Source organism: Lactuca serriola, chromosome 2 (genome assembly GCF_051521515.1).
Source record: "Lactuca serriola cultivar US96UC23 chromosome 2, Lser_US96UC23_V15, whole genome shotgun sequence".
Taxonomy (NCBI): Eukaryota; Viridiplantae; Streptophyta; class Magnoliopsida; order Asterales; family Asteraceae; genus Lactuca; species Lactuca serriola.
Genome location: NC_136409.1, coordinates 233,058,643 through 233,130,731, shown reverse-complemented (window position 1 = coordinate 233,130,731; position 72,089 = coordinate 233,058,643). Strand labels below are relative to the sequence as shown.

Here is a 72,089-nt window from a genome sequence, read left to right as displayed (position 1 = left end):
TTCGATCTCGTATGTCAGAACCTTCTCAAATAACACAAATGCTTTCATATATATAGTCAGACACTCCTCATGTCTTGAGTATCTAATGAACTCCGATCTCGACATGTATTGTTCTTCTTTGCAACGTGTCTCGCTGATCTGAACCTTCTCACGACGTGAAGGACATTAGAATCCCATTTTGACATGTATGAATCTCGAAAATTCTAGTGACTCATCAATTCTCACTTCGTGAGGAGCTTAATGATACATCGTGAGAGTTAAAAGTTTGACCATTGACTTTGACTTTCATTGACTTTCTCCAAATAGAAACATACTCTCATCTAAACTTCAAATGGTCATAGATTTCTCCTACGAACTCCGTTTTTAACGATATTTATATCCACAGAATCCTCTCAATCAGCTCCAAAACATTTCTCAACTATCCTTTTCTGAATAGAATTTTTAAATTTAAAGTAAATTCCATACTCTATTTCATCTACTTTCTTCATAAGATTCATATCTCGTAAATAATATATGTTACTAGAACCAGGTGGTACAAGTCTTCCCCCTTCAAAAGATTCCATGCTTGGAATCTCTTGAAGTCTCTCACTACTAATTTAGGATATATTAACTCTTTGCATATCGTATGTCTCATCATATCCTTCTTAAGGAGGGTTATAACTCATATTACTCACGATTCGTTTGGCACTCGATTTATAACTCATTCTCAAGTCACGTGTGTAATTTTCGCATAATAATCATCATTATCATCATTATTATCAAATATGGAGTAAAGCATGGTAAAAGACTCATTCTTAAGTCTGTCTATTATGAATCATATCTCGATTGTTATTACTCGTTTATCTAAAATTTAACTAATTCACGAATCACTCAAATCAACTCATTGGCATTACTCTCTATGTGCTTGTGTCATCGATTTTGGTGGGAGTTGGGACTCCTACCTTCCCAAGGCTGAGTTTTTTTACAACAACAGCTATCACTCTGGTATCGATGCTCCGCCATTTGATATTCTCTATGGGAGGAAGTTTCGTACCCCAATCTATTGGGCAGAGGTCAGTCACATGGTCATGGGAAAGACCAAGGTAGTTCTCCAGATGATAGAGCTTATTCAGCAGACTAGAAAAAGGTTGCAGACAACTCGGATTGCTCCTCATTAAGCTCAGGTCGTATGGCAGAAATAGTAGGTTCTCTTCCAATTTCTTAAATGAACTGTCTCATTTCTTCCCTTTGTTCTGCTAACAAAACCCTAAGCATTTCTATTGTGACAGGTTCAGCTACTGGTACTACTCCAAGTGCACGTGAACTACACAGGGCTCAGGCTGCTAATTCTCATTACCGTTTCGTAATCCACTATGATTTCTCACCATGACGTTCTAGATACCAAAACATTGTTTAATGTACTGATACAAGAACATAGATAGAGAAAGCTTAGATGCGTAATCCTCCTTATTATGCCGAAAAATTATATGTCAGTTCTAATACCGTAATTAAAAGTTTAGAAACCTGAACACATAAAATTTCCTAATTATATGTCATCAATAGACCTTAAAGTAATCTAGATAGACAACCTAATGCATGCTATTCTATAGATTATTTAGTGCATTAAATAAAATTAGTCATCTTATCGTAAAGTAAGCTAGTACTTATGTCAATTCAGGTGTACTACCTAAAATATTATAGACATACATCTCACGCTCATTGCTTAGCATGCTAAGTTTAAGTCTAGAAATTCCCTAAAATTCTTACTTCACTTAAACTAATGCTCGGATACCAACTGTAACATCCCCGAATTTACGGTCACTTTAAAATTTTTATTTATGCTTATTTTAAAAAAGAGTATTTCTTTTGTTGTGGAATTGTTCCCAAAAATATTATTTCAATGTAAGATAATATTAGCGTTAAACATTTTAGAAGAAACATTCAATATTGATATTATTTAAAAACTTGGGATGTCATAATTGATACAAAAAATAAGCATAAACAGACCTTACATTAATTTACACTAATGTTCTACATCTCCTTTACTCTCTCAGTGTAATTTATCTTCGCATCAATACATGTGATACCAAATAACTGAGTGGGTCATGTTGGGAAACCTGGTGAGATACATAGGGTTTTCAAACCACAATATTATAATCTTTAATTATATATATTCTTCAGCACTCAAACAACCTAATTACCCCATTCCAGTTATCCTCACTTTCTAATCCTAGTATGGTGATCTCGAGAGATATTTCCTAAAGGATCTCTATCGGCAGTATGATAACATTACTATACAAAAGTACTTGGATAAGCACGACAATACAATAGTACTTGGATCAGCACGGCAGTACAAAAGTACTTGGATAGGCACGACAGTACAAAAGTACTCGGATAAGCACGATAGTAAAAAAGTACTTGTATAGGCACGTCAGTACAACAATACTTGGATCGGCATGACAGTATAAAAGTATTTGGATAAGCATGGTAGTACAATAGTACTCGACTAGGCACGACAGTACAATAGTACTTGGACAGACACGACAGGTCACGACTTACTAATTTGCACAACTCTCAGTTAATCTATCATAACCACAAACTTACACAGCCCTAACACAACCTCTCATTTATTATTACGCACAACCTTTTACTACCAAATTATATTATTAAGAATATGATTAGATCAAGTAATAATCATATCATATTGTACAAATATACTAAACAAAACAAAAAAAATAACACACGTACCATTTAAGTAATTATAATACTTATATCTATGTGTAAGTTTGAAAGTAACTATGCACTCACTTGATAAAGTGGATGACTGGTGATTTTTCCAGAGCTTCGCTTCGTACTTTGAAAAGACCTAAACGCATAGAGTACAAAGCCTTAGTCTAGTTTCGTAATCTCGGAGAATATAATAATTGTAGTCTAGATTCTTCACTAATCCCAATGTCTACATCAATATTAAGTAAGGATCACCTAGGCGGGACAGTTGGGTGGCAGGACCATTTCAGCATAATAACTTTTCTGAAATCCAACCACCAAACCAACGTGACCATTTTAGACACCTCTCCCGTAAGAAGATCGATCAATATAATGACACGGAATTACTGATAAATCTTAATTATAGGTTCATAATAACATCTTATGACTATAAATATAAGTTGCACTGAAAAGACTATAGTGTAGCTTAACTTACAAAGGGTCTTCCTGACAAAAATATGGAAATTGCAGTGGCAGAGCTTCTACTCTGTCACTACTACTACTTCAGGGGTCACAGGGCTTCGATGAAAGCTAAAACTAAGGGAAAATGGGCTAAAATCGAAAGCAAATCAAGAGAGAAGATCTTGGGAGCTATGGGAAGGGAATGAGGCTTGGCTTCCTATTTATAGTCGTTTTTTGGGATGCACGTCTCATATTTTAAGGCTATCTCCCCCACCCACTTTATGCCACGTTTCGGCCTCTCTCTGGTCCGCGTTTTCTCCTTCTAGAAGCACGCGTCGCGCAACCAGCGTGCACTGCGTTGGGCTCAAATCGCAGATTTTGTAAATTCCATAACTTATTCATACGAATTCCATTTTCGACGTTCTTTATATCCCCGAAAAGCTCTCAACAAGATCTACAATTTTCCCTTAGACTTCATCAGCTAATTCCGACTTTATTTTCTGTCACTATTTTTATAAGATTAAATGATTTTGCTAAAATAATAACTCTCTCGTACGAACTTCGTTTTCGACATTCTTTTTCTCAAAATTCTTATCTTAACGAGTGCTACGATTGTCCTTTTGGTGACTTTAGCTAGAAGTCGACAATTCTTTTCGTAGCATTTAACATCATACATTCCTTGTGCGTAGCTGACTTTTATATCTTATAAAAATCATATCTAATTCATACGGAGTTAGATTTTTACGAAATTTATATTTCCGGGATCAAGACGATATGTGCTTTATATATATATATATATATATATATATATATATATATATATATATATATATATATATATATATATATGTATGTATGTATATATATGTGTGTGTATGTGTGTGTGTGTTGGCGCACTTATTTTTACGATTTACGGACGTCGTTGATTTTTCCTATCTCTATTAATGTGAAACGTATATTATATCTTAAATGCATTGCCCGATTTTGCAGGATTTACATGTCACACCCCCAAACCTGTACGGCGGAAACATTTGGGGGCAGAGGACGTCATGTGTCCTATCACAACAATGTACAATAGTAATCAAAGCAACAACAATCATTACATTGATAACATATAACATTACATTCGTGTTCAACTCATTGTATAATTGACACCAAAAACTATAATTAAAAAGACATAATTATATAGAACTCCGTCTTCCTCAAAACTTGTGGGTACCTGTTTAACGATTACCTGAAAATACAAGTAGTTTTGAAAACAGTGTCAACAATTAAGTTGGTGTGTTCATAAGTGTTTTTGTTAAATAACTCTTGTCATTTATTTCTTTAAAAGATAAGCATTTTTACCCAGAAAATCCTATATTTTATGTTATAAATGGAAAGGTAGTTTTATACTATAAAACTATAAAAAGAATATTTTCTATTTTGTTATATTCTCTTTTTTATAAACCGGTACTTTGCATTTGTGCCCCCGTTAGGATAAACCTCATGCTTTGTATTTGTACTCCATTTAGTATAAACCTGGTACTTTGTATAAACTTGGTACTTTGTATAAACTTGGTACTTTGTATTTGTATCCCTTTTTGTAATAACCTGGTACGTTGTATTTGTACTCCACTTAGTATAAACTTGGTACTTTGTATAAACTTGGTACTTTGTATCCCTTTTTGTAATAACCTGGTACTTTGTATTTATACTCTTAAATAGTATTGTATAGTTTTAATTCATTAAAATTATGCGAAGTTGTTTACTTATTCATACACTAAACATATTATTCAATACCAAATTGTGAGTTATCATAACCATGCTTCATAACCTTGGATAGCCTGAAACACTATGTTCTTCAGGCGTCGAAATAGTGGTATGACAATTGTCACCCAGGCCTGCCGGCCTAACTATAGCGAACAGTTCAGGTGTGAGATTGTCAGTCCCATATAGATCTATACACAAGTGTCACGCTCTCCGGAAGGAGACTCCGATTATAATCATCAGGACTTTTGTTTTGTACTTAAATAAGTACTTGAAGGGTGTCTCACAAATGCTATATTGATAGTTACGTGTAGAATAATGGAAAATATCTTTGTAATAGATATATCATAAGTATCTCATAAATTATATTTAATATAGTTTATATTGTTGTTTTCATAAGTTACTCTGAACATGTATTTGAAAGTTGTATATCCTTGATTTGTTTTGAATCAAACCTTTGTTTCTTATAAAACGATGTATTCTAGTATACTTAAATCATGAGTTAATGTTTTATGTATCATAAATTATACCTATTACAATTTATATGTACTTTCTGACTTGGTACTAACTATTTTTGAATATAACCTCTTGCTCAACATTTTACAAAGGGTACTTAAACAGAATGAAATAACTTTTAAATTTATATACATATACAATTTTATATAAGTAAAATTTAAACGATACCCGGACAAATAACTGACACTATAAGTCCATATCCAAACAAGGAAAATGACTAAGAATGAGTTATCAGTCCTAAGCCTTTTAAATCTTATATATATATATATATATATATATATATATATATATATATATATATATATATATATATAAACTTTGGGGAAAAATATAAGATAATAAAACAGTTTAAGATTTTGAGTATTTTTAATGACTTAATGTCATTTTATACTAAATTGTAATCACTTGTATGTTACACAAAAATTCTTGTGTTAGACTTGTATTCCCCCCCCCCCCCCCCCCCCCCCTTAAAACAGTAAAAATTATGAAAATACGGGGGTATGAAATCACATGATAGTCGTGAAAAATTGTGTAGCAATTCGTTGCTAAAAAGGCTTTATTTCTGAAAATTGGGCCTTGCGAGGGTTCAGGTTTAGAAACCGAAAGACTTTATTTTTGTTGACTTCTTGCGTCACGAGGTGTTTCTTGAGTGTTGAATATGATACCGGGGCTTCAGCGGGTTGTATGTGAGGTTGTGGGAGTGAAAAAGGTGAAAAGAAATGGAAAATGGTGTGAAAATGGCTTAATATCCGAGAAATTTCGCACCCTATTTATAGGGGAGAAGGTTCGGTCTGAAGCTGCTTAGTCATCGGACACGGGTCAGCAGTAGTGAAGGCCACGAGGCTGAAGTTCTGACGGCGTCTAGGACGCGAGACACCGTTGCGAGGTGCATCGGAAGGGGATTAGGCCTCGGTTCGGTCGAGTACCAGAGTGACACGTGTCGGATGGCGGTACTGTTAACGCGAAAATGCCCATTATTATCTTATTTTCTCGGATTTTGTGCCAAAAACTTCCAAAATTCATAACTTTCGCATACAAACTCCGTTTTTGACGTTCTTTATATTCATACGTAGGCGGGAATATAATCTACAACTCTCGATTAGACTTCGTCGGCAAATTTTGACTTTATTTTAAATATTATTATTTTTAACAGACCGGGACAGATAAATCCGTTAAAAACTCATAACTTCTTCATCCGACTTCCGTTTTCGTCAGGCTTTTTACCGTTGTGCTAGTATTGATGAGACCTTCGATTCTCATTTAGGTTGTTTCGGCTAAATCTCGCTCGATCTTTATTTCGAGTTTTTAGCTGTCTACCGCTAATCCGAAACTTAGAAAAATCATAACTTCTTCATCAGAACTCAGATTTAAACGATCTTTATACGAAAGTTCATTATTTTTACGAGTTCCACAACTTTAATTTAGGTCACTAAGGCTAAAAGTAGTTTATCAAAAACTCACTTTTTACGCGAACTAGTGTTTGCCGGATTTGTCTCGGATTTTCGATTGGTCATAACTTCCTCGTTATAATTCGGTTTTGGGAGTTCTTTATATTTTTGGAATCCTTGTCAAATTATCTATCACTTGGTTCATCCCAAATGAATTTATTTAATATTTCATTTTTGACCTTATTTTTCACTTCAACTAATTTCTGTTTTTATTATAACAAAATAAATAACAATAGTTAACCTAGACTATTAAATTGTGAATTTTTAAGTATCTAGGTAGAGTTTAGACTCTAATAACTATAGAATTTCTCCTGTTATGACATTATTTCCCCGTTAAAGGGAATTTCGTCCCGAAATTATTTCTAAAAATAAGTTTTTGTGGACTAGGTAAGAGATGCGGATACTTCTGTTGCATTATATTTTCTCGCTCCCAAGTGAATTCAGGTCCCCGCTTGGCATTCCAACGAACCTTCACTATTGGTATGCGACTTTGCTTTGTTTATTTGATTTCCCTATCCATGATTTCAACAGGTTTTTCCACAAAGTGTATACAATCATTTAACTCGATTTCATCGAGTGGGATTACAAGTGTTTTATCAGATAAACACTTCTTTTGATTAGATATGTGAAAAGTAGGATGAATATTACTGAGTTCCTGCAGTAGTTTATGTTTATAAGTAAATGGACTGATTTTTAGTAAGCATCTCGAATGGTTCGATATATCTTGAATTTAGTTTCCCAGGTTTGTTAAAATGTATCAAATTTTTCCATGGTGAGACCTTTAATAAGGCACGATCACTAACCTAGAATTTCAAGGGTTTTCGTCGTTTGACTGAATAACTCTCTTGTCTATTTAGTTGTTCTCGAATACGTACAATCTTTTTTGTGATCACTTGAATGATCTCAAGTTCAGCTAGAGTACAGTTGGGTACTTAGTTTCTGGCTAGTTGTGTATCGCTCACCTTAGCCTAGCACAGTGGTGATCTGCACTTGTGGTTGTAGAGAGCTTCTAATAGAGCAACTTTAATGCTGGTGTGGTAGCTATTATTGTGTGAAAATTCGACAAGTGGTAAATAAGTATTCCATGTTTTACCAAAGTTGATCATACATGTTCTCAACATGTATTCTAATGTTTGAATCGTTCCCTTACTCTTTCTGTCAGTTTGAGGATGATAAGTTGTGTTCATGTCCAGCTTAGTTCCAAGAGTCTTCTATAGATATTGCCAAAATTGTGAGGTGAATCTACTATCTCGGTCAGAGATAATAGATATTGATACACCTTCCAGTCTAACTATCTCTCTGATGTATGTTCTAGTTAGCTTCTCCGTCTTGTTTGTTTCCTTTATTGATAAGTAGTGTACTAATTTGGTTAGTCTATTGACTATAATCAAAATAGTATCATGACCAACCGTTGTTCTGGGTATCTTGGTCATGAAATTTATAGTTATCCACTCTCACTTCCATTCGGGTATTTCTGGTTGTTGTAGTAAACCCGAAAGCTTTTGATATTCTATCTTGACTTGCTATACGAGTGGTATTCCTGGAAGATCTACTGGGAATACGTCATGAAGTTTACAGACTTCTAAAATGTCCTTGCTATTTTTCGCTTTTTATTTCTTATCTATTGTGCGGTCTATGAAGGCATGGTATCTCCGATGTAGGTATTTCTGAGCTTTGAAGTGAGAAATGATTTGGAGGTTTGTGTCGAGATTGTCGTTTATAGATTTGAAAAGATTTCATTAGTCGGCCGGTTAAGATGATAGGTCTTTTCGTAGCACATGCAATTGGTATGGTGAGGACCAAGCCAATCCATGTCTAACGACGATGTCAGAGCTTCTTATGGCAATATATGCTATTTTGATTTAGAAGAAGTAATTGCTAGAGTGATAGTGCATTTTGTGTTTTCTTTCAATGTTATCCTTGTTATTTCTATTGCGAATGATTCGTACTTCATTAAACGAGTATTAGCAGTAAGAGTGTTCCAATAATTAGCGATAAAATATCGTAATACAATCCCTGTTAAGTCCCTCTATAATCGCTTAGTGTATACAAATCATATATAGTTAAGGTTGAGAAGACAGTTGACTGAGTAACTCTGCCCTAAATCCACAATCAAACAAGAAACAGGAAAAGAGGCGGAATCACTCACTCTAAGCCTGCAGAATCTTAACTATGTATGACCCTATTGTCTACACTAAGCTATCATAGCTTACCTGTAAGGATCTTTAGCTTTTATATGAATATTATGTTTCATTTGAATAAGAAGACAATTTATGATTTTAAATTTTTAATTCTTAAAACTTTTGTGAAAGTTTGATGTTTAATTTTTGTTAATTGGAAAACGTACCTAAAATCTCAGTAGGTTTCCTCGTTTCTCTTTTATGTATAGTTACTAAACTCCTCCTGCTTCTCCGTCATTTCTCTCTGTTGGACGATCTCTCTTGAAATGTCCTATTTCACCACATGCATGGCATACTTGAATTGTAATAACATCAGTGGTTGAAAGTGATATGTTGGGCCAGATTCCTACAGTGACTGGTGGTGTGTCCCTTCTTGTTACATCTATTGTAATACATCACCCGAAAGACTCCACGATGATAATAGTTGCATTTGCCGCAGTGTGGGAGGTTTCCATAATATGGTGTTGTCGATGTTGAAGCAACATGGCCAATGGGGGTATTAACTTTCATAGCTTGTTTCCTTTTAGTATGTCCTTGAGTCGAACTACCCCCTTTTCCGTTCCCAAACTTTCATTTCATGTTATTAGGTTTAGGATTTGGGGTGTTCTTGCAGACAGTTACTCGTTAGTATCCTTGGTTATTACTACGTTTGAAATTTTCGACATTATTTCCACTTTCATTTGTGTTGCTAAGGTGTGTCATGATAGCTGCCACGGCGGCTGTGACCGCAGCTTGAAAAGTAGCAGAGTCTATCTGTAGAATTGGTGTTTCACCGGTTGGCTGGTTATTTCCTTGTAAAGGCATGATTTTGTTACAAGGTGTGAAACAATTTCGTAAATAACTATGGTCGTTTCTAATTGTATTCTCTCTATGTATGAATATACACATAAAAATTTCATGTTTTGCTATATGATTCTCAATGTTTCAACCAATATCCCCATGATGTATTCATGGTAGTGAGTAGAAATAGATCTTGTACAAAGTTTAAGTTCACTCATCCTATTACTTCTCTCGTCAGAATATGCTAAACTACAAAGTTTTGATAGGATTAGGTGCATTAATGTTGGTATGATCGCACCCATTGGGTTTACGGGAAAACATCTTTCCACTATACAGTTTTTGAAGATGAGTTGGTAGTAACTTTTTAGTATTGGCTATAAGTCAAGTGTTATTTAAACTAAGTTATCCTAGTTCTCAAGCGTATGATGCTCCAATCTTTATATTGTTTTGTATTTAATTCATAATAGATGTTTATATAAAATAAACTTGTGAATTTTTGCAACTACCCTTGATTGAATACTTGTAAATTGGATGTATTATTAGTTGTTACGAAAAACGAGAATAACCGAACACATAGTGTAAGTAGTGTAGTCACTAAATCACTAGGTTATATTAGTTCATTAGTTATTAGTGTGGTAAATAAGGTGTTCTCCTACTTTGTATGCCTCAAGAGTGGTCTTCTCTATTTTCTGTCCTTATTATGATTACACTAGTTTACGTTGTAACGATTTGTTTGTCTCTGGGTGGCTATTTCTTCCTCTAAGGAGTGTAGGGGGTCCGTATTGTTTTTCCTAATCTTCCTATATATCTGGTTTAGAAATCGTATGGTGTCTTTGTTCTTCGTAAGTGTGTTGAATTTCATATCATCATGTTCTATGCTTTGTTATCGATCTCTATTACTCTGTGATAGAGAGTTTGAATCCGAATGTATAAGCGGGCTTCTCATAGTAAAATTTTAGGTATTGCTCAATTATAGGGAGTATAGTGTAACGGGTGTATGTTGAATATGAATCATTTGTTGTCTTCTCCAATCTATGCCTGCGGTTAGGTTCCACTTTGTAGGGATGTATCTTAAAAAGAGGTGAAAGAGTCTTATGTCTACTTCTGGTAAGGTAAGGTTCATTAATGATTTTACTAACGCCTTTCTCTTTGTTTGATTCTTTCTTGGAATCTTCCTCCTGAATCCCCTTCTAGTTCTTCCTTGACTCCTCTATTGGTTGTTATGGTAAGGTTGCGATGTCTAGATATGTTGGTGCGAGAATAGGTGTGTCTAAGGAATCTATCAGATTGCTAACACATTTCTATTTAAATTTTTGAAGAGTGATCCTTACCGGGTCCTTCTATAATTATGTAGTGTATACCGGTTATATATAACTAAGATTGAATAAACCTTCGAATAGGTGATCCCACTCTAAGACCACAACCAAACAAGGAACAGGAAGTAGAGCGAGAACCACAAATTCTAAGTCTATAAAATTCCAATTATATATAACTTTAGTATATACACTCAACAATTATAGACCTACCAGTAAGGGTCTTTTAGTTCTCACATATGTTATTTATAGTACCATAAAATACTCCTATAGTATTTTAATCTTTATGTAAGGGTTTCTTGGTATACGAAGTTGATAAGTTTCTAGACTTGTTATTATTGTATAGTATCATAAAATACTCCTATAGTATTTTAAACTTTCTGTATGGTTCTAGTAATCCTTTGTATATGGAGTTGGTAAGTTTTAGACTTGTTGCCACACCACAATCGCTCCCAAACACATGTTGGTCGTATCTCAAATAAATATAGTTGATCAGGCTATATTTATCTCACATATGATTACATAACTGTCTAGGTTTGACGGTAATGTTCAACATCTAAATACTTTTGTTTTGTTCTTCTTGTGAAACTTGTTCTAGTATGCATGTATGCATGTATACTTTTATTAATATATTTAAAAGTATAACTCTTGGTCAGAGTGTTTTAGTCCCGTTGTATTTATAGTTGTATATCTTTTATGAGTTGATATACTTAGTTCACTATAAACAATGCTCTAATACCAATCTGTCACACCCCCAAACCTGAACGACGGAAACATTTGGGGGCGGAGAACGTCATGTTTCCTATCACAACAATGTACAATAGTAATCAAAGCAACAACAATCATTAAATTGATAACATATAACATTACATTCGTGTTCAACTCATTGTATAATTGACACCAAAAACTATAATTAAAAAGACATAATTATATAGAACTCCGTCTTCCTCAAAACTTGTGGGTACCTATTTAACGATTACCTAAAAATACAAGTAGTTCTGAAAAGAGTGTCAACAATTAAGTTGGTGTGTTCATAAGTGTTTTTGTTAAATAACTCTGTCATTTATTTCTTTAAAACATTAGCATTTTCACCCAGAAAATCCTATATATTTTATGTTATAAACGGAAAGGTAGTTTTATACTATAAAACTATAAAAAGAATATTTTCTATTTTGTTATATTCTCTTTTTTATAAACCGGTACTTTGCATTTGTGCCCCCGTTAGGATAAACCTCATGCTTTGTATTTGTACTCCATTTAGTATAAACCTGGTACTTTGTATAAACTTGGTACTTTGTATTTGTATCCCTTTTTGTAATAACATGGTACTTTGTATTTGTACTCCGTTTAGTATAAACCTGGTACTTTGTATAAACTTGGTACTTTGTATCCCTTTGTGTAATAACCTGGTACTTTGTATTTATACTCTTAAATAGTATTGTATAGTTTTAATTCATTAAAATTATGCGAAGTTGTTTACTTATTCATACACTAAACATATTATTCAATATCAAACTGTGAGTTATTGTAACACCTGTTTATTTATTAAATAAATAAATAAATAAATAAAGGACTCATAGCCCTAAAATAAATAATTATGTATAAAAGGATGGTCTCGAAGAGCTAATTGCCACCATTTTAGAAGTCGAGGGTTAAAAGTGTAATTTTCAGACTCAGTTTATAATTATTTATGAAGATAGGGGCTCTATGGTAATTATTTGAATTTAATTTAAAATGAAATGAGGTGGAAGGGCTGATTATGTCATAACCGAGAATTAGGGATTAAAAAGATAAATTATGGATTGATTTTGAAAAGGGTTTGTTGAGAGAGGGGTTGTTTAGTAAAATTTGGACTTAAATTGCAAAGGAATTGAAGGGGCAGGGTTTAAATGGAAATTTATAGACTCTTAATGAAAGGATTTATGTGAGGAGGGGATGAAGATGGACATTTGGATTAAAGTTTAGAGGAACACGGGATATACCCGGTAACCTCTTTATCTCATTGTTTCATTGCAAAAACCCTAACTCATCCCTAACTCTATTCACGTATGAAGCAGCTACCACTTCTCTCCACCCTTATGCCTCCTACCGCCGGCCGCCACCCCATTATCCCTTGCTTCTCCGGCCGACCAAGCCGCCAAAGAACCAAGATGACCGGCGTCATTTCACTCCGCTGAAGACGTGAACCACCGCTGCTGAAGACGAACGCCGCCATGGAGCGACATGGCAGTTGAGGTCGGAGGGAACACGCCCGGGAGTGTCGCCGTTGCTGTTTCCGGTGGACGCCGCTACTCCGTTGTAGCGCTGATGTACCGCCGCTTCTCTTCTACTGTTACATCGCTGTTACCGTTCCTTTTTCTTCTTCTTTTTCGCTGATGCTGCCTCCTCGTGTCACCACCGCCACCGTACGCCGCCAGGTGGGCGGCTGGATCCACTTGCAAGCAAGGAAACACGTGTGTGTGCCTTCTGTGAGTTCGTATAGGTGTGTGTGATTTCTGCTTCAAGATTCGCGTGGTGGGTGTTGCTGCTTGACGGGGAACCGGGAGAAACCACCGCCACCACTGTGAGGTGGTGGCTGTCGTCCCAAAGCTTTTGTTGTCGCCGTCGTGGGCCACCGGGAGGGTGGTTGGGGTGTATCGCGCAGATCAGAAGCATGTATGTGGGTGTTTAATTTAATGGAGAGGTGTGGGTGTTTATTTAGTCGGAAAAGGCACCATCACCACCGTGAGGTGGTGGTTGCCGCCATGCGCCGCTGCCGGCCACCACAGTGTGGATGTGTGTGTGCGTGTGTGTTATTAATAGTGTGTGTTTGGGTGTGTATTATCGAGTTGTACATTGTAATGGTGCCAAAACAATAATAAAAATCTCAAAACCACCACCGTAGGGTGATGGCTGCCGCCACCTCCGCCGTGTCGGGTGGCGGTGTGCTTGCTTTGTGAGTTTGATTCGTTTAGGGTGCTTGTAAACCCTAATGGGCCTTGTAAGCCCTAATGGACTCTAATGGACCTAATAAAACCCTAATGGGCTTAATAATATTCTAGTGGGCTTAATAGGCCCAATAAAGCCCTAATTGATCTAAAAGCCCAACAAATTAATTAATGGGCTAGTATTGGGTTGGAAACCCTAATTAGCGTTTGGAAAACCCTAATGCCATGAAACCCGAATTTAGGGGAATTAATCGGGACACATGGAAATTATTTAATAACTTAAGATATTAAATAATAATCATTGGCAAAGATTAATCTAAGCGATATTAGACTTAATGGATTAAGTCTTTAGAGGATTAAGTCCTTAATGGGTTAAGTAGGAAACCTAACCCTAATTGTCATTTTATGTGAAACCCTAATCTCATTTAGGTTTATTATTGGGCCTCTTTATTGGGCCTTGATGATCAGGTTATTAACGGGCCATCCAAAGTCAAGCAATTAGATTAGAATAATTTAATGGGCCTAGGGTAAGGCCCATGTAAGGGGATTGGGCCCAATTTGGAAAATTGGGCCATAGATGGGCCAAGGTTTGGGCCTTAATGAGTATATGATGTTGGGCCTTAAAATGAGACCATGTATAGGCCTAGGCCCAATTTGGAAAATTGGGCCATATATTGGGCTTTGATTCCTAATTGACTTTGGGCCTACGGATTAGGCTTTGGGCTTGAATAAGCAGAGCTTGGGGTAATGTAATTATCCAAAGTAAGTGTTTATGGTTATGTAGTGGGACCCAATTATTAATTGGGTGATGTTTTGATATTGACAGATCGGGAATCTGTCATCCAGCAGCTGGGGTTGAGTCTGCGGGACTTCAGCAGTGTGGGATTGTGTCTACGGGACTTCAGCAGTGTGAGGTGAGTTACCCTCCAGTAGCGGTGGGTCTACGGCCACAATGTCGGCCCACCAGTAGGAGTTGTTGTTAGATGATTGTCTTTGTGATAATTGTTTATGTTTGCTACTACCTGTTATGTTTATGTGCTAGCATGATATGATGTTATGTGATACTGGTAGTAGGGGGTGAAATAGTCCCCACTTACCAGTCGACAGGACCGAAGGGGTAGGCCAGCACCCAGATATGCTAGGCAGTATATGACTTATGTGTTTATAATATGCTATTATGTGGTAGTGTTAGGGGGTGAAATAGTCCCCGGTTACCGGTTGAAAGATACCGAAGGAGAGGCCAGCACCCAGATATGCTAGGCAGTATCCAATCGAGAGGACCGAAGGGGAGCCCAACACCCAGATATGCCAGGAGGTATCCGGTCGAGAGGACCGAAGGGGAGTGAAAGACCCCAACTTTCGTATTTATGAAAGACCCAAACTTTCATACTATTCCAACATTATTCTTAAGTTACTTCCTCAAAACATGCTACATGCATATTTATAAAACAATATTTTATATTGATAAAGTGATTACAAAGGATTGGATACAAACCGACTAAGTTTTATTACATTTCATATCTACCCGGGAATCTATTATTCATATACATACTTGAACATTAGAATACAGAGAAATAGTATTAACTATTCTAAATCTTTCAGCAGTATAAAACTAAATTGGATACTCATCACCTGCAATTGTTAAACATTGAGAGGGATAAGCGATAACGCTTAGTGAATTCAATAAATAGATACAATATAATCTTATGCCTTATATATACCAATATGACAGAAGCCAAAAGGGAACAAGAACAACAATAGCATATGCGTATCATATGTCACGCTTTCAATATCAACTCAAGATTTGATTCAAAGATTTACGATCAATGAGACATAACAATTTCCGTGCTTGATATACATCAATAAAGCTTTTGGCCCAAACGGCACAGAAAACATACAACTTCGGATTAACATTTTGGTAGATTTCAGGCTTAAAGCCCTGTCTAACCATTTGCCAATACCATAGAATAGAGTTCATTCTCTTACGGAGTCATGCTCTACATGGTCAGAGGCTACATACCAGTCCTATCTAACCTTCTGCCAATGCCATAGAATAGAAGTCATTCTCTTACGAGACATGTTCTACATGGCCAGAGGCTACATACCAGTACCACCGTGAATCTAAGTCCTTTCCCTGATCACAAGGTCAAAGGTATATCTTTGCTTATTAAAAATAGCGAATAAAAATAACACGGGAAAATAACCCGGAATAATAACACTGAAAAGCACATAGCACGTATAACACATAACATATAATTGTTCCTATATATTGAACTCACCTTAAAATAATCGAGGGTTAAAATAGTAATTTGAGCAGCATATCGGCTCCAAATATGGCTTTATTCGTCGAAAACCGGGAGAATTAGCTAAAAACCGGGCTCTAAAAAGGTAGAGCTTCAAAACCGAAAAGATAAATTTTTCGGGCTCTCCGGACACTTCAGGGCGTATTCCGGGCTTTAAAAAATGTTACCGGGGCTTCGGGGTAATTTAAAATAGTGAAAATATTGAAAAGGGGGCCAAAAATGGCAATTTTCTAAAATTCATCGGCAAGGCTCGCAGGCCTTGTATTTATAGGGAGGAGATGCGAGGGTTCGGCCGAGAAGGGGTGAGTCAGCGAGGCAGGTGGCAGTAGGGGGCGAAGGCACGCGGCTCGCATGCGAGGGCTCCAGGTGGCTCGGTTCGGACTCGACAGCCGTCTTCAGATGCGAGGAGTCATCGGGTGACTAAGCTGCTTCGGACGACTCATCGCGACACGCGTCGGATCCGGGCGAGGGTGAGTCACGACATCGGAAACGAGGCGGACACGACATCGGACCAATCAGAGGGTGCCACGCGAGGCTGCGGTCCAATCAAAAGATGCCACGTGATTATCACTATTCATGCGAAAATTAAATAAAAAATGTGCCAAATCTTGTAAAATCCATAATTTTTGCATACGGGCTCCGTTTTTGACGTTCTTTATATGCACGCGTAGCTAAAATTATACTCTACAACTTTCGTTTAGACTTTGTCGGCTAATTTTGACTTTAATTTTAATATTATTATTTTTAACAGACCGGGACAGGAAAATCCGTTAAAAATTCATAACTTCTTCATCCGACGTCCGTTTTCGTCAGACTTTTTACCGTTTTACTACAAATGACGAGACCTTCAATTCTCGTTTAGGTTGTGTCGGCTAAAAATCACTCGATCTAAAATTCGAGTTTTTAGCTGTCTACGGTTAAACTGAAACTTCGAAAAATCATAACTTCCTCATATGAAGTCAGATTCAAACGGTCTTTATATGAAAGTTGATTATTTTCACGAGTTCTACAACTTTCATTTACATCACTAAAGCTAAAAATTAGTTTATCGAAAACTAAATTTTTACGCGACAAAGTATTTTCCGGATTTATCACGGATCTTCGTTTGGTCATAACTTCTTTGTTATAACTCGGATTTCGATGAGGTTTTCGCCTAAATGTTTCTAACGAGATTATCTACAACTTTCAATAATAAAATTTTACTTATTCCAAATTTTATATTTTCGTTAAATTTTCATTATTTAGCTATTAATTGGAATCTCATAAGACTTCCAACATTTTATGAGTGATTCTAAACATAGTTTTACTTCATTTCTAGTAAAAACTAGTTGTTAGAACTCAACACTCAATTTTATTCACTTTTAATAATAACAATACACAATTTCAGAACGTGTATGTTACAAATACCTCCTCCTTTTGAGGATTTCGTCCCCGAAATCATAACGATTAAAATAAATGAGGATACTTCACTCTTATCTCATTCTTATTTCCCCCAAATATAATTTGGGCCTCGTTGGTGTTTCTACTTGAAAATCACCAACTCTACGACTTTATTATGCAGATTAGTAGTTTATTCGTTTACGGTCTTTTCAGGGTTTTCTACATATCTTAACTTATTATCCAATATCTCTTAGGGTAACGGAATCATTTCATCATATATGCTTAAGCATTTGCACAGATAACTTACATGAAACACTTCATGAATATCTGTCAAATCTTCAGGTAATTCCAAGTAGTATGCTTGCTTACCAACCGTTCTTTCTTCCAAAGTAGAATAACGCCTTTTCATGAAATACCTTCAGTATTACTAAATCATCCACCCGGAATTCTATGGGTCGTCTCCTCTTTTCTACATAGGACATTTGTCGATCCTGGGCTGCTTTCATTCTTTCTCGGCAAAATTTGTATCTTGTCAGTGATGTATTGAATCATTTTAGATCCTCCAAAGATCTTCTGTCCTATATCACGCCAACATATTTGAGTATGACATTAGTACTTTATATACCTTCAGTATATTTTCTACTATTTGGATTGCTCTCTTGTTCTAATCATTTGTCTGAGGATGATAAGCTGTGTTGGGAGTAATTCGAGATCCCAATTCACTCTTCATACTCGCCCAAAAGTGAGAAGTGAAGCGAGTATCATAATTGGAACTAGTCATTAGTGACACACCATGTCTCGTCACAATTTCGCCTAAATAAATTTGTGCGTATTTCTCCATCGAAGTTGTTTCACACATGACGAGAACATAGGCATTCTTAATCAGCCAGTCGATAATTATCCAAATGTTATCATCCACAGTTTTCTTCTCCTCTTTCAAGGTATTAACTGTATAAGTCAGATAATTAGAATATCTCCTCGATATAATATATGAGTATTAAGAAAGAAATTTATTATTTTCACCGTAGACATAAATAGAATCTTTTTCGATAGGGATGCTCATCATCTCTTCGTAGCACAAGAGTTCTGCGTGATTCTTTAACAATCGATCCATGTCGAGAATAATATCAAAGATAGGAATTAGGTTAGCAGGAAGATTATAACTTTCAATTCCTATAATACTAACTTTATAGGCTTTATCAGCAAGTAATGATATATTTCCTATGTTATCTATATGAAATGATTGGACAATTGCGTAATAAGCAATTTGAAAAGAATATGCGAATTTATAAGGCACGAAAGAATCTGAGGCATTGAAATCAAATAAGATTTGAGTAGATCTAGAGTTTACGAGAAAATTACTAGTCACAACATTCGAGTTTTAACTTACTTCCTTTGTGGTAATCTAAAATGTACGATATTTAACTTTTAGTTTGCCAAACGATTGTCAAACTCTTCAAACTTATTAATTACTAGCGGTGCTCAAACCTGCACCCGCTCATCATTCTCTATTGGGCTTTCGATCCTAATCTTTGAGTTAAAACTCAATTCTCATTGCAGACTCCTGCTCCTTCTTGGTTTATAGACTAAACCCATGATAAGGTCTTTACTTTTGCTATAACAGCAACTCGAATGGTTTTATTCTAATGACCTTTGATTTTATCTCGCACAAGACACATAACGATCCAAACTCTTGTATTAGAATCAGCTCGAATAAATCGAGCTGATAGAATAGCGAAAACAAAAAGAGTTTGATCAACACGTAGATGCTTTGGAACAGAAAGAATAGCACCACGTATCTCTAATTCATGCTTTCGGACCTACATATCTTTTAGCTTTTGGCACCTCCTCCTTTTTAGTTGGAGTACTCTTTGATTGTTGAACGGAAACTTGACTCCCCGCCATTTGACTAGTAAGAGTAGGGCAGAAACATTTCTTGTGTCCAGTAACACCACATAGCAAGTCATATCTCTGGCAAATGATTGCTCAATTCTTTAATGAAGATCGTTATATTTCTATCGACTACCTTGACCATTTACTTCTTCAGTATTCCTACTAAAGTTTCGTCACTATATGAGACATGGTTCTCTGAACCAATCAACTCCTTTCGCGGATTTATACTAATCGGACTCGATTCTTTAAGACATTAAGATTTGAACGAGAATTATCTTCTTAGTCATTACCGAAACGAAGGTAACGACACACATGAATAAAACGAAATCATTTACTAGCTTCTTGGTAACCTTGTGACTTTTCCTGATCCAAGTGTGAGTCCTGTGCTTCCAGTAGTATAGGCCTCTACTACTATTCACACCTACTCATACTCGTCCCAAGTATTGTCTCGCAGTTCCCAAGTCACCATTCAAAAGTTTTCACAAAGCAACTTATCACACATGAATGTATTCAAACAAATACATGCAACAGTTTCTCCTAGACTCAACTAGGGTTTTTCACATTTCTATCAAACATATATTGGATTACCTATACTCGCCTTCTAGGATTCTTCTCATGCATATCCTCGCTTTAATATATCCTAATACTTTTCCATAGGTCGATAGAAATTTTACTTCCATTTCTTCATATAAATTCTTTCTCGAGTAGTGTCTACTCTACAAGACACACTATTCCAAAATTTACTCTAGCAGCATGGAGACAAACGATCTTCTACTACCTGCATCATCTTCTAACTCATGCAATCCATCATGCACATTTGTTCATTTCATTATTCTTCCTTGAAATCGTGATTCTTATATCTGAGTAAGCCTAAGTCTACTTCATAGGAGTCTATCCTAAGAAGTCTGCATCTTAGTTGCATCTCAGCAAGCTCTACTAGCTTCAACTTGGTTCTCTGTCATTCCTGACTACAACATCTCTTCTCCTACGATACTATGGGTGTATTTCTTCTTCAATTAAGCATTCTACCTTACTTAAACAAGTAAGTTGCTTAACCATTTTCCATTAAATGACTCGATTCACCATCCCAATCTTGTATGTTAAAGTCGGCTTAACACATAATGTAACTTCTATAAGGATGGGATAGAAGTCAATCATCACTTAGTATTATTAAATACTAAGTCTGAACATCTTTTATAGGGTTACTACTCGAACTACATACTACATCACAAAGTCTTGGCCTATTAAGTCTGAAAAACTTCATTAGCCTTTCCTTTGATCTTCATTTAATTCTTCTAATCTTGTACCACATCAATTGAGATACTATTGAAGTATTGACCGCCATCTTCGGTTCTTCTGACTCTCTAAACAATCACTGCTTTAATCTAAACAGTGGTTGAAACAACTTCGTGGATTTGCACCAACACATTTGTCTTGCCCAAACGTGTTTCAAACACACATCTTTCTTCCAAAGATGTTATTATATATCAAACATACTTTAAATGTATATTACCACTCTATTGGCATTAATACACTTATTACGATATTAATTCATATTTATTATTTTACGATATCTCGCGATCGTTTATTTATAAACTTATCGATGTCAACTATCATAAGTCTCTTTATCACTTCGAAAAATTCTATTACGAAAATTCTTAGAATTCTGAACATAAAATTTTCTAAACCAAGGTCGGCAACAGACCTTAAGCTTTCTCAAATAATAGCAATTATAGATAAGCACCTTAAGGCGTGCTATATTCATTTGTCATTTAGCACATATTAGAATATAAGGCATATCTCCTCTTAATATTCTAGTGCTTGATTCCATTAGGTATTCAACTTAAAATATACCAGATACATATCGTATCATCTTCACTTAAAAATTCTTGTTTAAGTTTAGAAATTCTCAAAATTTCTAGTTCACTTAAACTAATTTTCTTAAAATTCTGAAGTAACTTAATATCTTAGAATACTATGGTTTATCATTGCCCAATCCCCCACTTAAATATTTCTTATGGTTTGTATCCATATACTTATTATGAATCAGCTCATATATTGAGCTTCCAACAGTTTAAGTCTAAATACCAATCCGTGATATTTAGTTCACTTAAACCATTGCTCTGATACCATGATTGAAAGACCCCAACTTTCGTATTTATGAAAGACCCAAACTTTCATACTATTCCAACATTATTCTTAAGTTACTTCCTCAAAACATGCTACATGCATATTTATAAAACAATATTTTATATTGATAAAGTGATTACAAAGGATTGGATACAAACCGACTAAGTTTTATTACATTTCATATCTACCCGGGAATCTATTATTCATATACATACTTGAACATTAGAATACAGAGAAATAGTATTAACTATTCTAAATCTTTCAGCAGTATAAAACTAAATTGGATACTCATCACCTGCAATTGTTAAACATTGAGAGGGATAAGCGATAACGCTTAGTGAATTCAATAAATAGATACAATATAATCTTATGCCTTATATATACCAATATGACAGAAGCCAAAAGGGAACAAGAACAACAATAGCATATGCGTATCATATGTCACGCTTTCAATATCAACTCAAGATTTGATTCAAAGATTTACGATCAATGAGACATAACAATTTCCGTGCTTGATATACATCAATAAAGCTTTTGGCCCAAACGGCACAGAAAACATACAACTTCGGATTAACATTTTGGTAGATTTCAGGCTTAAAGCCCTGTCTAACCATTTGCCAATACCATAGAATAGAGTTCATTCTCTTACGGAGTCATGCTCTACATGGTCAGAGGCTACATACCAGTCCTATCTAACCTTCTGCCAATGCCATAGAATAGAAGTCATTCTCTTACGAGACATGTTCTACATGGCCAGAGGCTACATACCAGTACCACCGTGAATCTAAGTCCTTTCCCTGATCACAAGGTCAAAGGTATATATTTGCTTATTAAAAATAGCGAATAAAAATAACACGGGAAAATAACCCGGAATAATAACACTGAAAAGCACATAGCACGTATAACACATAACATATAATTGTTCCTATATATTGAACTCACCTTAAAATAATCGAGGGTTAAAATAGTAATTTGAGCAGCATATCGGCTCCAAATATGGCTTTATTCGTCGAAAACCGGGAGAATTAGCTAAAAACCGGGCTCTAAAAAGGTAGAGCTTCAAAACCGAAAAGATAAATTTTTCGGGCTCTCCGGACACTTCAGGGCGTATTCCGGGCTTTAAAAAATGTTACCGGGGCTTCGGGGTAATTTAAAATAGTGAAAATATTGAAAAGGGGGCCAAAAATGGCAATTTTCTAAAATTCATCGGCAAGGCTCGCAGGCCTTGTATTTATAGGGAGGAGATGCGAGGGTTCGGCCGAGAAGGGGTGAGTCAGCGAGGCAGGTGGCAGTAGGGGGCGAAGGCACGCGGCTCGCATGCGAGGGCTCCAGGTGGCTCGGTTCGGACTCGACAGCCGTCTTCAGATGCGAGGAGTCATCGGGTGACTAAGCTGCTTCGGACGACTCATCGCGACACGCGTCGGATCCGGGCGAGGGTGAGTCACGACATCGGAAACGAGGCGGACACGACATCGGACCAATCAGAGGGTGCCACGCGAGGCTGCGGTCCAATCAAAAGATGCCACGTGATTATCACTATTCATGCGAAAATTAAATAAAAAATGTGCCAAATCTTGTAAAATCCATAATTTTTGCATACGGGCTCCGTTTTTGACGTTCTTTATATGCACGCGTAGCTAAAATTATACTCTACAACTTTCGTTTAGACTTTGTCGGCTAATTTTGACTTTAATTTTAATATTATTATTTTTAACAGACCGGGACAGGAAAATCCGTTAAAAATTCATAACTTCTTCATCCGACGTCCGTTTTCGTCAGACTTTTTACCGTTTTACTACAAATGACGAGACCTTCAATTCTCGTTTAGGTTGTGTCGGCTAAAAATCACTCGATCTAAAATTCGAGTTTTTAGCTGTCTACGGTTAAACTGAAACTTCGAAAAATCATAACTTCCTCATATGAAGTCAGATTCAAACGGTCTTTATATGAAAGTTGATTATTTTCACGAGTTCTACAACTTTCATTTACATCACTAAAGCTAAAAATTAGTTTATCGAAAACTAAATTTTTACGCGACAAAGTATTTTCCGGATTTATCACGGATCTTCGTTTGGTCATAACTTCTTTGTTATAACTCGGATTTCGATGAGGTTTTCGCCTAAATGTTTCTAACGAGATTATCTACAACTTTCAATAATAAAATTTTACTTATTCCAAATTTTATATTTTCGTTAAATTTTCATTATTTAGCTATTAATTGGAATCTCATAAGACTTCCAACATTTTATGAGTGATTCTAAACATAGTTTTACTTCATTTCTAGTAAAAACTAGTTGTTAGAACTCAACACTCAATTTTATTCACTTTTAATAATAACAATACACAATTTCAGAACGTGTATGTTACAGGGAGCCCAGCACCCAGATATGCTAGGCAGTATCCGGTCGAGAGGACCGAAGGGGAGGCTAGCACCCAGATACGCTAGGCAGTATCCGGTCGAGAGGACCGAAGGGGTAGGTCAGGCACCCAGATATGCCTGACAGTATATGTATGTTATATGATTGTGTGGTATGTGGTATGATGGGGGAACTCACTAAGCTTTGTGCTTACGGTTTTCAGTTTTGGTTTCAGGTACTTCGTTTTCAAAGGGAAGGAGTCGGCTCGATCACAGCGCATCACACTATGGTTTTCCGCACATGAGGTCTTTGGGATTACACTCTGATATTGTTTTATGATAACATGTTTGATTATTTCTACTTTGGTTTTGTCATGACATGATATTACAAATGTTTTATTACACTGTTGGTTTTATAATGACGAATTTAAAATGAAAATTTTGGCCTGTATTTTTGGGATGTTACAGTTATCATAACCATGCTTCATAACCTTGGATAGCCTGAAACACGACGTTCTTCAGGCGTCGAAATAGTAGTATGACAATTGTCACCTAAGCCTGCCGGCCTAACTATAGCGAACAGTTCAGGTGTGAGATTGTCAGTCCCGTATAGATCTATACACAAGTGTCATGCTCTCCGGAAGGAGACTCTGGTTATAATCATCAAGACTTTTGTTTTGTACTTAAATAAGTACTTGAAGGGTGTCTCACAAATGCTATATTGATAGTTACGTGTAGAATAATGGAAAATACCTTTGTAACAGATATATCATAAGTATCTCATAAATTATATTTAATATAATTTATATTGTTGTTTTCATAAGTTACTCTGAACATGTATTTGAAAGTTGTATATCCTTGATTTGTTTTGAATCAAACCTTTGTTTCTTATAAAACGATGTATTCTAGTATACTTGAATCATGAGTTAATATTTTATTTATCATAAATTATACTTATTACAATTTATATGTACTTTCTGACTTGGTATTATGAAATAACTTTTATATTTATATGCATATACAATTTTATATAAGTAAAATTTAAACGATACTTGGACAAATAAGTGACAATATAAGTCCACATCCAAACAAGGAAAATGACTAAATGAGTTATCAGTCATAAGCCTTTAAATCTTATATATATATATATATATATATATATATATATATATATATATATATATATATATATATATATATATATATATAAACTTTGGGGAAATATACAAGTTAATAAAAGAGTTTAAGATTTTGAGTATTTTTAATGACTTAATGTCATTTTATATTAAATTGTAATCACTTGTTTGTAACACAAAAATTCTTGTGTAAGACTTGTATTTCCCTCATTAAAACAGTAAAAATTATGAAAATACGGGGATATGAACTCACATGATAGTCGTGAAAAATTGTGTAGCAATTCGTTGCTAAAAAGGCTTTATTTCTGAAAATTGGGCCTTGCGAGGGTTCGGGTTTAGAAACCGAAAGACTTTATTTTTGTTGACTTCTTGCGTCACGGGGTGTTTCTTTAGTGTTGAATATGATATCGGGGCTTCGGGGGGTTGTATGTGAGGTTGTGGGAGTGAAAAAGGTGAAAAGAAATGGAAAATGGTGTGAAAATGGCTTAATATCCGAGAAATTTCGCACCCTATTTATAGGGGAGAGGCTTCAGTCCGAAGCTGCTTAGTCATCGGACACGGGTCAGCAGCAGCGAAGGCCACGAGGCCGAAGTTTTGACGGCGTCTTACGAGACGTCTTAGACGACGTCTAGGACGCGAGACACCGGTGCGAGGTGCGTCGGAAGGGGATTGGGCCTCGGTTCGGTCGAGTACCAGAGCGACACGTGTCGGATGGTAGTACCGTTCATGCGAAAATGCCTGGTATTATCTTATTTTCTCGGATTTTCTGCCAAAAACTTCCGAAATTCATAACGTTCGCATACGAACTCCATTTTTGACATTCTTTATATGCACACGTAGGCGGGAATATAATCTACAACTCTCGTTTAGACTTCGTCGGCAAATTTTGACTTTATTTTTAATATTATTATTTTTAACAGACCGGGATAGATAAATCCGTTAAAAATTCATAACTTCTTCATCCGACGTCCGTTTTCGTTAGGCTTTTTACCATTGTGCTAGTACTGATGAGACCTTCATTCTCGTTTAGGTTGTTTCGGCTAAATCTCGCTCAATCTTTATTTCGAGTTTTTAACTGTCTACCGCTAATCCGAAATTTAGAAAAATCATAACTTGTTCATCCGAAGTCAGATTTAAACGATCTTTATATGAAAGTTCATTACTTTTATGAGTTCTACAACTTTCATTTAGATCACTTAGGCTAAAAAGTAGTTTATCAAAAACTCACTTTTTACGCGAACTAGTGTTTGCCGGATTTGTCTCGGATTTTCGATTGGTCATAACTTTTTCGTTATAACTCAGTTTTGGGAGTCCTTTATATTTTTGGAATCATTGTCAAATTATCTATCACTTGGTTCATCCCAAATTAATTTATTTAATATTTCATTTTTGACCTTATTTTTCACTTCAACTAATTTCTGTTTTTATTATAACAAAATAAATTACAATAGTTAACCTAAACTATTATATTGTGAATTTATAAGTATCTAGGTAGAGTTTAGACTATAATAACTATAGAATTTCTCTAGTTATGACATTATAAATCACTCATATTAATTAGATTAATCTCTCAAATTAATTAGATCAGTTAAGTAAATCATTCACCCAAATGAATCAGACCAATATCAGTCACTCGGACCAATCACTCGAGTCTATCAATTACATAAACTAATTATTCATATCAACCACTTTAAACAATATCAGTTACTCAGATCTATTAGTCAGATAATTCAATTCAATTACTTAATTTAATCAAGTTAATCACCCAGATTAATTGAATTAATCACTCAAATCATTATTACTCACTCAAATCATTTAAATAAATATCATCTTCTCATATCAATTTCTTTGATCACTCCAATCGCTCGAATCAATTGTTCGATTTAATTACTCTGATCAAATTCATTCGCTTAGATCAATCACTCAGATTAGTTGAATCAATCTCATAATCCAGTTGGATCAATCACTCGGCTCAAATTAGATTAATTACCCAGATCAATATCAATTACTTGAATGAATTACTAAAATGAATATTATTCACTCAGATCAAACACTCGAATCTATCGGACACTCAAATAAATTTCTCATATTAATCACTGTTGATCAAATTAAATCATTCAGATTAGTTACTCGAATCAATATCATTTACTCAATTCAATGGCAATATATCTCATACTAGGATTAGGCCTTGTCACCTCTTGGAGACTCAATCACAATTATCGTCTACATGAGTAAACCTAATCACCTCTCATGGGTCTAAACATGTAAGTCTAAATCATCTACATGAAATGATCTGATCGCCTCTCATAGATCAATAATGAAAGTCTATCAATCGTCTACATGAAATAATCATGTAAGTTTATCAATCATCTACATGAAATAATCATGTAAGTCTACGAATCGTCTACATGAAATAATCATGTAAGTCTGTGATCTCACTCAAAATTCTCATGTATCTTGATCTTTTACACAGTGAGATCCAATCTCTCATGATCTCAATCGAAAATTCTCATTACTCATTCTCATTGTATCTATATCTTTCTATTTTTTTTTTATCATAACTCATCCAATCTTCTTCTTTTAATCAATCTCACTCTCATCCAATCTTATTCTTTTAATCAATCTCGATCACATTATCTTAACTCAGGAGTGGTATCATCACTCCTACTCGCACTCTCGTACTTTATCTTATCTAATTCTCTCTCATTTCTTTTTCAATTTCATCTCTCTAATCTAACCATTTCTTATCTCAATTTATATCATTATTTTAATTCATACTCTCTTATAGTATACACTCTTGGCATTTATTCTCTTAATGCTACTTAATTTATATTTATATGGATTTTAACTCATTTTAACAATTACCATATCTTGATAAACTTCTCTTCATTCTGTAATATATCATCATAAATAATCATATAACAATCTACTTTCAACCCACGTCGTGGAATACTCTCATCGCATCACGGCTAACTTAAGTACAATGCCTTTATCTACTCACCCTCACAATCACGTCATGACTTGATCTGAATCACGTCGTGAGGATATAGTCATCACGTTGTGATCTCTATAAATCAATTATAACATCCTACTTATTGTCACGTCGTGATCACTCTCCCTTCACGTCATGACTAGCAAAGGACATTGCTATTATCAATCTAACTACATCGAGTATCTCGAATCAATACGCCGCATATCATCGGTCGTCGTGCTACATATTCCATTGTAGATCTCGCAGTTGTACTTGTAATCTCTCTTCGCAATGCTCCATAACAACAAGTACAAGATCGATCGGTCCCCACAAATAATATACCTACAAAACAGATTATCACAAAAACATAAGACTTACGACTTAGTGAATAACAGCTACAATAACACAATCAAATAAATTAAATAAATCACATAATAATTCAATTAATCATATATGTAGCAATTAATTTATATCAATTAATGGTATTCTCATAACCACTCTCTGAGTAATAATCTATCACTTTTTTATACCTATTTCTAGATTAATGATCTATTTCTCAGTTAATCATATATATATATATATATATATATATATATATATATATATATATATATATATATATATATATATATATATATATATATATATATATCAATCGAATAAAATAAATCTCTCATCCATAATCTATACATCAATTAGGCTTATCTCCTAATCAGGATCTATCTCTCAATCGATGATCTAATTCTCGTCAATAATCTATCTCTCAGTCTTAATGTATATCTCTCTACCATAATCTCTCTCTGGATATTAATAATTCTATTTCTAATAAAGTAAATCACTCTCTTTATCAATGTTTACTCTCTCAATGGAAATTATTATCTTTTTCATAATCTCTCATTCGATCATGACCAGTCCATCTATTGTGATTTATCTGTTATTCATATTGAATCTATTAATTATACTATATTTCTCGATAATGATCTAATTAACATAAATAATTAACTCCTCAACAATAATCAATTAGTAAAACTATAAAATTCACATATTGCATATCATAGATATAAATATCACGTATATCACAAATGAATGACAAGCAATTACTCGGAAATGATTTATCTTTTAATATAATCTATCTCTAGTTTATAATCTATCTCATCAATCAAAATCAATCTTTTAGTCAAATGTTAATTTTTCAGAATACTTAATCTCTCAAATATCGATCAATTTCTCATTAATAACTAATCATATAATTCATGTAATATATATCACAAATAAGACATCAATGGATGTTAGAGTAATGGTACTCACCTGGTCAAATCGGCATACTAATTCCAGTTTCGGTTTCCATTCTTCACGGTCTATTAGATCGTCTCATGGTAGCACCTAGTCATCACATAACAAGTTCCTCAAAACCTATCTCAAATCAATACTACATATACTGTATGAACATTGATCGTTATAATAATCAAATCTCATAATACAACCATAATAGGCTTAACCTGTAAGCCGTTAGCCAAATCTCTCATAATGGGTAACTCTCAAACATTAGGATGTATAGCCCCGAGAATCCCATCTAAATCCATAATCATAATATTTACTCACAATCTTACCAACGTGTTTGTAATAACACCATATCATGAAAACCCGTAATATACTCGGGTCTATCAACTCTAAACAATAATCATATATCGTTAATACAATTTAACGGGTAAAAGATACCTCGATGTATCCGGTAACTCGACCCTCGTGTTACATGCATAATTGTATAACTCCACTATAGAAATCTCTGGAAAACGACTCCCAAGCAACATCTCTGATCTCGTCTGCCAAAACCTTCTCAAATGACACAAATGCTCTCGTATATATAGCCATACGTTCCTCACGTCGTGACCTCTTGGTCTCATGTCGTGAGGATCTAATGTGCTCCGATCTTGACACGTATTGTAGTTGTTTGCGACGTGTCTCGCTAATCTGACCCGTCTCACGTCGTGAGGATCATGTCTCGTGTCCTGAGAATATATGCCTCACATCGTGATGGACATTAGACTCTCGTTTTGACACGTATGGATCTTGAACATTCCGATGACTCGTCGCTTCTCACGTCGAGAGCAGCTTAATGTCACATCATGAGAGTCAGAAGTTTGACCATTGACTTTGACTTTCATTGAATTCCAAATAGCAACGTACTTTCATCTAAACTTCAAATGGTCATAACTTTCTCATAAGAACTCCGTTTTTTACGATCTTTATATCCATGAAATCCTCCCAATCATCTCTACAACATTTCTCAACTATCTATTGCTAAATTGCATTTCTAAGTTTAAAGTAAATTTCATACTCTATTTCAACTACCCTCCTCATAAGATTCGTATCTCGTAAATAATACATGTTACTAGAACCATGTGTTACACATTTCAACATTAATTCATGTTAAATCCCCACTAAAACCCATATTTAAGCTGAATCTTGGTTTTGAGTTGTAGTTCTCGCCAGAATCTTGGTTCCGAGTGGTGGTTATTGGTGTGTAGGGGGTCTGTCGGTGCCCGATAGTGGTTGTTGGGGGTTGTCGTGTATGGTGGTGTAGTTGGTAGTTGTTACCAGTGTTTGATGGTTGTCGATGGCAATTGGCGATGGTTGATCGTGGTCGGTGACTGGTGGTGAGAGTTTGAGCCGGAGGAGTGGGAGTGCAAGTGGACCCATTTGGTAATAAATTAACTAATTTATTTTCTTTAATTAAAAATATAATAAAAAACTTAAAAATAAAATATTAAGGGTATGATAGTTATTTCCAATTGAACAGGGATTTACAACGTAACAAAATCAAAAGTTAGGGATGATCCGGATGCAAAACAAAAGATAGGGACCAAACATAAAAAAAATTGGTAAACCTTAGGGACGATTTCAGTAATTTATTCTTCTGTTTAATACAAATAAAGTGTTTATAATTTATTTTTTGAAGGGTGGGATTAGTGGTTAGCAGTTAGTACACGAAAGCAGTTAGTATCACGAAACTGTCAAAGCCTGAAATAGAACTCAAGATCTCCAATTTAAGAGACAAAGCCTCTACCAAGTGTTTATAATTTATTAGATTGGTTTATTTTAAAAAACCGAATCATTAGTTTAATAAAGTATAATTGTTATCATATTTAATATACTAAATATTTATATAATTTATAAAAATTTGATAAAACTAATAGTGAGAGAACAATATATTATTTTCGAAATAAATTTTATTGGGATGTTTAATATTAATATACAATTTTTTTTTTCTTTCAAATCTCTTGTTGGGTCAAGTTCACTTTCAAAGTAAATAGATAATGTTTTGGTACCAGTCTGAAGATTTAATGGACCTTGTACATGACATTTTCTAGGATGTGTAGCACGATTTACGTAGACTCGTAAACATCTTTAAGTAACGGACTTGCAAATTGACTTTTGAATTAATAAATAAAAACTTGCAAATATAACATGCGTATTTAAAATGTCATTTAGCAATTGGACTTATCTTTATTGAGTAAATTACACGAATCCTCCTTATACAGTGTCAAAAGACACGTTCGGTCCCTATTTTTAAAAATTATCTTGGATCGTCACTGATATGTTTAACAGATGCACGTTTCGTCCCTAGTTTCATTAACCAGATCTAAAAAGACAAATTTACCCTTATCGATTTCTTTTTTGAGTTTTTTTTTTAATTTTATTATTAACAATTAAAAAATAAAATAAAATGGGCCCACTAATTAACCTCTACTCTACCACCCACAACCTTCGTCACTTCATATTCGGTTGCATCACATTGACCCAGATACAATATAGACTTCCTTAGAGGGTGTGGTGCTATCGAAACCGCGCTCTCTCCCCCGCCACATCAACACCATGTCATTTTTTACCATACAAGTGTGGTTTCTTGTCACACCAAAGGAGTGGTGACACACTTTCAAAAGGCAAAAAAGAAAAAAAATAAATAAATAAATAAATAAATTCATTTATGCCCCAAAGGTCACACCCACCAACAACCGATCACAAACCACGGTCTTCAAGGACCGCACTGCGGTCTTGGCTGCACCTAACCGCACCCTGAGGGTGGTGTTCCCTGGCCACGTGTCACCATCACGGTTCCAAACCGCATCCCACGTGAAGCCTTATTATCACCACAACCTGTCAGCTTCAACTTATTACTCGTCGATCAATTTTTTCAAAATCCATGTTTGAAAACCCTAAGAGATACAATAACAATGATACCTGATAGGGCTCTGGTGTATGATATGTGGATATGAATCTATTTCCTCAGCCACCGATCGACACCAAGAACCAAATCTGATTTAAGATTCTTTCGATTTCAATTCTATTGAGAATTTGGGGGTGCATAATGTCTTGTACAAACAAAAACACCATCACAAGCTTCATCGAGATGATGTTCTTCTTCCTTTTCTTTTCTCTTTATTGATCTCACTTCCCTCTTCCTAAGGTCCCCAACCACCTTAAATCCACTAACATCCGCTAGCTTTCCGAATACCACCAGTTTTTCGATTTTGAGCACTAAAATTATCATCTCCGGCTGGAATCGTCGTATACTTTCCGATGACCACCATTTTTCTGAACTCTGGTCCAAGCATAACCAAAGTAGGGTTAGAGATAGGGACGTCTTGGACAAAAACTGATATGCAATCGTGACAGTGATGGAAGAAGGCTTATATATATGAAGCTTCATGAGTTCACCTGGGATGACTGCGAACATGCAATCGACACTCCTCCACCATATGTTCCCTCAATCCAATCTTGACACCTGCACCACTCATTCCCAACGGCTGAAATTACATGATGAAGGAGAAACAAAGCAGCCATGGCCGAAGCTGTAGAATAAGAGAACCAGGGTAACTGGTGACCTTTGACCGGAGTTGCACGAGGATGGAGAAACAGAGCAGCCGTAGATGAATTGCCAACAGTGGGAGAGTTCAGATCGCGTATGAGGGAAATTTCGATGGGGATTACAGGCTTTTAGGCGTTCAAATACCGGAAATAGTAAAAAAAAATGGAAGGTGTTTTTAAAAAATATACATAAAAATGGACTTTTCTGGATATAGACATGTATTCTGCGGAGGTAGCTCTACGGAGCTCCGTGGAATCTATTGTAACTCTGCGGAATGGCAAAATCATAAATAAATCAATGTATTAAAAAAAAACACTAAAGATCCATTCCGCGGAGTTACCTCCGAGGAATGGATCTTTAGTGGGTTTTTTTTTTTTTTCACATCGATTCTTCGGGGTTTATATTCATTCCCCCAATTAATTATTTTTAATAAAAGATTATCATACTATTATAATCTTTACTTGAAAATAATTAGTTGAGGAATTAATATAAACCCCGAAGAATCGATGTGAAAAAAAAAAAAAAAAAAAAAAAAACTCAAGATCTATTCCGCGGAGCCACAGTAGATTCCGCGGAGCTACCTCCACGGAATGTATGTCTATATCCGGAAATGTCTATTTTTGTGTCTATATTTTGAAAAAAACCCCATTTTTTTTACTATTGCAGGTATTTTCCCTTATTATTTTAGATAATAAAATATCAATAAATAAATAAACAAATATCAAACAAATGAAAATAAATGAAAAAGAAATAGAAAATGGCAATTTTTGAAAATAATAATTGAGCGCCCACTTTGACACCTCCGCCAAAGACAATTCGTGTAACTTACTATATTAATTTCATACTATTACAGTTACTTATTACTTAAAAAAGATAGATATATATATATATATATATATATATATATATATATATATATATATATATATATATATTAAAAGTATTTAATTTATTTGTTGAAACATATAATTATCAAAAATATTTACATAGCTTAATAGTTAAGACTTAACGGTGTGGTGGTTATTTTACTGGTGACGTACGTACGTGGAGGGTATTATCGACAGTAAACACCCGTCCTTGATAACAATTATTGTCTGCATCAATGAACATTCATCTTTTTCTCTTTCTTATCTTAACGTTCAAATTAATGCCTCTATTCCTTGTTTTTTCATACTTCTTTCTTTTTAATAATTGATATACTTCCCTTTTTAGCAATTGATTTCTTTTTCTTTGGTCATTTTCTAGTTATATCAAGTTTTTTTTTTTTTTTTTTATCAAATTCAAAATGATAGTATTGAACCATAAAAAAATTATTAAATCAAATAAATTTCAAAATATAATATTTAATATAAAATTCAAAGTTTTAGATAAGGGTTTCTTTAAAAAATAATATCAAACATTTTAATGATTTAATCTAAAAATTAAATATATTTTATCTTTTTTGTATCATACAATAGTACATGAAACCAAATTTTGGTACATTTAATATAACGCCCCAAAATCATTGATAAAATTTTCATTTTTAAAATTAATCTAAAATCATAACAACCTCAAACAAAATATGTGAACATGAGAATAATCATCAGAGTACAAATCAAATCATAAGGAAAATGCGGAACATGGGTGGATACGCTGCAATTATGTCGGACCCTTTGTTTTTGTACCGGAAGTACCTGAAACCATAAACATAATTGTAAACACAAAGCTTAGTGAGCTTCCCCATAATACCACATGCAATAAACATATACATATAATAGCACGTGGTTGTGTCAGGTTCGTATCAACCCCATATGACAACATGTAAATGTGTCGGGTCCGTATCAACCCCCGTGTCTATATCAACCCGTATGACAACAAGAAGTTGTGTCGGGTTCGTATCAACCCCTGGGTCTATAATGACTCGGAGCACATATTGGCACTATTTTCATCATTCAATCATATCAAACATAGTCAAATAATCACATACATCCAACACATACAAATCAGTGGGCCGACATTGGTGTCTTCGGCCCTTTAGTGTGGTAAGAAGACTTACCTCCAAAAGAAAATAACTGAACCACACACTTTAGTTGCTGCTAACACAACTCCTCATACTAATCATATTCCAAAAAAAAAACCTTAATTACTAATCAGGGTTTTAACCCATAATAAAGAGTCCAAATAATCCATTGTCCTAAATAAGGGGATAAAGGTCATTTTGCCCTTCATATTCATAGCCCAACCTAATAATCCCAATTCCTAATTGTCTAAGGCCCAAACGTTGAATCCGAGTAGTGCGCCCTGCGAACAAGCATCTGATGCGGAAGAAAAGACGAGGTCGAGGTGCAGTACGCGCAACGTACTTTAATTTACACCTGGTGTACGCACCATGGTTCAAAACTTCTATTAAGGCCTTAAGACCTGATGTCCAAACTTCAGATATAAGCTAAATAAAACGTCTAAGGCCATAAAATTGCAACCTTTATGCCTTTGCATGACTACAAGGAGCCCAACATCAAAAACCTAACTCATTCAACCATTTACCAGTCCATAACTAATGGAAGCAAACCAAGATCCAAGCTTGCATTTTATGACATAAAATACCCTAAAACATTTGAATGAACAGATTAAAGGCTTTGGAGTATTTCATACTCACAAAGATCTAGGTTTTGGGACCAAAAGAGTGTAAATCTAAGCTTAAACGATATCTAAAGAAATATGCATCAAGGTTACAGCTTTATACATCTAAAAGATGCACAAGGATGAGAAATTGTTGGACCCGAAGACTTAAGAGCAAAATCCCTTATTTGATGATCTTCCTTCACAAAAAAGGATACACAAAACTCACTCAAAAGCTTCAAATCTCACTCCCAAGCCTAGAGTTTCGATCTTAGGGTTTAGAGGGAAGGAGTCCAAAGGTAAGGACAGGTTTGAGGTCATAATGACATTTAAATAGGGTCCAAGCCCTAAAATTAGGGTTTGCCCTAACGCAAGTACACCTAACATACCACATCGTACACCCAACATACGGGTCCGGGTCCGCGATCACAGAATAAATGAGCTACACGGGGCGTAGCTCCAAATTACGCTTAGCGTATGGACTAAAATGTAATAACTTTGGATTTGAAGCCATAATTTGAAATGTACCCGGCACCGAATGCTACATTTAACTATTAATTTTACTTTAACTAATATTAATAGTAAATGTTGTATTTTTTTTAATTTTAAAAGAAAAAAATAGGCAAATAAAAACATCACCATACCCTACTCATAAGTAAATTGTGACAAAAATGTTAAAAGTTTTGGTGGCGCCTATATGACACACTTTTACCATTAGCAAAAACATCACCATACATTTTAGCATAATACGGTAACACTAACAACTAGGACGGAAACTAACCACCGTAAATTGGGATTAGAAGTCTTAACATTTAAATGAAATTCAATACAAAATACATTAATATATAAAATTAAATTTAAGAGATGATTGATTTAAAATTTAAATTTTGATATTATATATATATATATATATATATATATATATATATATATATATATATATAAACAGTATCGTACCATTCATAAGCCGACTTTGTCTATTCGGCTCCGGCTAACAATTCCAACTCATCGACTTCTTTACTTCTATAACTGATACGTGTACTCCTCCTCCCGGTGCTTATGACGATTTAAGGTATGTTCTTCCCTCATCATTCTCTCTCACCACCACCAACTTCTAATCCAAATATGCTTCGTTTATCTCTTTATACTTCTCAATCCTCCATTGCTTCCAAAACTAAGCGTTTTCAGACGGAAGCAAAAAATATCATAACACCGTCAATCGTCGTCTTCTTCAGGTTTTTCCTCATAACTTTCAACATTTTGGTCTTACATGATAAGCTTGAATCTTTCCAATTTTGCTAAAGGCATACCAAAATTGCCCACTTATAAATCTTTATGTGTATCTAATATTATATTCGTGCCCGCACAAAGCGTCGACGACAAATAACTTGTTTGGCAAATTGTTTTATTACATGGAATAGTTCTTGACATTATATTTTTTTATGGTTACTATTGAAAATAATCAATTAAATTTAATAATATTATTGAGCAAACTATAAAATGGATATTGTATCATGGTCTACCTGTATGGCATCTTCCTCCACATCCTCCCTATGGTATGGACATGTTTAATTATTCTAGATTTAGGGTCAGTTCGATAGTTGTTGTCTGAGAAAGTTTACTGACTAAGAAAGAAACCATGATGTTTGATTGTACATATGACTGACTATGTTGAATGATGAAAAATAACCATATTACCCTGTTGTTATATACTATGATGGATGAAGTTGCCGAATAATTATAAAAACATTCAAAATCAAAAATTACACAATAATAATTTAAAAATTCAAATACAAATTACACAAAATGTATGTTAAAATCAGAATTTATAATTGAAACTTTATATATGAAATGGTCCTCCAATCCTATGCTTGAACATCAAAAGAAAGAAAATAAGATGAAACTAATGAAGGTTCATGTCGGGTACTTTCCAGTCAGAAAAAATATATCAGAAAAAAAAAAGATGAGATGGTTACATGTGGGGCACAGCTGGTGGTTGCAATGACGCTCCGGCGGGAGGAGGCTGGACGGCAACAAATTAGGGAGCTTGGTGAGGAGGCGATGATGTATGATGAAGATAGCCGAAAAGAACAAAGAAAGATGCGAGGTTTGGGGCACAATTGTCTTGCCGACCCATTCAACCAGAAAGATATGGTTTGGGGTTTGTAGGAAAGACATATATTACTTGGAAAACCCCCTTTTTTATGCAAATAAAATAGTATTTCCGATCCATTCATCCAGAAAGATATGTTTGGACATGGAAAAATGTCTATCAAATGAGGTCTTACTCGTATATGAGCTCAACCCAATAGTTGTTTAGGTTTATGATTATAAATACTTGTAGTCAGGGATTCCAACATAATCACTTTTGAAACAATTAATTAATAGAATAGTTATGTTCATATCGATCAAACCATGTTAATTCATTGTGTTATTTTAGTTTTTTTCTTGTGTAACATCATATCTTTGAGCATACAATATATCATTAATATGATTTCATTAAAATATTAGAAACAAAATAATTATTAGATGTTATAATTAATTCTTAAATAATAAGATAAATATCAGTTTTAACCAGGATATTTATGTTTAAACCTGATATCTATATTTTCGATTCAACCTACTGGTCTAAATTAATTAATAATGATGTCTATATTAAGATATCTAAATTAGTTTATATACATAAATTTAATATTTCAAAATTGTCATTTTGCAACTAACTGAATTTCATAATAACTTTCCTTAATTCATGTCTTTCAATTTTTGGCAAATATTAATGATTTATCTATGCTTAACTGATTTGTATATAAAACTTTCTAAGTCATACCACTTAAAATTCAAGATATTGCTAATATGCTTTATAATATAGTATAAATATAGATATAGGTTATATGTTGTTGTGTATATTTGTTGCTTTCTTATGCAAGGTACCTACAAGCCGATACCAAATGTTAGAACAAGTGAAAATTTACCTTCAATATAGTTCTTGAAGGTATATAATGACTACTAATTTACAAAATATCGTCATGGTTGATGAAACTTGAATCCCAAATGTTGCAATCATAGGAATTTGAAGATATGAACTGGAAAGGGGTTGAGGATATGATAAAGATTATAGGCAAAGGAGTAGTGGAACTCATAGATTATAGTATCATAGGATTCATTGTAAGTACTATTTTTTTTCCTTTATCTGTGGAGTCATTATAATCAATAGTTATCTTCTTCTTTACCCAAGTGTTGTTTGTGATCTTGGATTTTTATCTTTTTCATTGTAAGTACTAACGTTTTTCGGTATTTGGTAGGTTTTTTGCTAATCTTGTCACTAAGTGGAAGCTTTTAGCTTTTGACTCTTGGTTGAGTAGAAAAGGCTTGGATCCTTCAACATACATGAAGAATTTGGGCATTACTAGAAACAATGATGATGCAGGCATGATGCAACGCCCCAAAAACAACAAGTATAATTTTCATTTTTAAGTCGACCAAAATAACCATTCTTTCATTCCAAAATACCATCAAAGTATAGAATTGTATCATATATTTATCATATTACAAATCATAATATAAATGCAGACCATTGGTGGATGCGATGCAATCACGTTGAGCTCTTCCTTTTCGTACCGAAAGTACCTTAAACATAAACATAAATTGTAAGCACAAAGCTTAGTGATTTCCCCAAACTACCACATATCATACATATATCGGACCCCGCCCAACATTCATCAGGCCCTACTCGACATCCCTTAGGCCCTGCCCAGTTAACGGGTCTATTCATAACATGTAGTGGTCCCCACCCAACACATATAGCGATCCTTGTCCAAACACACATACAAACACATGCAAGAATCACGAAGACAACTATCATCCTATAAACATAATCCAATAGGCCGACATTGGTGCCTTCAACCCATAAGTACAGTGAAGAGAATCACCTCGTGATGCAGCTCAAAAGTTAACTCAATCTCAAAATCCAAAAACAGGTGCTAAACGCCACCTAGATAAACACACCAGGAAAAACCCTTAATATACCTTTCTAAAATAGCAACTTGACCAAAAGTCAACCCATGTCAACAAGTCAATGGCCAATCATCAAAATCCACATTAGTCAACCTCCACGTTGTGGCCATCCTTCGGCTACGTCGTGGCTAATAGGTCCAACCCAATCAGAAACTTGGTCCCAGATACACTTAGATACACACAAATACACTACCACGTCGTGGCATTCAAGCCACTACATTGTGGCAGAGTCAATCTAAAATAGCCGCGGGTTCCTAATATTCACGTCATGGCATCCTATCACTACGTCGTGGGAAACGTCTGAAGGCAATTTTCACGCCTAAGCTCTTAATCCGTAAATCCTTCTGTCCAAAATTTCCATAAAGCTTCTAGGGGCCATAGTGATCCCTAAAAATGTAAACTTTATGGACATGCATTCCCCATGTGTAACATCCCAAAAATCATAAGTAGAAATTTCATTTTTAGGTCAACCAAAACCAAAAAGTATTCATATAAACCATCCATAAGTATGTCAATGTGAAAATAATTATCAGAGTACAATTCCAAAAATCATAAAAATGATGAAGACGGGTGAATGTGTTGCGACCAAGTCAAGCCCTTCCCTTTCGAACCGAAAGTACCTGTCACACCCCCGAACCAGACGGCGGAAACGTCCGAGGGCTGTCGTGACTCAATTGAATACCATAACATTGAATATATATGAAACATAACATCATACATCACCATGCATTGAGATAGTACAACTGGTAGAGTTTACACTTAGTACATTGTTTTAACATTACATTCCCAAAAATAAATTGTTCGATAACAGATAAACAAATTACAAGCCATCACTGAGTACATTTTTCCCCTTGGTTTACCTGTTACCTGAGAATACAAGTATTTTGAAAAACGTCAACATATGAAATGTTGGTGAGTTCATAAGCGGTGTTTGAAAAGCAATGTTTTGTATTGTTTTGAAAACTACCAGAAAATCCGATATTTTCTAAAAAGAATTTATGAAAAAGTTTGTGAAGATCCATAAGTATGCTTGTTTGTTTCTATAATTGTAGAAAGAGTTTATTAAACTTGGTGTGCATCTCGTAACTGTATGTATTGAATAACCCTAGGAAAAACCCGATGTTTCCCTAACACTTTGAATTATGTATAGTTGTTGTACCATCGTGGTATGTGAAGTCATTGATTCCAGGCGACATTGGGTTATTGCGCATGGTGAATTGTTATAAACACGCGTTACACAAACGACCAGTTTACAACTATACTAACGATCCCTTAGGCATCGCCCGTACTATTCACGTAACCCAACCGCCCTGACTTCTTGTAGCCCCACGACCGAGGAGAAAAGAGGGCACGAAGACCTCAATAATCCTATTAGTCGGTCGAGGCTATAGTGAATGCGAAGAGCCCTTGGCCCGACTCGCATTTGGTGAATTCTCGACTTTACTAGCAGTACCAAAGGACCCTTGGGGCCCAATAGTATAAAAGCCATTGAAAGTCCTTTTACGCTGTGTTAGATCATGTAAGACCCAACAACTCGTAAGGAGGTTGTCTTCGGGCCTAAAGATCAGGTCATTGGGCTAGCTAGGCCCAACAAGCAAGATTTAACACTTTTGAGCCCAAAGATGGTGTATCGACGTCTGTTTATTCCCACGTGTGTATTGAATTCCCGAATTTTTCGTGTATGTATCGAGTTGTCGTCGTGTTAGTAGTTTCAGGTTCGTTATTGATTCGAGACCGAATCAATTCGTTTGATAACGATTTTTGGTGTTGATTGTGTATTGTGATTTGTCGGTAGTCGCGGTGTCAGTGTTTTATCGCAACGGATTTATTGATTAAAACATTGAAGTTTTTCTGTTTACAGCCCCTTTTCTTTTGTAAATTTACATTTTTAACCCTTTGAATAAAATAATTTCCGATTGAGTCCTTAAACCATTTTTCTTGGCATTTTAATATCAAAACTTGTTGGAAATGATATTTTTCAGCACATTTTCATTTGAAAAAAGTTTTAGTCCCTCAAAATATAGTTTTCTCGGCTGTAACCTCATTTTTCCGCAACTTTTACACTTTTGGCCCAAATTAGAAATTTTTTGCATCTTTGGTCCTTTTTAATTATGAAAAGCATTTTTAACCCTTGAAATGGACTTAGAACACTAATAGTTCCCTATTTTACAGAAAAATACAGTTTCATCCCCTCAATTTTGAAAATCTCGCATATTGGGCCCTATTGGGCCGAAAATGTCATTTTTGGCCCATTATGCTTAAACTTTTACTTTTTAATCCTTCAAAATGGTATATTTCCAGAAAATACATTATCAAAACTGTTTTGACTCATTACACCCATCAGAATTCGTATTTTGTCATTTTGGGCCCTTTAACTTTATATTTTTAACAATTTGAGTCCAAAAATGAGTTTTTAGCCCAAAGAAGATGTTATTACACAACTTGGTTATTTTTCTTGAAATAAATTGTATGTAGTAATATAATTTATGCTAATATCATATAACACAAAGTAAATCTCGATTTTTAAGGGCTTTTGACTAGATCCAACATCATAAACACACAAAAACACAAATATAAGCATAGAAATCATACAAGGCATACAAATACACATAGATCTACACTTTCACTTGTATTCCCCCCCCCCCCACAAAACTTATAAAACAGAAAAATAGGGAGTATGAAGCTCACCTTAGGGTGTGGTATCGGTTTTGGAGAAAATATGGAAGAAAATGAGGTGATTTTCAGCCCTAGCACATTTTGATGAAGATCTCGACCTTGAGGTGGTTCTAGGATGCAAGATCATGATTTCTTATGAGTTAAGAAGAGATTTTTGATAGATCAAGGAACCTAGATCATAGAATTAAGTATAACCTTACCTTGGATGGTGATTTTTGTGAAAAATCTCCTTGGAATGCCCTTAAATATCGAAAATTTAGAAGAGGGAGGGAGGAGATGTTCTTCAAAACTTAGAGAGGATGAAATGAATTTTTGTGAGTGTATGTGTGTTTGTTCGGCCGAGAATGAGAGAGAGGGAGAAGAAGAGAGATCTTGAAGTGATGTATGCATGGATATATGAGATAAGATGCATGAAAGAATGAGATATGTTGCATGGCGAACCAAGAGACAATAATGAGGTGGCAATCCATAAGTCAACTCTTCACCCTTGGATTTGGGCTTTTGGGCCGAGATTTTAAAAGGAAAGGAAAGTTTTGGGCTTTAATGCCCCTAAGCCCAATATTAGAGTTAGTTTGGATGATTATTGGCCTTACAAAATATAATTGTGATTTTTATGCTTTATTAGGCTAGATTAGGTTAATTATGGCCCATAATGTTTCATGAAGTTGATTTATTCCATTCTAGTCCCAATGTGGCCCAAATTGTTGGAATAAATGAAAGTAGGTCCAATTAGAGCCTATTTAAAGGTTATAAACCCATGGTAGTCAAGTTGGAAGCTTATTGGTCCTTTGAGTCCAATAAGGAAGTCCTAGTCCAAAAATGGACCTAAACAAGAACTTCTAGGGTTTCCAATTGCTTGTTGAATATTTGAATTACTTGTATGGTGTATTTGATTGAAAATTTTGATGTCATATAGTAAGCATCATACATGCTCTTAAGTTTTGATTCAACATTTTACTTGAGTGTAATGATTACAAGACATAAAAATTTCTAGTTGTGACAGTACCTAAACATAAACTTAAACTGTAAGCACTAAGCTTAGTGAGTTTCCCCAAAATACCACATACTATACATACAATGGGCCTCGCCCGATATCCATCAGGCCTCCCCCGACATTAGGCCCCGCCCAGTATAGATCTATCCGTAACATGCGATGGGCCCCTCCTAACACACTCATCAGGCCTCGCCTGGTATACATACAAACACATACAATACATGCAAGAGTCACACAAACAACTAACATTCTAATAACAATAATCAATGGGTCGGCGTTGGTGCCTTTAACTTGCCAAAACATTGTGAGAAGACTTACCTCAAATTGATGATAACTGAATCATACAAGCACCGCTTCCACAAGGCTCCTCGAACATATCCAAAATCACCCCTAATCAATAATTAAAATAATAACCTCATCATATTCTATCATGCTAAGGGGTAAAGGACTATTTTACCCTTCCTATACTTGGCCCAATTAATCATGGCCCAAACTAAAATGACCTAAAGCCCAAAATGGCCCATAAAGGCTTCTGGTGAGTACCCTCCGCATACGAACACTGTACGCCCAACATACCGCATGTTCGAAGAGAGGGTAACGGGATGAAACCCATTACGTGCAACATACCACGAGGGTACGCCCAACGTAACTCACTATTGCCCGAACTCAATTTTAAGATCTTAATGCTTAAGCCCAAAAACATCCAAATCACAGATCTAACTCTAAGGGACGTATTAAGTTATAAAGTTCCTAGCTTTAAGACTTTGCATGGCTTAATGGAGCCTAAACCAAAGCCCTAGATTCATAACTTCACCAAAAGACCATTAAATCATGCATGGAAGAGATATACCCATCAAGATTTGATTTTTATGACTTAATGACCTAAAAAATGACTAGAAATGAGACTTGGAGGTTATGGAGCAACTTCTACTCACAAGATCCAATACATTGGACCAAAACATGTTCATAATATATCCTAAAACTAGATCTACATAAAATAACCATCAAGATTGAAGCTTTATACATCCAGAAGAAAAATCAAGGTGAATAAGGTCTAGATCTACAAGCTCCAAGACAACCAACACTTATCCAATGAACTCATTCTTTTCTCATATGTACCAAGAACACTCCAAATCACTCAAAGGGCTCAAGAATCTCACAAATATGACTAGAGTTTCGAGGGAACTGCTTTAGAGGATGGAGGCAAAAGATAAGAAGGGTTTCCAATAAGTTAAGGTCTTTAAATATGGTCCAAGACCCAAAAATTAGGGTTTGACCCTGCCTCGCTTACACCCACCGTACTCCAGGCATGCCCAACGTACGAGGGAGAAACACCGCGACTATTTTAAGCCTAGTACGCTCAATGTACATGCCATGTATGCCCAACATACAGGACAAGACCCATTGTCATTCTAACTTGGCATGCCACCACTTTCTAAACTCTTGATTCCTTAATTAGCTGAATGTTTTGTCTGATTTATGTTATTGGATGGTGGTTATGCCCTGTGATGATAGTTATATTGCCTTAACAACAATTTTAGTAGGCAATCATATGTATGTTGCTAAAGTTGGAGATTCTTGAACTGTCATATCAAAGGAAGGAAGAGGTAATTTTTGGATTGCATATTTTTTCCTTTCCTATAAATGTTCTAGTTATTTTTTTGTTAAGTGTATTCATATTACTCAATTGATAGCTACTCCTCCTTCTGATGATCACAAACCAAGTAGAATTGATAGGAGGAAGAGAATTGAAAATGTTAACTGGGTTGTGATGTGCACATGTATGATGGTAATTTTGTTCATTTTTTTTACTTAAGTGATCAAAATTTTCAATATATGTTTTACTTCAATGTTTTTATTTTTCTCACGGTGCTTGGAGAGTTGGAGGTGCTTTAGCAATGTGGCTTGCATTTGGAAATTGTTTTTCTTAAGCAAGTTATTTGGTGGAACCCGAAATCCATGTAATTTTCGCAATATATATATATATATATATATATATATATATATATATATATATATTATAGTTTTGTATAAATATAATTCAACTCAAATGTATTAGTTAGTTCAGAACATAATTTCATTTTCTATTGATGGATTAATGAGGTAGAATTCATTCTTACGTTTAGATTAAATGTTAGAAATAACAATGAACTTTGACTGATATGTTTATTACATAATCTTACTCCTATTTCTTTCAATTGCAATGTTATATTTCGACCATTCTATCCGATTAAAGGTAAGAACTGTGATTTCGCATCTACCATAAATTTAGAAAATAACGAAAAGGTTAGAACACATATGCCTACATACATTGAACTCATGCTAAAAATACCCATAAAGGGTTTTCCAGGTTCAAACATAATCAATCAGAAGCTGACATAAGCGATTTACTTCAAATTATCAATTGATTTTGCTTCAATTTATTTATAGAGAGGCGTAATTGAACCCCAAAACACATAAAACATTTAAATAAAGAGAACTCCAAATTATCAATTGATTTAGCTTCAATATCAAGAACGTCCTTGTTGTTAGGCACGAATAATTGATGTTTGAAAACATTCTTCTAAACACAAAACATGAGTGTGAGTAGGGTTGTAAACGAACTGAACGTTCGGCGACGTTCATAAACCGTTCGGTGGGAAGTTCGTTTATGTTCGTTTATTTAGTAAACGAACGAACATGAACAAGATATCTGGTTCGTTTAGTTAAACGAACGAACACGAACAATGCTCTTGTTCGTTCATTTATGTTCGTGAACGTTCGTTTACGTTTGTTCAATTACGTTCGTTTATGTTTGTTTACGTTCGTTTGTTTATTGAAGGATTGGCTAGAAGGGAAATGATTTTGTCTTTTTGAAGTATTATTTGGTTATTTTTTGTATGGAATGACAAACAACTAATTAAAACTTTATTGTAGTGTTATATTTTTGTCGAACAACTCAGTAGAACGTTATTATTGTATGGAAATGTTGAACACATATTTGTTTTTGCTTAAGTTCATGGTTGTTTATTTATGTTCGTTTAAGTTTGTTTGTGTTTGTTTTTCGTTTAAGTTCGTTTGACTTTGTGTTCATTTATGTTCGTTTATCAACTAAACGATCGAACATAAACAAACACGAACACACTAAATTGTTTAACAAACGAACACGAACATAAAAAGTATTTTCGTTTAGTTGTTCGTGTTCGTTTGTTGTTCGGTTAAAGTTAAACAAACAAACACGAACAAGCCTCTGTTCTTGTTCGTTTGGTTCGTTTACAACCCTAAGTGTGAGTGTGTGTCGTGGTCAATTCTAGCAACAAAAGGGCGTATGTGCGTCTATGTGTTCCCGTGCTCGGTGGATTCCAATAAAAATAGTGTTTGTGTGTGTGGCTTTGGATCTGTTTTTTCTTAAAAAAATGATTTTGGTCGGAAAAGATGACCAAAAACTCATAGTCGTAGATGCTGCCAAAGATGTCAAATAAGCATTAACATACACTCTCAAGTCAATAATAGTATATCGCGTACAAAAAGATACTTTCGATGAATGAATATGTACACAAAGAATAAAATTTAGAAAATTAAGTTTATTAGAGGATCCATGACATATTTTAGAAGAAAAAAGTTCAATAAAGAAACTATTAAAAGTTAAAATGATTATAAAAAAATTTCAAACTAATTTTTTCCTATTGTTAATTAACAAATTCGATTCTTAGACATGGTCTACAAACCTCTTGTTTTTTCCACTTTCATGCCAAAAATTAGTGGTCGGTTTGTGTTGGTTGTGAGGTGAAAACGAACTCAAACCGATAATTTTGTTTTTTGGCTTTTGAAACCCATTGGGTTCAGTTTTTGGGTTTATGGGTCGGTTTATTCGATTTTTGGGTTCAAAACATGGGTTTTGGGTTTAAACTCACGTGTTTTAAGTTTCAACCCATCTTCCAACAATTCTCAATAAAATTAAACATATTCGGTGCATCGTCATATTCTTTGTGTTGAGACTCGAGAGCCTATAAGCGAGAGAAGAAAGCCTTTATCTTGTTTGCGTCTTAGTCATGGATCAACTAGGTGATTTATTGACTTGGGGATATGATTCGTGCCTTCCTAATATAGTTGTGATCGTGTCTTCCTAATGCACTTGTGATCGTGTATGTGAAAAGATGAAAGAATAAGATGAGATGAGATGAACGTTAGCAATAAGGTTAAAGTTTTGAAACTTTTCTATATTTATTGTTTTAATAAAACATAAAACATTTATTAAAAATATATTAAGTAATTAAATAATTAATGATATACATTGGGTCAGTTTCTTTGGTTTGAGTTGGTTTTTAACCCAATTGGTCGGTGTTAGTGGGTTGGTTTTAAACCGAAAATTGAACCCAAATCAAAATTATTGGTTTTGAAAAATCTAAACCATAACTGACAGTTTGGGTTCGATTTTGGTTTTTCGGTTTAGTTTTTATTGGTTTTTGCGGGTTTAGGTTTTTGGTTTCGCTTTTGCTAAGCCTACCAAAACTTATTTAAAAGTGTTTCTACCATCAGCCCTTTAGGCTGTGGGGAGTGGTCACAACCAAACCACCAGCCAATTCAGCGCCACGTAAGCATTTTAGCATTTCACAACCAACCCACTAGGTTATGGAAATGGTGTTCATCAGTGGGTTGGTAGTGAAGGGATAAAAAAGAGGAGAGAAAATGAAACTCACGGCTTTTGATTGGGTGTCTTCATGCATCTTTAGCACCACTACAACCCACTCCACACGCAACCCACTAGCCTATGGGGCGGTGTTCACCAGTGGATTGGTGTGCCAAGATGCCACGTAGGAAACTCACGCTTGATTACATTCCCATAGCCTTATATTTCCACGTACAACCCAAAAGTTTCATTTCGATTTCCAGCTTTTGTGAACCTCTTAATCGAATGTTTGACCAAATTCTCTGCATTTTACCTCTTATTCACGGATAAACGTGCTGATGAGATAACGTTTGCAGTTTTTGGCCATCTAGGAGTCGCGAGTTTCTAGAACATTCGAACAAACACCACCAATACCACACCATGATGTCTTCTTACCCTTTCCTTCTTCCTTGCTCCATCTTTCTCGCCTTCGTCGGAGCTTTCTTCTCCTCCCCGCCGCCACCAACCTATCTCCTCCTTCATTAACCTAAAACCCAGACTAATCGTTCACCTCTGTCGTCGCAACCCCTTCAACATGTGTGAACGACCTCGCTAGGGTTTAAAGCCGCCTCTGATGCATCAGCAGCAACAATCTCCGGCAGAGCCCCATCACCATGTCCACCACATCACCTTTCTACCAACCACTTTCTCTTTGCCCATCGCTTCCTTCAACAGCCAGAGCTAAGTCTAAAGTATATAACACCAATAGTTCACTTACTGGAACCGCTCGCCTTTTAGCATCTTCGTTTTCTTCAAGGTGTTTGAGAAATGTAAGTTGAAACTCACAAATTTTAATCTATTAATTAAATCCTGATCGGAACTGATGTAGTGTATATTGGTTTTCTCAATGAACCATAAATATAATCCAAACCATGACTCGATTTGTAGTAGCAAGAAACATACTTACCATTGACTTAATGAACCATAAATATATTGGTTTTCTCAATGAACCATAAATATAATCCAAACCATATTGAATGTATTCATAGTCTGTTCAACATATTTCTTCTGAGACAAATATGTTTGCGTATTAACTTAACTCCATGAAACAAGAAACATACTTACCATTGACTTAATGACTTCTTAAGATCAGATATAAGATGCAAACCCAAGTATGATTATAATAAGAAACCTCTGTAGCAGTAAGCTTCAATAAAATTTTAATAAAGGTCAAGTCCATTAAACTCAAAATAGGGATTATTAGGGGTAACAAAGATACTAACTCTAACCTACTTCCAGGGACATGCTCTTTTTCATAGCTTTTATCTTCACTTAGCACATGTTTAAACGAAATGGTGGGAGATGCTCTAAAATGTGCTAGTCAACCACCCATGACTCATGCGAATAGATGAAAGTTGAAAAATGATCATGCTTTAAACTAAAAGAATATATCTCTTCAAGAGATAGTACTTTCAAAAGATGTTCTCATCAACAACCAATAGAAATGCACATTTAATTATGTGAAATGACAAGTAAATGTAATTCGATCCAAGCACCTGGGGAATGACTTTTAATGATTTAGGATTGATATAATGTGTTAGAAACAACGTTCTAGCACATAATTTACTCCTATTAACTATCAGATTCGAATTTGTCAATTAATTTAATCTTCATCATTTTAAGCTCAAATCTCACCAAGTTGACCACTTTCAATGTTTTTTCTTCACTTAAATGGACATAAGGCATTAGAGTCTATGTCCTAACACCTTAACAACATCAATTGGCCCATCTAAATTTGTTTATAAGAAAAAAGGATGAACCTCAAAAACTCAAACCAAACACTTACAGGGAAAAATGTTACCATGAATGACCTCTTTTGATGGAATTGATAAGGAGGAATATCAACCTAATTCAATCCCTAATGCTCAAGTTCAGATCTCTTTCACTGATTCTGTGGTTTCTCTCCTCTTTCTTTCTCAAAAGCAATTTGAAGGAATGCTTGGTAAACTATAGGGTCTAGCCTCTCGTTTAAGTTTCATTCTCTACACATTTGGCCCTCTAAACTTGGAATTTGTCTGGATCCCCCTCCCCCCGAGCTGGCCTATTTCTCGCATTAGGTGTTTCTAATTTATACTTTGTACCCCTTAGGCCCTTATAACCTCACAAATTCGAAATTATAGTCCAAAGTCTAGTGAAATGACAACAGGTCAGGTAAAAGCTACACACCTTAATTTCCTATATTTGAAACCTCCAACATCTTCATTCTCATGTAGCACCTATAAACCTGATATTTACCAACTAATTATTTGATAAAAAATGAAAATGAAATTAATAAGGATAAAATATCTAACCCTTGCTTGAATCCGGGTGTTATAGTAGTACACGCAACATTTTCTTCAAAACAATCCCAGAATTATCATTACAAACGCATCTCCTTGTATAAAGCAACCAATGAGCAACAACTTTTATTTATTTATTTATTTTTTTCCTTTAAACTGATAATTTATGATGTTATCGTGTAGAACTGGAGGTTTTTATGCTTTAAAGATGACAAGTCTTCTTTGAATCATAACATTCTTAAGACTGAAGAAGATTCTTCGCCAATGGAACCAGAACCGGAATCAAATCAACCAAATGTGAACCATGGTTGGCTATTAAACCTTAGACGGGTAATTATTTAACATCAATATCCCTTTCTCAATAATCAAGAGAAAAGGAAACATTACATTACAATTACAATGCAATTTCATGTTGTTTTCAGATATTTAGGGCAGAAGCAGAAGCAAAAGAATGGACAGTGCCATGGACAGGCAAGACCATTGTTCAAGTAATGCTCCTATGGATGGCCTCTTTTTGGTTTGTAGGCTCATGGATTATTCCATTTCTGGCTCATACATCCGGTTTCAGAAAAGACGCCTTAACTTTCAGAGGCCAAGCATTCTACAGCCTCTTAACCGATGTAGCTGAAGGCATCGCTGGAATCGGAATCCTTCATTCCTGCCTCGCCCCATTCCGTCCGCTTTCACCCAATTGGTTCAAATTCAGCCTCAAAGGCAACTGGCAGCTGGATGTGGCCTTAGGCTGCCTCATGTTCCCTTTCGTCAACCGTCTCTCACAAGTCAACCTCAATCTCTTCCCAATGCTCCCCCCTGCCCCCGTCACCGTCTCAAACGTGGAACGGTCGATCCTTGCGCGGGACCCGGTCGCGATGGCGGTTTATGCGGTTGTGGTGTCGGTCTGTGCGCCCGTTTGGGAGGAGGTTTTGTTTAGAGGGTTTCTTTTGCCTTCTTTAACAAGATATATGCCTGTTTGGTGCTCCGTAATTGTGACTTCTTTAGCTTTTGCATTCGCGCATTTTAACATGCACAGAATGTTGCCACTTGTGTTTCTTGGGATTGTTATGGGTGCTGTTTTTGCACGATCTAGAAACTTGTTGCCTTCTATGCTCCTACATAGCCTTTGGAATGCCTTTGTATTCATAGATCTTATCAAGTGACACCTTCCCCATAATTATTACTATTACTTTTACTATTACTATTAATTGTACAAATACACAATAGTATTTGGTTTTTAATAATTCAAATTTTGTCATTCAGTGTCGATAGTCACAGTCTGAACGTTAAGGATATGGGCTAGATGAATGTAGTTGTCTGGAACATGAATCTGGTTTTGGCTTGGTGTTGAGTCATTTTCTGCTTCTGTTTACCGCCATTCCTCCCATACTTGATGTCAGTTTCTTTCCCCGACAGCTGAGGGGACCAATGTCGGTTGTTTTTGTTTCTTTAGGGTTGGTTGAGAATATAGTATAATTTAATGTAAATAACACCAGTATTATTTTCTAGAATTAAAGATTTCTTCATATGTGGGGTCCGGGTTATTGTGGTGTAGAATGTGTAATCGATCACATGCCCCCGCGATAGGTCTAGTGTAGTGTCTAGGTAGGCATTCAATAGATACCTACGTTCTACTTGGTTTGGTCGTTTAAAAGTTACATACATAGGCTCATAGGCTCAATCATTATATGATGTGAATTCTGAGTTGTGAGTTGTAATGAGAAATAAAATTTATGAATTATGATTGTTGGACCTCCGTTCCCTTTAAATATCCATCTATTACTATAATGCTCGATTCAAATCATTCGTTTCATAAAGTTTTACTAAAACAAGCTTGTTAGAACTTGGAACATCCCCAAAACTATAAATCATTTTCACTACAAGTAAATCTTAGTTTTGACGCATTTGCCTAAAAGTAAATGGATTTGGATTGTATGTAATGGCTAAAACAGAAAATAGCCACAAAAGAATCGGTCAAAGGCTGTATATATGTATCTAACTTTCTATGTTATCTATAAAGTTGAAAAGAGTATAAAGAAAAGTAATAATGATTCAACTTAACATATCTTTGAATATACAAGAGTTTCAGATTTACGATCTAAATATGGCTGTATATATAACTTTCTATGTTATCTATAAAGCTGAAAAGAGTACAAAGAAATAGTAATAATGATTCAACTTAAAATATCTTAGAATGATTTACGATCTAAACATATTTTGATTTTTTATAGTTTGTTTGTTATACAAGTCGTTTATGCAATTTGCAATAGGAATTCAATTCCTCCTGCCACCTAACCTACCTATGCCCTATGGTTTGGCTTATGATACATGCCACTACTCACTAGAGCCTAGAGGCTATATATGGTATTTTCTTCTACAAGTGTTTGAAATAAAAATAGGCAAGGTAAGGGGACCAATGCCTCCTCTTTTCCAATACTAAAAACATAACATGCGACATTACATCATGTGTAGGGTTAACATTTGTCGTTTACATTCCTCTTATTTCATGGTAGCAAGGACCACTTCATAATTGTGTCCTTCTTCTTGTTATAAATATATATAAGTTCAAGACGCCCAATAAACATATGCACTATTATTCTTTCAAATTTGAATCATTTCCATTCAAAATCCATGGAAGCTTCACAACCAACTTGGTTATCAAATCCAAATCCAAATTCAAATCCAAACCCAAACCCAAACCCAAACCCAAACCGAATCTCAACTCTCACCAGCCCGAATTGCTCGTTTAGAGTCTCATTTGATGAGGCTTCCTTCATTGAAATGGATCCTAACCTTACCCCCTCCAAAAGATTCCTCGTTCGTCCCGATTATGATTCTGGTTTCGATTTTCCGACATCGCAAGCGCCTTCAACACTTGTCCATGCCGATAAGCTCATTTCAAACGGGACCTTGCTTCCCATGAAATCGCATGGCCCGTCTGGCTCGGTTCCCAATTCACCTCTCTATCCCACCATTCAAGACAACAATCGTCTTCGTAAAAGCCGTTCTATGATGCTACGTAGGTGTAACCGACTCCCAAAAAGAATCATACAAAAATACATGGATTTGGTTCAACCGATTTGGTGTAGACTGAGACGGGGGAGGTCAGATAGCAGTAGGGTACAAGGAGTCGAGAACTGGGAATGTTCTTCTGCTTACGGTCCCGGTCCTGGTCCTAGGACAAGCGGTGCGTGTTGGGCGGATAACCGTCGAAGATCTTGCGACTCTGAGAGCTCGATTCATGAGGCGGTCGTCCATTGCAAGAGAACCATTGGTATGAATTGAGAGTTTGATGATGTGTTTCTATGTAGTTAATTTTGTAAAGTCTCATTGATAGTACATTAAAGGAAAAATGAATTTATGCCTTCATGTGGCAAAAAATGTTACATTGTATCATACCAATGATTGCATATTTGCATCACATGTATTGTTGGTCATATGTTTTAACTTGATATCGTTTGGCCAAAATTGTAAAGCACTAAACCTAAAGACTATTTTCTTGTTTTATCTTATTATGAAAGATTCAGACGTGAATTGTGACACCACCTACAAACTAAAAAAATGTGAGCTTTCTTTTGGTATATATATATTTTTTAGAAGAAATGGATTATAGGGTCATGATTAAGTTTTGTTACGATTTAAAATTGTTTTTAAGGTTATGGAAGTAGATAATAATAGTAGATTCGTTTGTCCCACCAAAGCAAAACAACTAAGCAAAGATTGGATAGGACCACACGCAAATCACGTGACTACATTTTTAACCTTATTTAGAGCGAGACCACTCAAGGGGGCACATAATTGAAATCGACAATGACAAAATGTGATAGAAAGATACAACCATAGAAAAGCTGTATTGCAACGTTTTTGGTCGACTAATGTGCCAAAATTCGTTATCTTTTATTTGTTATCTCTCTACAGTGTAATGTCTAATGATAGAAATAATAAAAAATATATATACATAAATACGATCCAAACATAACAAAATCACTTCTTGGAAGATATCTATTCAACAAATGTACTATCCGATCAACAATGCAGTTGACAGTGGCTTAAACAGGATGTGTATAAAATAACCGAAACTTAATCCATTATTCTTAAACATACAGGAATCCAATTCATTTCCTACTTGAGGCGGAAGTGCATTGAAAAGATTGTCAACTTATATTGTCAAATAAAAAGACTCGAAATAAAGCCTAAAGTATATAAGATATTTCAGCATTTTCATCTTTAATAAAGTATACTTTAGGAGTTTTTAGGAGAACATTTTGAAATAAAATTATATTGAAGGATTATCAATCACTTTCTAAAATTTGTGATTACGACAATATAGTCGGGGTATCACGAAATCAGATTTGAGATAATCCAAAACTGACAGTTTAAAGTCAAACCACTTCTAAATTTGAAACACAGAAAGTACCTTGTTGTTTTGTGTTATTGAGAGATTGAGAGAATCCGATGATCAATTTAGAGTATGAGAAAATCCAAAAAAAAAAAAAAAATCAGGAATATTTTCTATGTTTGTGAAGCTTTGGAGCACCAGAGAGCCCCAAGAAATAGAGCTTTCGGTTTCAAAGTTTTGCTCGCGTAATGTCCGGTTCTTCATCAAACAACTGTAAGTTGTGTTATTATTTTAGTTCGTAAACGTTAATATGAACTTATAAATAAGATTTATCAGTAATACCAGTCGTTATACTGACCGATCTACTTACGAGAATGATGTCAATGCAAGATCAGTGAGGTGTTTAAAGTGAATTTTCCAAACAATATATATTTATATGTTAAACACATCCTACTACTAATATGATCTTACCAGGTTGTTTCTTATCAGTTATACGTTAGTGTTCTTTTGGGCTTATTGATAAATATGATAAAAAACATTATAACAATTTAACTTTATAAATACGAAGAAATACTAAGACAGTAATATTTGTGTTTAGGTCGTTTTAAAAATGAAATTTGAAGTGTCAGTCAATGATCTAACTTTTCCGTTAGTCTTCCACCTATATCAAGTAAGCGCATGGTTACTTTCAAGAACATGATTTTAATACGATGTTATTAGATGACAATCTTAAAAATATGTATTATTACTTAAAAGATTACTGTTTATAAAAATATCAGATACTCTGAGTTAAAATTATACACTAAATTCGGACAGTATTGTCTAAACAGAGTTAGTATTGACAATTGATTAAAAGGGATGTAATCTTGTCTAAGTTTAAAACTAAGACATATAAAAAATATTTAGATATAGTTAAGTTGGATAAAATAATAGTCACATACTCCATTGCGATAGTACGGTGTAAACATGAAAATGGTTTGGAAATCCATTATAAGCATTATAGTCTTACTTAATAATAAAAATACGATTTATAAAGGTTGCATAGTTCGAGTTAAATTAAAAGAGTATTTAGTTACACCCTATATTGTAAAAATATTACATAAACATAAAATTGTGTTGATTACAGGCTTGTAATCTTGTTTAGTCATACACTAGGACTAAAAGGGGATGCTTAGTTCAGTTAAGCTAGGATTTTGGGTGACATCATATTAAGGGTGTGAGAAATAGGAAAGGAGAGTAGAACTTGTTCTATGACACTATCAAGTGTTATGGTACCAAATATGTACCAGAGTATAATAAAGTATTCCTTTGGATGACCGAAATGGTGGGTCTAGATCAGACAACTATAGCAATATGTATAGTTATCTACCAAAGTAAGATAACAACACTTGATCATTCTAGATGGTCTTGTGAATTACGTTGCTAGTGTGGGATCATAACCTACAGATGTAGATGAAATGGGATACCATATTCTTCAAATACTTTGATGGCTCAAGTGCCTTTACGACATATACAAGCCAAGGAAGCCCCTAGATGTGTAGTCAAACCATTACTCTAAATGATTCGTCAGGCGAGTTGATAATCATGAACTAGGATTTGTGAGAATCGGTTGGGATGCGTATGAATGGGTGTAATGTTTTATCGATATCTAAGTTAAGAGATATATCTATATTGTTTGGTAACATTTGGTTTTGCAAGTTTGATAATTATAATTTATTATTATAATAATATTAAGGGATTGAAAACCCTATGTGGTTCACTAGGTTTTCCAATCTGATACACTCAATTTATATGCATCACATGTAACAGGGTTAAAGCCATTAAAACTTGGTTAGGATGCCGAGTGATTAAGAGATAACATGCAATAGTGTTCATGACCATTAGGTCTTTACGTTGTAACAATGTTATGTATTGATTATGACATCCTTAGAGTTTGTGTATTTTGAAACAACATCTTTATTCAAAGATATTTTAATTAAACGAAACAATTTCCGCAAAATGTTTTATTATAATGGGATTTACCGCAAACAACAATAATATGCTTTTTTAAAGTGTAAAGAAAAGTTTTTTTGGTTCTGAAAAATAAGGGATGTCACATACCATGCCATGGCTATCAAGGTTTTTGAGACCCATATATTTTTCATCAAAAAATCCAAATTGACCACTCCTTGCATCTTTAGGTTAAGTATTCTCTGGTGTTGTACAACCAGCTTTACTTCTTCTTCGATAGTGATGTTATGTGAGCAATAAGAAGGACTTATTCCTTTGATGTCGGTAATTCTCCAAGCGATCGTGTTTTTGTGTTTCTTTAAAACTTTGAATAAACTCTCCTTTTTCAGCGGGTAATGTAATTTAGATGTGGGTAATGTAATTTAGATGATCCGGGAGTCCGGTTTGTGTTTCAGAGCCCGGGGGTATATCAGTAAAGTGTTAGTTCGGGCTTTTTATGAATTTTGGATTTTAGTTCGAGAACTTTTAAGGCAAGGATGAGTTGATAGAAGTGTAGAGCTTCTTGTTACCCTTCCATGGATATAAGAATAGTCGAAATTGGGTTTAGAACGAGGAAGATATGGCATTCAGAAGTTTGAAGGATTGAGGGCCCGCCTAGTACGCGGGGCGTACTAGGAAAGGGTATCGTGGGTACTCCTTGGAGTACACTGGGCGTACCAGAGTTACGCATAGCGTACTCCAGTCTGATCCAAACCCTAATTTAGGATCTTGGACCCTATTTAAGCTCCTTAACTCAACACCAAACCCTATTATTTTCAGCCTCCATCCCTTTAAACCCTGGAATCGAAACCCTAGAGTGATTTTTTGAGTTTTGATCTTTAAAAGAGTGTTTGTGGGTAGTTTGTGAAGAAGAAGAAGAATAAGAAGAGCACTTGAGGAGATAGCTTGAGCTTGTAGATCCAAGATCTTCTTCCCATTTGCAAGCATTTTGAGGTAAAAAGCTCTCACCTTGATGGTCTTTGGTGTTAGATCTACTTATTGTGTATTTTGTGCACTTGTGTATTTTGTGCACTTGTGGAGACTTTTGAGTTAAAGATGAGCTTTTGATCTACTCCAAAAGTAATGGATGCTAGATCTAAGCTCCATTTAGGCCCTATGTTCATAAAAATGCAATCTTTATGGAAGATTTTGGTCCATGCAAGCATCAAGACCTTTATTAAGTTCTTTTTGAGCCTTTGAGTCCCTTTAAGCCATGCATGAGTGTAAAGTTGCCAACTTTACTTGTTAAGAGCATTAAGAGCTTTTTTGGGGTTTTGGCTTTCTGAAGAGTACATTGGGCGTATAGGTGTACGTTCAGCGTAATGAAGGTGACATGCTTTACCAGTTTGTACCTTGTGCTTTGAAGGTGAGTACGCGGGGCGTACTCCACAAAATGTCATTTTGGGCCTTTTAAGGTTTGGGCCTTGTTGGGCCATTGGACTTTTGACTTTGAGTGATGGATTGTCGGTGGGTTTTCTTGGTATTGGTCCCATGATGGTTTTTGGGCTCCATTTAGAAGATTGGGCCATATTAGGCTTTGGAATATCATTTAGGATTTGGGCCTTGAGAGTAGTTGAGTTGGGCCTTGGCTTTAGGCCAAGTGAGATAAAGGGTAGAATGGTCTTATATCCTGGTTATGGGCTAAGTAGTTTAGACTCTTGGTTATGGGTCAGAACCCAATTAATAATTGGATGTCATTTGATGACAGCGCGGGGATTCTCCGGATCAACAGTCAGAGATTTATTCGAGTGTTTCAGCAGCTACAGGTGAGTCTTCCTTCACAGTATCCGTGGGTTGAAGGCACCAAGGCCGGCCTACTAGTTTATGGTGTAGTGTGATGATTGTCTTTCTGACAATTGTCAATTATGCCTGTATTTGTTTGATGACTCTGTGATTTCTATTATGATATTATGTAGTAGTAGTAGGGGTGAAATAGACCTAAGGGGATTGCTAGCACCTAGATATGCTTGATAGTATACGGTTGAAATAGACCGAAGGGGATTGTAAGCACCCATATATGCTTGATAGTATCCAGTTCAAATAGACCGAAGGGGTAGGCAAGCACCAAAATATGCTTGGCAGTATCCAGTTGAAGTAGACCGAAAGGGTAGGCAAGCACCCGGATATGCTTGGCAATATGTTTGTTTAGTATGTGGTATTTTTGGGGAACTCACGAAGCTTTGTGCTTACAATTTTATGGTTATGGTTTCAGCTACTTTCGGTTCGAAAGGGAAGTGTCCGAAATGATCGTAGCGCATCCACCCATGTTTCCGCATTATGACGATTTTGAGATTTTATTCTGATAATTGTTTTCTTATAAAGTACTTTTGAATATTTAGAAAAAAGATAATGGATGTTTGACTGAAAGATAATTAGTGTTTTGGTTGAATTAAAAATGAACTTTTTACCTCATAATTTTTTGGACGTTACATAAAGAGTGGGATAGATCTTTATACATCTAATGGTAGTAATTTTTGAGGGAAACAAGTTGTGCATTACAGGTGCTGGATGAAATGCTTAAGAGACCATTGATGTTTAATTTAATTGTGTTTTATTTGGTCTTACCTAGTACATCTCGAGTAACAAATGCAAATGGTTAAATGGTGAAATGGTCTTTGGTTGTGTCTGTTACGAAGCTATTGGCACATCTCTATAACTTATTTATAAAAATGCAAAAATATGATGTATTTATGCTTGTAATCAGAAGTATGCTGGTAAAAATGTGATGTATTTATGCTCTCACACTTGTATTTGTGGAGCAGGGGAAGCAAAAACATATATGAGTCAAGAGAATCTTGTTCCAAGTGTTGAATCATGATTTTGTGAAGGAACTCCAAATCAAGAGCAATTTGAAGAAACTCACAAGGGCATTATTTAGCTAAAATAACATAATTTTAATCTTAATTCATTTATTTGTAAATAGTGTCAATATTAATTAATAGTATTGAATGTTTTTATAAAAAATGTAATGAATTTTATTTCAATGTTGTAAGAATGGAATTATTAAAATTTGGTGTTGAAAAACTATTTTAATTTTGTAAAATTAATTTATTTAAATTTCAGTTTATTATAACAACCCGAAGAGGTTAAAAAATGAACAAACTTCTTATTACAAGCTATAGTCGTTTGGTCCACCTCTTCTGCTGCAACGGTTGCATAGGTGGTCCATAGACTTCATGAATTTTTGTTTCAAAAAAACAAACAACACATAAGTCATGTAAAATTTTATATAAAATTTGACTGAATCACAGATAACCAAACAAATTTAAACTCAATATTTCGTTTCATCATGACCCTACTTTGTAGGTTATACCAATGTCCATTAACAAGTAGATACAAATTGATATTTTTACGTGAAATAGTTCAAACGTCATATGTAAAAAAATAGTATTGTATAATTTTTGTAAACTAAAATCATTTCTTGTTTTGGTTTGGTCCAAAACTTTATTGCATATTTTCTAAGGTTAGTACTAGTTATCGGATTATAACGTGGTTGATGCTTTGTTCGGAAAGTTTTGGTAAAGTCAAGGTTTTCGAAATGGTCAAAAGGAAGCATTTCTAGGACGTCAAGCTTTCATCAAATGATTTTAGTATCGTGTTTTCAGTAGGGTTATGAAACATGCCATATTTTTTTTACATCGAACTTTTCCTCTACGTCGTTCAAGAATCAAGATGCAATAATTGAGATTAAACCAAATACCTTCGTTTCGGTAAATTTATGAACTTCTACAGTAATGACATTTGTTTAGATTTTGATCTAGAGTTATCTAGTTGTACACTCATAGAAGTGGAAACAAAAGATTGTGTGGTTGCCATTCTGATAATGAAAATTTGAGAAATACGTTGAAGGTATGATATTGCGAAGAACGTCGAAAATAGTGATTTTTTTTTTTTTAGCTTTTTGAGCTTGTTGAAACCAAGTGCACCAAAACCTATTAATAAATCGGTCATTTTTAGGGTTAACGAGGCTATAGAGCAGTCATATAACGGCTATATGGAAGGTTAATTTGCCCATTGATTAGATCCGAAACCATGTATAATGTATTTTCCGGAGAAACAAGTTTGGCCCGGTTTCAAAATCTCGAAGGAATTAGCTCCTTAACCGGCAGATAAGATAAACTTGAAACGGATATATTAAAATCCGGTTCCGCATAAGAATAGTTGGGCCGGTTGCATCTAAGTTGGGCCTTATATTTGGACCTTGGGTAGAAGCAAGATCGGAACTTACGAAAGACTGCAGTTAACCAGGGTCCAAGGCCGTGTGGGACTGTGCTCGGAATTGGTCAAGACAAACCCAATACGATATAGTCTGGCTATCATGGATCTACAAAAGAAGAAAAAAAAAAAAAGATTAATGGCCTTTAGTTCCTAGTCCTGGGCTCCTGGCAAATGGTGAAATGGGTCTTCAGATTTTCGGATTTAATAAAGTTCGATGGTCAATGCTTCAAATCTTCAATGGAAGCAGTAGACGAGATATCAAGATGGACGTCGGAGATGCGATGTGGCTGGTAGGGGAAAAGGGTTTGCATAAATATTATTCTATATATTATATATTGATTTTGAATAAATACAAGTTAAGTATTTAATGGTATCCATTATACATGATGACATGTCAACGTGATAAAACATGTCGCATTTGTTGATAAAAGTCAAAACTGCAAATTTGTAGTTCTTTTTTGCGCTTTACCTTTTCATTTATGAAAAAAGAAATTGTAAAACGAAACGTTCGAGCAAATAAACTTCGACAAAACAACAACAACATGCTTATATTTTATATTGTGTAAAAGCCATACTATATACATCCAAGTTCATTGGAACTTTTCTAAACTAAGTTCCTCCTTTGACTAATAACTCAAACCGTAGGTATCAGATACATTACTCTTATTGATATCCGTTTACATTTACCGGATCCTCCTCAACCTTTTCATCGCTGGAGCTCACGGATTTAAAGGGGTCTTCAACATCTTTGACTGAGCCACATGTGCCCCGGTGAAACCATTTCCGTTGTGTTTTTGGTTTCCGGCCACTAATTGCAATCCCGATGTCGTTCGGGAAAAGGTCCCGTAGCACAAAAGCATGAACAATTGTTGTTATCAGTAGCCCTGTCACGGTAACCGTAGCAGCTGTTGACAGGGTTACTGATAACGACTTGGTTACTATGTTCGAGACCTCACTTGAGTATCTAATTGTGGCGATTGCAGCTCCGGTCATTGGGAATGTGTAAGCCCACCACGCCAATGAGAACCGGAATCCCCTAAAGAAATTTACACGAACCGCCTACAAATATATACATATTAGAGCAACTCTAACCATACTTGGAAAAAAAAAATTAAGGTTAAAATTTATAATTTGTATGCATTTTGTGTTAGGGCTGGAGATGGGATTGGTGAAATTTGCATATAAAATTTACAAATTTAATTGAATAAAAAAGTGTAAAGCATATGTCCATATCGTTGGTGGTCCCACGATGCACATGTCCAACGACTATCACGTCACCAACCGTCAAATGAGTCCGAGATTTGAAGATGAGAATCCTTTATAGGATTCCACTTCCCCAACTTTTGTAGGGATACAAATTTAATCAAATAATGATAATTTGAACTTACCAGTGAAAAATAGAGAAACAAGGCAATGAAGTATGCGATACGCGAGCCATAATCAAAGGATCCATTGATTTTGGCCCATGCCATCGAGGCAACACTTGGAGCGGCAACAAATAGAAAGAAAACAGGATGAAGCTCTTTCGGGAGGGTTTCATTAGTTGGAAGTCTTTGATACAATGTTACAAACAAAACTGTATAATGAGCCAACCCAACCGCAAAAAAGAAAATCGGGCCTTCCTTGAGTCCCATTGATGCGCCCAACAGGGCCCCGACAAAGTTCCCAACCACCGATAAGTGGTTGGACGGGTTCGCCACCTTGGACAACCGCCGTTGCCCGCCGGACATCCATTGCCCATAAATCTTGAGCTCTAGACATAAAATCGGTGTCATTAACATATACCATAAAGAGTGAGGCAACTTTGTAGTGATACTATCGGGAACTCCAATAGCCAAAAAGAGTAACGCGATCCACGGGGCAAAAAAGAAGTTAACTCTAATCGGGTGGTAGTATTCTCTTCGAACCGCTTCAAAGTAAAAGATCACTTTTAGAAGGTATGTTGAGGCCACAACTGCGAAAAGAGGGACCGATATGCACCATAGAGTATAGTTCACTCTAAGGCTTATATGAAGGAAATGTGTTGAAGCGGTTGAGGCTAAATGCTTCCACATTATCGCTTGGCTACTAACACCGAGACATATACCAAATGATGAGATCGGGTAACGAAGAAGAAACGGCCATTTTTTGTCTTCGGGGAGCATTATTTCCTCAGAAGCCTGTTCAACAAACAGAAATGATATATAACTTATTTTGTAACGAACGAAACAAAAAAAATATCTGAGTATACCCTAAGAGTCTCCAACTCCGGTCCTTCTAAAGCATCGAAGTATCGGTCTACAGATAAACTCTCCCCTTGAAGGTTTTGGGGAGGGTTTATCTCTAGAGCGTTACATGATTTTCCACGTAACGTGGAAAGTTGTCTCTCAAGTCGACCCGACCATGTTTTGAATGAGTTGTATCTTTTGTCCTTCAAACCATCCATCCTAGTGTTCTTTATTGGGAGGATGAGATGGTCCAGGGATTTCCCCCGCCCCGTCTCATCAATTCCGCAGCCCGTCTGTGGATTAAATTTGAGCTCATGGGCGTTGGACATGATGTCTGGATTTTTCGGGCTATGGATTCCGATTGCTTCATGTTCCTCTTTGAACAAAACTCTTTTGGCATCGACTGGTGAAGGTGGAATGTTAACCGAAACAGATTGTTTTCTTTGTTGATTCGAAATGTTATCCGGGCTATCAATCTCGTTTCCATTGGGCTCCTGCCAAAATTACAACTTTAAGTAGATTTATAGTAAAAGTAACAATTTTTTATATTACTAAATTAAATTATAATCTTCACCAATTATGCTAAACTTTTTATGTTAAAAACATACCATAAAATGAGAATTTGAGGCATTTTGGTTGAAATCAAAATCCAGAATTTGGTTGGCATCTGCAGATCTGATCAGTGATGGAAGAAGCATTTCAGGGGAATCCTGTCCACTAATCTTCTTGCTGTGTGCCATTACATTCAACTTGTTGCTGTAAATTAAACAAAATCACTAATTTTAAATTTTAAGTCATTAAAATAAAATCAATGAAATGTAAATATATCAACATAATAATTATAAATATAGAGGTAACTAAATTGTATATCCCCCCAAAAAAAAGTTGTAGTGTTCAAATATAGTGTCATTTAATATGTACTAAAAATGGTAATCAGAATAAATCTCGTAAAAGAAATTATTTACAATACCTGCTGGGGACTTCTAGAACTGCCAAGTGTTTGAAGCTTATACACTGTAGATGCAGAAAATGAAGAAAAACTTGTACTCTTGGGGTAGTAAGACATGCATCATTGAGTTGTACCTTTAAGAAACAAGAAAGAAAGGAGGAAGAGACAGAGTAAGAGAAAGAAATGAAAGAGCACACTTTCCCCATCTCAAATGTGAAGCTGTTTATATAGCACTCACTGGGTGTAGTCTACCAAATATATTGTTTTTTAAGAGATAAAAGTATACATCCCAAATATATAAATATACTTTAAAATACCTTTTATTTACCATATATATATATATATATATATATATATATATATATATATATATATATATAATAAGTTAAAACCCGGTTAAAAAATTTAGAAAATGTTTATTATTTATTTTTTAATACATAAATAACAGTTTCTAGAAAATAGAATAGCAGTTTTCAGAAAATAGAATGTCATGTAAAGAAATGTTTTTATTTATTTATTTTTCTGACAAAGCCTTTCGGTTGTGAAATCCTTAATAAGTTACGTTAAAACTGTTAGCCTTCTCTTTAGTAGTTTCGCGAAGGTGATCAAAACTTCCAAAAAAAAGGACCCTTTTACAAGGTAGAATGTTTTTTTTTTTAATTTCCCACTCCATATTCGAAATCCTCATGGGGGGCCTTTTTACAAAGTGATGCTATAAATAATAGTTTAAGAAAGTAAAATGTTATAACAAAAAATGTTTTTTTTCTCTCTATATTCGAGATCCTCACAAAAAAAATTACAAACTAGAATGCTACAAATGTTCGAAATCCTACAAAAACATTTTACATAGTTTATTCCTCACCATTATCAATTTTTTTATTTTACACAAAAACTGTATAATACAACACTTTGGACTCAAAAGTCAACCAGGCAAGTACGTATATTGCTACTTCAAGCTGAAGGTTATAATAAACAAATGAGTAAATTACCTATTTCGTCTTTATGGTTTATCTATAATTGCACATTTGTTCCAAATTCCATTTAATCACAAAGTTATCCCTACACTAGTATGTTACTATTGTTTTGGTCCTTGTATATTAAATCAAAATGTCTATTTGTTACATTTTTTGAATTAAAAATTTGACCTTTTTTTCCTTAGAATTATATTACTTTCCGCCATCCCACCAAACCTAAAATAATCCAATTCCTCCTACTTTTACCAGGAAACCCATTCACCTATAAACATCATCAAAAGAAACCCAAAAAAAAAAGAAGTCGACTAAAATGTAACCAAACTTACACACACACTATTGTATTCCACTGTTTCAAGATGGCAACCGACATGTATTTTATAATTGTTACTTTATATTTAAAGGAATTCAATATATAAGGGAATGCTCCTGTAGGTTCTTTACCAACTTAGCATTCTTAGCTACTGAGGTTTCCACCACTACAGTAAAAAAAAAAAAGGGCATTTAAGCATGCTTTATGAAAACGTTTACAATGGCTAATAGTTTTAAATCCTAAAACCTTATCAAAAGAGCTATTAAAATTTCCAATAGGAACCAATAATGTTATTGAACTACTACATCTTCAATTGACGACCAAAGCGAAAATTAATAAACTATACCTTCCATAATCACAAATCACTGCACATATATCGAACGACTACTTCTATTTGCTATCTGTAGAACCTCTACTATTTTTAATAGTTTACTAAAAAATACAAATGAAGGTTAGAAACAGAGGAAGAGCACATGGAGTTTATGGTGTCACAATGGTGACTTGATCCGGATCCACGAAATCAACACTTATATGACTAAGCACACACACACACACATAAAGACAGTAGAGAGAAAGAGAGAGACCATGATTTATTTTCCGTTACTTTGTTTTGAATAAAACTAAACCAAAAAAAAGTAAACAATAATTAGAAAAGTTTTAAGAACATTAACCTTCTTACCTTCTTAAATCAAGTTTTTGTAGGGACTAAGGGTGACTTCAAAACCATCGTTGTGGCACAAAGAACCTATCACTCATATCCCCCGGTTCCTTCAAAAACACAAAAATGACTGCTACAAACGAAAAAACTGAAAAAGATGTAAAAAAAAAAAAACAAAGAACCGAAGTGATTCAAAGTTTTTGATGAACCTTACAATCAATGAACCGCATGTTTTTCGAGCAACAGGTAACGAATTGGAAAGGGGGCAAGAATGCAGATGCAAGGAAGGAGGCGACCGGAAGGATTGGAGAAGGAACTAAAAAGTAAAAACCCTAGGTTGGGGAGATATACGAAAATAAGATATGAATTATTACATACCTGGAGCATGATCACTAGGGGTGTAAGTGAGCCGAGCTACTCGTGAGCTACTCGGGATCGACTCGTTAAAAGCTCGACTCGAGATCGAATTAAACGAGCCCGAGCCGAGCTCGAGCCTAGATATGAGGCTCGTTTACTAAACGAGCTCGAGCCGAGCTTCAATTAATGGGGCTCGCGAGCCTAAACGAGCTTAAACGAGCCTCTCTCTCTCTCTATATATATATATATATATATACACACACACACACACACACACACATATATATATATATATATATATATATATATATATATATATATATATATATATATATATATACACACACAGAGGCTCGTTTAGGCTCGATTAGGCTCACGAGCCCACTAAATTGTTCATGAGCCGAGCTCGAGCTTCATTTTAAGGCTCGAATCGAGCTCGAGCTCGAGCTCGACCTTCCTCAAATTAAACGAGCCGAGCTCGAGCTTGGTCAGGCTCGGGCTCGGCTCGGCTCGTTTACACCCCTAATGATCACCCTCGGTATAGCAGAATCAAAATGTTGGGTATATAAGAAATCTTGGATGTAGGTATATATGAAACGGAAACGTTCTCATCCATTTTAAATATAGATTGGATTAGAATCCCCGATTTCTTGGCTAATTTATGAAATTCAAATTTCTAACCTAATTTTTTGGGATATGAATCACGGTTATTGATCCGGATAATTGTTGCAATGTATAACCATGGAGTGCGAATGAGCGGGAAATCAAAAGAGTAGTGAATATTATCATGCCACGTGGCGGTGTAAAAAAGGGACATTTGGCATATCTAGGAGTATATATATATATATATATATATATATATATATATATATATATATATATATATATATATATATATATAGAATGCTATCTTATATGTATTTGAATAATTTTAGCAGTTTTTTTAACATGTTTTACTTATAGTTAAATTTTAAAAGTTTGTCCATTCGACTAAAACACCAAATCTGTCTTTGTTAGAATAAAACAAAGAATCTAATTAAATAACCAATAAAAATAATTTTCAAAAAACGTGCTGCTTATTTTATTCTAAGAGATCAATATAATGTAACCTTTATTTTTTATTTTTTAACATCATCATTCTATTAACTTTATCAATATTAATTTAAATCCTTTATAATTATTTATTGACCATTATATATATATATATATATATATATATATATATATATATATATATATATATATATATATATAATAACTTAGCTGATCACCGTAATCTTTATTAAATAATTTAAAAACTCATGGTATAGTTTATTAATTTTAAACATATATAATATTTATAAATTTTAAAGGAATTTGACAAGAACTTTAAATCAAAACAATAAATTACACCAAATGAAATTAGAACATTATATTACTATACATGAAATTAAAATAAAGATTATTAAATTTAAAGTCTCTTATTTTTTTTTATCCCGCCGCACAACAGTTGTTTATCGGTCATGTCCCGTATATTTTCATACATATCATATAATCATTTATGGATTTAAAATATAATATTAGAAATTAAAATGATAAAAAAATAATTAGTCAAAATCCTTTCTACTAATGTCATGAATGTAGGGATGCAAACGAGTCGAGCCAAGCCCGATCCAGGTCAAACTCAGCTCGGGCTCGTTTAAGTTATATGAGGCTCGAACTCGTGTTCAGCTCGATTCGAGCTTTCTTGTACTAAGCTTGGATCGAGCTTGTAAAAAATTATACATGTTCGGCTCGGGCTCGTGTTCGGTTCGTTTTTTGTCTAACGTGCCTAAATATGCTTAAGCTCGGTTTGAACTCGTTTACTAATATAATAAATCTCTAATTCCACATATATTTTCTATTTTAATATATGAAAATAATAATAAATTATATTATATATAGGCTCGTTTATGCTCGTGAACCTAATTGAGCTTAATGACATAGGCTCGAGTTCGATCTCATTTAATAAATGAGCTTAATACGAAGCTTGAGCTCGTTTAAAATTGATTTCGATTCAAGCTTTTAACGAACCGATCCCAACAGCTTAAGTTGTTTGCACCCCTACATGAATGTTATTGAACATTTACGAATTAACATGTAACAAATATAACTTATGTTTTAAGAGACGAACATATAAACACACAAAGATATGTGATATTCATTGATTGTTTTCCATTGCCAAAGTTAACTGTCTCTTCATTACAGAACATAAAAGATGGAGAAAATGCAATTTTGTTTTTTACAGTTTTTCTTTTTACGTATCAAACTATTCTATAAAAAAAGTTTTGCTCAGTTGAAATTAATTGGTAAGAATAAACTTGAATGTCAAAAAGTATGCAACTTAAAAATATCAAAAGATATATAGTGACGTTGAGTTGCTCATTTTTAATTTCTTGTGTTATGTGTATATGTCTTGGTGTTTTCTCACTATCTAATATTTGATGGTTCAAGGTTTGTTGAACAAATGATATACGTCTTTCCATTTCAATATGATGTTTAATTCAACATATCGGTTTTGACTTTAACGACAATATAATTCCTTTGACAAACCTTATATTCATCTTCATACAAAAATAGATCCTCAAAACTACCTTTATGTGATTGTGACTGATTCTAACTTAAACTTACAGGACTTACTAACATTAATGTATGTAAGTAAAGCATACAATTTTCATTCATATTTTGACATATTACTTCAAAAAAATTATTTTTTTATATTTTGTTTATCTTTCTGTTTATATACAATGTCACATTCTATCCATAGAGAATAATAACACATGACACCATTAATTCATCTTTTAATAATATCTCTTAGTTTTGACACTTATCGTGATCATATGACTAGAAAGATGAATAAAACAAAAGATAGGAAGATATTTGATTTCTTTTTATAAAATCTAGAGTTTTTATCAACTTTGATATATATGTATTTTTTTTTTCTATTTAGTTCATAAGAGAGGAAAAAACTAGATCTTTCTCAACAAATTCTATAGCATAAACTAAGTGGTTCTTTTTGGCTGATTAAGCAACATCTTCCATATTTTCCGGTTAGCTTCTTTTTACAGCATATTAGCAAAACCTCGAGACCAAAAAAAAAAATGGTTGTCATAAAGGGCCAAACAAATGCATTGTCTATGGTCTTACATCTTCTATTTTTTAATCAACTTTGGAATATAAATCGAAACACCGCTTATCTGTTATTACCCGGCATTATATAGAAATAATTTTTGTGTAATTATCTTTAGAAATAATTGAAAAGGCAACACGCCAACACCCATCTGCATTTCAGATGTAATTTTTCTTTTTAAATAAAATATATTATGAATAAAAACAAATACACATGAGAGGTATTACCTGTGTGCATCAAATTATTTTGCTTTAAAAATAATATTAAAATCACGGGTACAATATGTGGGACAACTTATTTAGTCTAGACTCAGCACCAAATCACGATCGAAATCGAAAACGAAACAAACAAGGAAGCTCACATCGATCAGCCAAACATTGTACGAAGACACCAATGAGTGTACTTTTTCTTCTTCTTCTATTAAACTCGTTACAACTTTATAAAATTGTGTTTAGACTAAACTATAAAAATTGTTCATATATTTAAATGAAAACACTGCTATTTTGATACAAAATTTTTAAACTAGTATCATCGATCCAAAATAAGACTTTTATTGTGGTTTTGGTCTTTGGTTATTGTAAAAATACTACTTTGCTTTTATGATTTTCTTTTTCTATTTCTTTTATTATCTTTTTTAAAAAAAACAAAAGTCAATACTACAAATTGATCCTTATACTATGTATTTTTCAGAAAAAAATGTTCAAACCTTTAAAAATTGGATTGATGGTCATTTTGTTTGTATGTGGATATAATCTTTTCCAAAATTGAAATGATTATTATATACTTTTATTTTTAATTTTACATTTTTAATACTTATTTTAATATTTTAATAAGAATACTAATTTAAAAACTTTTATTTACAAAAAAAAAAACTCATAATATAAAAGCAAATTTAAAAATAACTTTTGAGTGTTTTTATGAGTTTTTAACTTTTATTTATGTATATAATTTACATAGATAGAATCTTACAACTTTTGTTAAAATGATAATAAGAAAAAAACTACAACTTTTAATTTTCAATTAGTATTGTCAAATGTAACTCAAAACATACTAATAAAAATTAAAAAAAAAAACGATGGTGTATTTTGAGAACCCGATCGATCATTTTTGTTTCTCAATCATTGTTTCCTTAAGGATTGTTTGATACAGAGAAATGAATTGCTGCAGAGAATGGAAATGTAGAGAAAGAAAATTAAGCTGGAGAAAGAGTATTGACTCCCCTATTTTGTAGAATTGAGAATTCACTAGAGAAATGTGTCTAGTGTGTCTGAAAACCATTTCTTTTGTTTTAGAGTATTATACAGTGAAATGGAAATGCATTTTTTTTACATGGTTTATTTATTTTCAAACAACATTGTTTTTATAAAAATGCATTATGATGCACATCTTAGTTTGCCAAAATAACTATATTTTATATTTATAATTTTTTATTATAACATGACTTTTTACCAAATAATTTATTTTCTTGTTAATTAATATTATATATATATATATATATATATATATATATATATATATATATATGTATATAATATTGAAAAACATATTTCTAACATAAATGAATAATTTAGAAATATATTCAAACTGAAGAAATATTATCACATCACATAATGAATACAATATAAAAACATGAATAATGAAATAATAATAGACTTGTCCAATCATTAAAAATAGTATAAGCACCACATAATGATTACTGAAGTTTACATAAAAACATGGAATAGATTAATTATTGTCACGCCTTGAACTCCAATCACTAAACATAGTATTAGCAAGAAGATCTCGACGGTCAGTCCATCCTTGTGAGGTCTCCACGGTAGAAATAATTATAAATGTTGTCATGTTCGTCTCCAAATTGGGTGTGATTTGCTCGGATTTCTTGATCAAGGGGGTCTTCCATCATGGTTGTACGTATGAAGTTATACATCAAACAACATGCAATGATTATGCGTGACATAGATTCTATTGGATGGTATGCTTTATCACGTAAAATAGCTCATCTACATTTAATCAATCCAAAACATCGTTCTATTACATTTCTTGCTGATGAATGTCTCATGTTATATAACACTTTAGCATTTGTAGGAGGTCGAGACCAATCGTTAAGATGGTAACGTTGCCCGCGATAAGGTGTTAAAAAACTTTCACCATTTGTATAACCGATATCACAAAGGTAGTATGTTCCTACAATAGATTCTACATATTTAGGTAGATTGTATTGATAATATTATGTAGCTTTATGTTTTATATATATCATACCATGGGGTATTTTAAGACCATGTGGTCTACTAATAGCATCTCGCAGTACTCGGCTATCTGCTGTGAAACCCTCCCATCCTGCTAGTGCATATATGAACTGAAGATCTCTCGAACACACTCCTAGTGTATTAGTAGAAAGCTCACATTTGCGTGTTCGATAAGGTTTTCTCTTTGCTGCAGGGACTTTAACTTTGATATATGTTCCATCTAATGCCCCTAGGCAACCCTCTATATAAAACAAATTCTTTTAATTAATATTGGAATTAAATAAATTTATAATAACTAATTACTAACCCTAAACCACCTCCACCTCTCATCGGTTTCATCATCAGGTATTGGCACAATTTTCTTGTAGAACTCTTTATGTAATTGACATACT

General features: G+C 34.5%; 3 protein-coding genes and 1 long non-coding RNA gene across 6 annotated transcripts; 2 read left to right on the top strand and 2 right to left on the bottom strand.

Annotated features, from left to right (window-relative positions):
• Positions 1 to 32,194: 32,194 nt before the first annotated feature.
• Positions 32,195 to 33,365, bottom strand: LOC145090875 (uncharacterized). The gene is made up of 2 exons (XR_013701802.1): positions 32,472 to 33,365; positions 32,195 to 32,387 (listed from the first exon to the last, which is right to left on the bottom strand). It is a non-coding gene; the product is annotated as an uncharacterized LOC145090875 (long non-coding RNA).
• Positions 33,366 to 48,237: 14,872 nt separating this feature from the next.
• LOC145088888 (uncharacterized) lies at positions 48,238 to 51,560 on the top strand. The gene is made up of 3 exons (XM_079027327.1): positions 48,238 to 48,799; positions 50,492 to 50,638; positions 50,731 to 51,560. Exons 1-3 carry the CDS (start codon positions 48,644 to 48,646, stop codon positions 51,463 to 51,465), a joined length of 1,038 nt encoding a protein of 345 aa, XP_078883453.1. The 5' UTR covers positions 48,238 to 48,643; the 3' UTR covers positions 51,466 to 51,560.
• A 1,299-nt stretch (positions 51,561 to 52,859) lies between these two features.
• On the top strand, positions 52,860 to 53,847 carry LOC145088887 (putative membrane-associated kinase regulator 6). Its single transcript, XM_079027326.1, has one exon. The coding sequence runs from the start codon at positions 52,934 to 52,936 to the stop codon at positions 53,585 to 53,587; it is 654 nt and encodes a 217-aa protein (XP_078883452.1). The 5' UTR covers positions 52,860 to 52,933; the 3' UTR covers positions 53,588 to 53,847.
• Positions 53,848 to 61,370: 7,523 nt separating this feature from the next.
• Positions 61,371 to 66,307, bottom strand: LOC145088886 (S-type anion channel SLAH2-like). Of its 3 annotated transcripts, XM_079027324.1 has the most exons (7): positions 66,161 to 66,307; positions 65,968 to 66,056; positions 64,026 to 64,138; positions 63,664 to 63,811; positions 63,079 to 63,549; positions 62,237 to 63,007; positions 61,371 to 61,907 (listed from the first exon to the last, which is right to left on the bottom strand). In XM_079027324.1, exons 4-7 carry the CDS (start codon positions 63,793 to 63,795, stop codon positions 61,512 to 61,514), a joined length of 1,770 nt encoding a protein of 589 aa, XP_078883450.1. In that variant the 5' UTR covers positions 63,796 to 63,811; positions 64,026 to 64,138; positions 65,968 to 66,056; positions 66,161 to 66,307; the 3' UTR covers positions 61,371 to 61,511. The 3 variants fall into 3 exon arrangements, with proteins under 3 accessions (XP_078883450.1, XP_078883451.1, XP_078883449.1); XM_079027325.1 differs by lacking the exon at positions 66,161 to 66,307 and having other exon boundaries at positions 65,968 to 66,068; XM_079027323.1 differs by lacking the exons at positions 65,968 to 66,056; positions 66,161 to 66,307 and having other exon boundaries at positions 64,026 to 64,188.
• Positions 66,308 to 72,089: the final 5,782 nt, after the last annotated feature.

What these genes read in the sequence shown, in the direction of transcription:
- LOC145088888 (XM_079027327.1), top strand. Translation starts at nt 48,644, where the DNA reads ATGTCCACCACATCACCTTTCTACCAACCACTTTCTCTTTGCCCATCG. An exon ending in CTTCAAGGTGTTTGAGAAAT is followed by an intron (nt 48,800 to 50,491) that starts GTAAGTTGAAAC and finishes GTTATCGTGTAG; the next exon opens with AACTGGAGGTTTTTATGCTT. An exon ending in GGCTATTAAACCTTAGACGG is followed by an intron (nt 50,639 to 50,730) that starts GTAATTATTTAA and finishes TGTTGTTTTCAG; the next exon opens with ATATTTAGGGCAGAAGCAGA.
- LOC145088886 (XM_079027324.1), bottom strand. Translation starts at nt 63,795, where the DNA reads ATGGCACACAGCAAGAAGATTAGTGGACAGGATTCCCCTGAAATGCTT. An exon ending in CCTCAAATTCTCATTTTATG is followed by an intron (nt 63,550 to 63,663) that starts GTATGTTTTTAA and finishes TAATTTTGGCAG; the next exon opens with GAGCCCAATGGAAACGAGAT. An exon ending in CGGAGTTGGAGACTCTTAGG is followed by an intron (nt 63,008 to 63,078) that starts GTATACTCAGAT and finishes TTTGTTGAACAG; the next exon opens with GCTTCTGAGGAAATAATGCT.
- LOC145088887 (XM_079027326.1), top strand. Translation starts at nt 52,934, where the DNA reads ATGGAAGCTTCACAACCAACTTGGTTATCAAATCCAAATCCAAATTCA.